Raw genomic sequence first — 57,049 nt, forward strand, 5'->3', positions numbered from 1 at the left:
TCCCAATTGGCTTCAGCCAAAATGGTGACAAAAGAAGAAATTTGCCGACAACAGGTACAGCCTTGTCTTTTTTGGTACAAATTAGTAAAGTTTTACAATTAAAATTCACAAAGTTATTAAAGTCAGACCAATTTGTATTTTACCTCAAAACTCAGGTGGGGTTCAGGCGTCAATCACTGATTCAGTTCAGAATTTGGATTTGGAATCAACTTATATCCAATATACTTTGTATTTGTTATTAAGTTATATACACATTACTATACATATATGCCTTTGGAGGCATTAATGGACTATTGTCACACTAGCGGTCAAACAGTTGAATGATGAAACACAAGAAAAGAAAATGAATCGGTCCAACCCATTAGTAATATTGTCTGCTTTGGTCTTAGGTTTGATTTTAAAATACATTACTATTAGGTAAGACATATTTGCTTATATACTCAACATCTTTTATATATTTTATTGATATGAGATTTCTTATCTTAAGTTAGAGTGTCACACTATTATTATGCGGCAATAAAGGATGATAAGCAAAGGACAATTCCGATGCCTGAGGATCTGCTTCCTCACAGAGGCAAACAGCTGATAGTACCTGAATCAGGGAATTGACACATTTGCTCAATGGAGAAAAGTTTTTGGCACATGGTATACTTGAATACAACAACACGTATGTCAAAAACTTACTCCACAAATTTATAGATACATGCAAAAAAAAAAAAAAACTGTTTCATAACTTGTATTGACATGATTTTTAAGAAGGTTCCTTTAGATAGATCTCTTAATGCCATTAGTACTTCCTAATTTGTTTTACTTGTTCATATGATCAAAGGCCTGATAAGTTTATCTTATCAACCTATTATTCAGCTGAAGGGGAAATCATGGGTTCAAGTCTTGGAATCAGCCCTGAGACAAATAGGCTACCTTACATTACACCGTACCTCCTTGAGGTGCGGCCCTATGTGTGAATTTGGGATGCTTCGTTCACGTGCCGCTCCTTTTACCCTTTTATCTTGCTTCTAAAGAGCAAAAACCATGTTATTCTTGAATAGATGAACAGTTTACCCTTTTATCTTGCTTCTAAAGAGCAAAAACCATGTTATTCTTGAATAGATGAACAGACAGACGGACATATTTGTCTTACTCAAACTCAAACTTAACATTTGAATTTAAAGAAGACTAAAATTATGTTATAGAAGAATAAAAATGAAACAATTATTTTTTATTTGCATTTATTGCAAGTTTGTAACTAACCAGACTTCAAGGACTCACGCTTGTAAAGACCATATGTAATAGGGTAATTTTCTTTCCCCACTGTATATACTACACACAAACTAACTTCAACACAAAATATGATAAGCTGAAAACTACTATAATGTAAAAAAAAAATTCTCTCAAAACAATTATGAGTCAATCGAGCATTTGCTTTGAGTACAAAATGTAATATTTTCATTCAGTCATCCCTTTAATCTCATGGACCCAGCAAGTGTGAAGTGTCATTCTTAAACTATAGTTTAACCATTTACCAATGTTAATATGTAGAATAAAATCATGGTCATTCGGCAAAAGTAATTATCAAAAAAATGGTCATTCGCTGTATAAGCATGTATAGTCAGTGTATATTTTATGTATAGTCAAGTTATATTCAGTTTTTGAGTGTATCATAATGTATATTCAATGTATAGCTCATGTATAAGTCATGTAAATAAAACATGACTATATTTGTTATAAACTAATTAGTCTATTGTATATATTTGAAATTATCCTATACTTAATCCGTGCGATTTATCGTTGGTCAAAGTAAAAGGTCACTTGTACATCACTTGCCTTTTTTAATTCATTTGTTATATCAAGAGATAACAGAAAAATTATCACAAGGAGCAAGTATGATTCTTGCTTTCTTTCTTTATTTTCTTTTTCTTTTTCTTTTTCCTTTTAAGTGACAATATCAAGGGTACTCACCAAAAGCATCCCACCTACACTACACAATTGTGCTAGAATTCCAGTAGGATTGACAATTTGATAAATTGTAATGCCAGCCAACAAGAACCAATATTTAATAAACTGCTAGTGTTATATATATATAAAAGAGAATCTTCAGCGAATGATGTGGCGTGGCGCCACCACTTTTTGAATCATTCCTCTTACGCTTATTACTGCTCTTTGGAAACATTGTGACTGTTTACAACAGATGCAGTCTTCTTTCTCTTCCTATTTCTACTTGCTTCAATTCTAGCCACACTAGAAATTGATTAAATCAATCTATAAGCAAGTTCAGTTTCAATCTTTTAGGAATGGGTGGGTTTGTTAATTAATTTAGATTATTTAAAACGAGACCAATAGATAGTCGCCACGTATTTAAAGATTTAATTAACTTTATTTAAATGAGTGACTGTTAAAGGTGGATGGACCCAAAGATGGATGTTAAGGATATTTTAGAGCTAATAGGTGGATGGAAATCAGTTTTGTATCATTTTCAATAGTTCGAGGGTATTTAAGACCCTTTTCCGTTCAATATATATCAGTTCTCGAAACGGTTAAATCGAAGACACTAAGAATGTGGCACAGTTTGGTTATGACTCGAAATGGTTTAATCAAAGACACTCGGAATGGAGACAAAGTGTGACAAACTTTTGTAAATTAAAGAAGTTTTAACCAATGCAGAATGAAAGCCTTAATGGTAATATTCTCTTTGGTGTATATCCTAAGACATCAATTATTCACAATAATAATACATTGAGTTTATAAATTTTCAGTATCTTTAACAACTACACTACAAATTCAATAAGAGAAGCGGACGATTTACCTAGTATACAAGAAATCCAAATGAATAGACTATATGTTGTAATTGAGAGTGACCCCCAAACTATAATTATGAAGCAGCCTCACTACCAATATGTGGGCTCATCCATTATTCTTCCCCTATCACAAAATTCAACCTATGAATTAAAAAAAGGAAACTCAACAATATGTTCAGTTCAGTCAAAACTTATTACTAATACTGCCAAAATATACAAAACCTATATCTGATTATATGTATATTATACTTAAATAGACAAAATTTATATATTTGTTGGCTATTTATAAACTATATCACCCAAAGAAATTGGACCGTGATTATTCCTTAAAATAATTATGTACTCAGATGATTTATGGAGAAACTTTCCCACAGAAAAAAAAACATAAACAAATAAAGAGCTACTAGTGGTCCTATAGGTGCTTTATACTTAAAAAACTATTTTACTTCTAAGCCAAAAGAACTGTTTTATGTTTTGGCTTCCAAAAAAAAAAAAAAGAGAGCCAGAGGACTGCCCCCTTTTTTTTTCTACAAATAAAGACGGCATTCTTTTATTGCTTTAATCATTCTTTTATTTTTCTTGATCTATATTTTTCAAATATTTGTTCGTTTTATAGCAAATAAAGATGTTTAATTGATTTTGATCTACTAAACTTTACAATTATTCAACTATTTTTCAAAACTAAATCCATATACACATTGTCTTCCAGAGCCCAAACTGAGCACAAATCAAGATTTCCACTTCTTCTCCAGCTTAAAACTTTGGGATTATAAGGAGACAGAGCTTCCAAGAATCTCATTAGATACAACTTTTTTACAAAAAAGGTCCATTAAAGAATCTCTTACATGTGATCCTCCCAAAAAAATATTCATCCATAGATAAGCACTCCTCTGCAAAACATCAATGCCCTCTCCACAATGAAATAGTACTAACTTTTTTATTAAACAAATAAAAAGATTTCTGCTAAACAACTAATAACTTAATTGTACCTGAATCAATGAATAATATAACAAACACAAGGCAACACCAAATAAAACATCCACATTCTTGTCAAATTTACTTGTCTGTGCTCCAACAAACCTTATTGTGTTTGCTCCACTTGCTTGTGTCGCGTTCGCTACCTCGCTTGTTTTATTGCTAACTTTCTTACTGCATTTTTAGTAGTTTATCGATTGTAAGTACATGTTCTAACCGAAAGATAATCATCAAAGAAATAGGAAAACTACTTAGATTTTACAGCTAATAGGGAAATGAGAAAGACAAGGACAAATGGAATGGGGAAAAAAAGGACAAAAATTTATGCTCACCTTCCTGGAAATATACAACTCCCGTGACCTGCATATATTCCCCACAAAAGGAAAGACACAAGGTCAGAGCTTCAGCTAAATAATTTAAAATAGACTTCACTAAAAAAAGGAAACAAGTGGAGCCCTACACTTGCTAGCTAAACATAAATATGAACAACATGATGTAAGTACTCTATTCTGGTTAAGTCAAACTCTACAAAACAACATATGCATTCTTGTGGTTCCATTCTATTGATAATATGTCTTTATTTTTCTAATAAGTAATAACGGTGTTGTCCGGTCCAACTTATGTGCACACGACTATTCTATCCGACATTCTTGCCAACTTATGTACCAAGGGCTTAAGCAAATTAAAAGAAATCACATAAAGTTGTTTGTCTTTGTGGAGATTTGAACTCTGATCTCTTATGGTTTTCAGTATTCACCGATGGATGCAAGTATGTTATGTCATATAATTGAATATCAAGTACATCTCTATTTGTGTGGCCCCTAAAATGGAACATAAACTATATAAAAACTTAAATCTTCCATATCCAAGTGGGCACTAAAGTTCCATTGTGGGTCTGGAAACCACTAGCTCATGAATTATTTTGCAGAATGCGACATTTGTGATTACAGTTGTCAGTGTATCATTGAATCAACTTAAGAAGGCCATCAAACAGTCTTTATGGTTCATAAATTATTTTTGAATTGGATTGTTTTTTATTTCAAATGGGATGGTTCAAAGATATTTTACTAAAAATGTTGAACATGACATAGTTTGGGACAAAATGCTTAAATCACCTAAGAAAGAATTCCATTTCAGCTCTCTCATTGTTACAAACTAAGTGTAGCTCATAAAACCACAAGTAGAACTTCAAGACTTCATTGTAATGCATTGAACTAATCTTTCCTTGAAATAAAAAGAAAAAAAATATATAGAGAGAAACTAAGATTATGATAGACTTACTTGGATCAGTTGTGGTGATCATGGCCACTCCCTTGAAGTCACAAGAACTAGGAGATGCCCCTTCCTTCTGATAATAGCTATCAAATGCATATGAAGCATGGTTCTTCACATCATTAGGCTGATAACAACTCTCCCCTGGCTGAATTTCGGAGCAATTTGCCCTCCCCGGTCCACAAGCCCAATCTAAAGCAGCCTGCATTGTTTTCTTATCAATCCCGTCCATTGCTATGCAATACGTCTGGTTAGTGGTGTCATTAGCTAAGAATGTACCACTTCCAGACACATGAAGCAAGTAAACGGGCGTTGAATTCCCATGGAATAGCCCCCAATTCGCCTCGGACAATGGGGGTGACCTCAAATCCTCATTGAATAACTCATATATGTACACACTAGAAGTAATTTCCGGATGCAATGGTGTACCACTACGATCAATTATATGCTTAATTAAATTCGAGTTATAAGTATCAGCATTGTCAATTGTAGCATAAGGCTCTTTAGAACCCCCCTTTGAAGGCCATCCTGACTCAGTAACAAGAACTACCACATCTGTAGAATTGAGATTTTTCATGGAAAAATAGACAGAATCAATCATTGCATCAAGCACATTGGTGTAATGAAGCAAAGTATTAGGATCCACCATCTCTTTAGAAGGTGTCAAGGGCTTGAAAAGAGAGTTGTCTATTGGAACAACTCCTTTATTCTGCATAAACACATAGTAAGGGTACAAATTCATCATCAGAGGTGACTGTGTCCTTGACAAAAACTGCAATAATTGAGAAAGGACAGAGCTCATGGACTGATTGAAAAAGGCTTGGGAAGGTGGAAAAGGGTCAAGAATAATGGAAGCAGCATTTGGGGTTGAAATCTTGATTTGGTTATGCAAATTTGCAGCCACTAAAGCACTATAAAGTGACTCAATTGCTGGCATAAGCAAAGGAGCTGAACTTGGCACAGTAGTCAAGATTTCATCCCCAACTGCTATTGCTGTGATAAGAGTTCCAGGGTAATAAGCTGCCACATTACGCCCAATCCAGGCAGCTGCAGTAGTATTAGAGGACCCAATTGCAAGAATTTGATTGTTAGGCACACTAATAATCACTCTGATTTTGGTCTTAGCTAGTGCTTTGAGTATATCAGGGTCAGCATCATAAAGCCTTATGTGTGTTATCTTCTGTAATTGCAGAAAAGCAACCAAGTCTGCAGGTGAAAGCAAATTGGAAACATCTGTACCTATGTTCACTCCCACATATGGTTCATCTTTGTCTTGCTGAACTTTTATCTCTGCAACACATTCAAGAAACATATTCATAAGAAAGAAAACACAAAACCAAGAAACCCCACAAAAAATACATGGTTTTTTTTCAAGATTGGTTCAAATAAGTTACCTGGTACAAAATTTGAATTTGATGTGGAGAAGCAGCAGCAACAGAAGAGAACAAAGAAGAAGAAAGGAGGGAACTTTTTAGTATTTGCCATTAAAGAGAAGCTTGAGGTTTTCTTGTATCATCTTCTGTTTCAGGTTCAGGTAGGGATTGCATTATCTTGGGAAATTTTTTGCTGTTTGTAATAAAAGGGGCAATTGACAAAAGGGATTTTTGACTTGCAAGATCTAAATTTGGAGTAAGGCATAAGAAAAGAAAAAAAGCATATTAATAAGTCTTGAAATTAAAATGGACTTTAAGGTACCTTTTGGTGCATTATTTTTACTGCAATGCTAATACCAGTGTTGGATTTGATGTTCCTGTGGGGGTAAGAATGACAATAATGACCTTGTGAACCGACAAGTCCCTGCAATTTTTAAGCACTTTCTTTGTTACTTTCTCCGTTCCAAAATAATTGAATTGTTCGAATATGACATATATTTTAAGAGAAAACAATAAAAACATAAATTAGTCATGCTTTTTCATTTTTGCCTTTTTCAAATTTTATGTCAACCTCTCAATACTCATTTAATTCATTTTTGAATCTCAATCTTGAAGTTTAATTCATGAAGGATAAAATTAAAAAAAAAAAACTCAACATCTATCTTGAATTGTGAACCATTCAACATCTAAAGCTGCGTTTAGTAGGTTGTATAAATGAATTCTCGCTCATTTTTATTAAAAATGTCAATTGTGTTTGATTATTCACCGCATAATAATTTGTATATCACTATTCCTGACATAATAATTACTTCATTATTGCTTTATCGTATGATCATATTTTGATTAAATCCCCACATAATTAATAAATCAAACAATCCTTAGGGCCGTTTTATTGTTGGTTAGAGTTATGCAAGTATTAATAATACATGTATTAATTATACAGATATTAATTATGCAGGATTTAATTATACAGAATTCAGTTACGCAGCTTAATAATTTTTTGGGTGTTGGTTGTTATATTAAAAATTAATAAACATTATGTACTTCTTAAAAACAACAATTTAAACGATTCTGCCAAGTGCCAACAACGTCAAAGTTGTCCAAAACCCTGAAACTCTGTATATCAATTCAACACCAGAAGGCCACTGCATAAAATCCATTAATGGTTTTTGCAGAGTATAGAGTAGATATATTTCTAAAATTTATGCATTCCAATAAGGTAGCAAACAGACAATGAAGGATTTGGGTTTTTTCCCAATGTCTCATTCAATTAAATCATATAGGTAATCTGTAAATCACAACATTTTAGCTCACCAAACTTTTTTCTCAAATTTCCTAGTCATTTGTTTATACAGTCCAACCCAAAGATTTGAAACCCACAATATGCTAATAGAAATAATAGTGACAACAACAAATACCCAAGAAACCCAAATCCATCTCGGTATTACGTTATCAGCAGCCCCACTAAGATACGAAAGCATCTTGTAAACAAAATACGGCCAAGCAATACCTCTCACCAATGAATACACAACATAAAACGGAGGCGAAAGTAACGAATACATCTTCGTATTTTTATTCACATATTAATTATTCATATATAACTCATTCCATCTTTTACCCGCATAAAATAATACATAAATTGACTCATAACTTATACATTATATTGGTTATGCGATTTTCTAACCAAACATAGTATTATATGTTGAATTTTATACCTTACACAAAAATTCTACCAACATGTGATAAAATTTGTGCAATATTTTAAACCTTAATATCTCATCTCTTATCCAGTAACCAAACAGCCCCTTATTTAATGAGTAAAATAATTGGGAGTTTTGTGAAGATAAAATGTTTGTAAATAAAGACAAGATTTTTACTGAGCTCTAGGCTACTTAATTGGAATTGTTTGGGATGCTTCTCCAATTCCAGGCTGGGTATCAGAGACCTGACTTTGCACTTGTAATGACTGAAGTGACCCCATCAAAGTTCCTTCAGGGAAAGGTGAAAAAAGTAAAAAAGGTTGAAAATAAAAACATGTGGAGGGAAACGCATTGGCTGGCTGACACAAGAAAGAACCCTAAAACAAGTACTCAACAGCTTTTCTATTAAAGCTATTTCAGAAATAAAATACAGTGACCTTTATTTACAGCACTTAAGTTTTCAATTTTTCAAACGGAAGAAATTATATGTTATTGTTGTTGTAATGTACTCTGTGCCTCCACGACTTCAACACTATCTTCATTCCTTGGTATCAAATCCACCAGCTCTATTGTTTGTAATGTACTCTGCGAACAAAATTAAGGTAATTAGTTAATGGTTAACACAATCTATCAAATCATAAAAAATGAAGTTTAATAGGACTGGGTTAATCTTTATGCATACTTGTTTCAAAGAGTAAGAGCACCTATATGCATGACCATCACTAGCTCCCACTGATTATCCACAAAGAGATATGAAATCCCCTTTGACAGACAAAAACAAAGGAAATAGAGCAACGCAAAATAAGAAAAGAAAAATACATGCTTCCAGAAACATAGACAATTAGTAAAATCACAAGAGTCTCGTGCCTACTAGTTATCAAAAAGAATGTAAAGATCAACAAAAGAGAGATTCCCACAGCATAGGTAATGTTAAGTCTAGTGATAATAAGATATTTAAGTTTTCCCACAAGCCTCTAATGCCTGCATTCATCCAAGGGTTCTTTTCTCTTTTTCTTCAAGCTTATGATTTTCTTCTATTGGGTTAATTGAGGCCTTGCAACCTAACATCCATGTTTTCTTCAGATCAAGGACATAATTTGAAGAGATGGCTCTACTTCTTATAGATCTCGAAATACAGGCAGGAAAAAGTTCCAAGTATATGGCCTCTTAAGTTGCATGATCTTATCACAACCAGATTACAAGGGGAGATTTCCTGTTCTTTCAGAACTATGTGTTTTTCTAAGTACATAGCTGAGAATCAAGCTCAAGCTTTCCTCAAGTGAATTTCATGAGTTAAACCTAGAGTCAAGTTCATAACGAATTGACCATAGCAACCTGAAAGTTCACAGTAATTGACCAAAGCAGGACAAAAGAATGCTAGGATGCTCTAAAGACATTCAAGGTCACTTGGATAAAAAGTCTTTAGAATCCTAATGTACAAGTAAAAATTAACTAAAACAGACCTTCTATTAGAATTTTTAGCAACCCATGATATCTTTCATCAAATCCAACTCTTTCTACCACTAAAACTCTACACCAATCATGAAATCTCAACTAGGTTCACTTTTGAGCCCATTGTAATGGAAATTCCAGAAAATTAGTTACTAATACTCAATGGCATATTGGTAGATTTATACATATGGAATTCGAAACAGTACAAGTCTAACAATATTAAGTTTTTCCACTAATTATACAAACTGAAACCTGTCAACCTAGGAGGTAAAATACAAGTTATTACGAAAATTGTAGTAAGATGAAGTCGTGTGTTACCTCTTATGAACATCCCTGAACATGTCCTTCAATCTTAAGCAAACCAAGAAACAAGTCTCCTGAACAATCAGTTTGTCAACTCCAGAAGTGGCAACTTTTACTTTCATCTCTTGACATATCATGGGGCATTCACAAGCTTTGTACGTCGAGTTACGGGATCAACTTCGACTCGAAGCCCAAGTCTAACAAGTTCTGGAACATCTACAGTTCCTTGAAGCTCCAAATCAGCAATAGCCCCTTGGTTTTCTGCATTCCCTTCCAATAGGTTTCGCACACACCAGATTCCCCACTCCCTTAAGAAAGGATTATCTTCATCTATAACACACTGTTGTAGCAGTAAAAGGATCCCATTTTTATCCCTAATCTCATCTTGGACGTGCCTTCTCCTGTAAGCACAATTTCCAAAGATGGCAACGATATCTCTCCGGAAACCTTGGTATGGACAACACCCAAATGAAGAAGATACTGTCCCCTCCTTGATCTTATCCTGCTTCATTGCTTTCCTAATTGTCATTGGAGGTTCAAGATCCCGAAGCAAGTCCAAAAGAAATCCAGTAAGCCCAGAGGAAACAAGTGCGTCCACGACATCCTTTGAATTTTCTTCCTTAGATTTTGTCAAGTGATCACAAGCGCAAATATCTCTCAAGATGGTGAGGGAGTATCCTAGAACATCAATAGGAGCAGATCCCACCGGAAGACCACTTTTCCCTCTTATTGAAAAGTCAACGACCACAGCAGCACTCTTCGTTATCCCAAAGATACTTAGAGCAAAATCATGAGAAACAACAATATGCTCTACTCGCTCATTCAAGATTTCTGAAAGTATACTCAATAGATAAGGCTGCTCAATAACAAATTGATCAGCTACATGTGTAACAACACTATTGTTCTCAATGGAAGGATATGAATGTAATTTGAAGAAAATTGATGAAATGTAGGAACCCTCAATGCAAAGTTTTGAGAGTAACAACTTTAACCAATCTTCTTTAAGACCAACTGCAAAAGAGTATGAAAGCATAAGCTTACCATAATAATCAAATAAAAGCTTTGAATATATCAGAGTTACAAAATTCAAGGGTCTTTACCAGCTGATGCAGTACGCAAGATTTCTATCGGAATGGGCAACCCTTGCTCCGTACATAAATCTGTTAGCAGTCCATCAGTACCATCACAGCAAGTGTATATGAGCATACATAAAGGATCACATATTTCCCGGCTTCTAACTCTAGCAATCTTCAAGAACTTATGAGGAAACAATTGGTACCACACATCACATTGACGCTCTCCCCCACCCACTGAGTAGTTTCCTAGAAGTTGCAGCCCAACTCGAATAATCTCACAATCAGGATCAGGAGTAAGTCTTACAGACGTAATAACATCCACGACAATTCCAACTCCTCTTTGTTGAAGAAACTCATTCTGATTTCTTATCTCACCAGCACACAGATTTCTAAGAACCTTAAGAGACAATAAAAGGAGGTGACGGTCAGAGATAGATGACAGAGACAGGCAGAGATGGAGGACAGTGGTGACAACATTTTTGGACGACAGATCTAACCGTCCACCCTCCTCTTTGGCAAGTTGTATCAGCTTCTCCAGTGCATTTTCTAAAGAAGATGAGTTTGACACAAGTAATAATGCTTTGGCAACATTTTCTGGGATAGTAATCTCTGCTAAAATTTTATCATCCACAGTAACAACTTTATCATCCATCATCTAACAAGAAATGCAGAAAAATGATCAAATGAATGAGAAGGGTCAATTCGCTAAAAAGAGGACTGAGTATAAACACTTGAAGAAGTGATGGAGGAGTGCATATTGTATTGAACATCAAAACGAGTTTAATACTAACAAAGCGTATCTAACTGAAAGAATAACACTTAAAGCCTATCTAGATGATAATCTATTCTAAAGGATAAATATAACAGATGAACATAAATGTAACTAAATCTAAAGGAAAGCTTAAAAAAAAGAGAGGAAATTAAATTTGAAGGGAAGTATTAAGTCTCACCTGAGGAGGAAGAAAATTGAAGCACCAAGCTGAAGCAGACGTAAAGACAAAATCGAACAGAGACCCAAAAACAAAGTGAGAAAGGAGAAGGAGTTGGCAAACGCTACTCTGCGTTGCCTAGGGTTCTTTTGTTTCTCTTAGATTTAGGGGTATTAATTTCAAGTACTTCTCAATTCGCAGGTCTTTTGTAGTCTCTATTTTTGTTAAAACTAAATTGGGGATCGGGTTGGGTAAGTGGAGGAGAATCAACTTTCAAGATAGATGAAAAAAAAAGGGCAATTAATTAAATTACTAAGATTTATCAGTGTATTTGTCGTCTTTTTTAGGTTTATAAGGTTTTTTTGTTTTTCTAAAACAAATTTTATATATCTGTGTGAATATAAATTATTTTAGTAAGAATAAAAAATTTAAAATATTAAACTATTTTTTATTATAGAAAGATGCCACAATTTTATCCAACATAAATTGTTTCAGCATTTCAGTTATTTTTTGTCATCAAAACTTTGGCTGGTTTTCTGTTTGAAGTGTTGAAGTTTATCAGTAGCTCCAACTAATTCAGGAAGTACCACAAGAGAAGGTATATTGCTTCATATTCATACCAGAGGCTCAATTCCTAAATTTATGATTGATTAAGGATAAAGAAATATGTATCACATCACCACATCGTTATTGGTGTAGTTGAATTTTGCATACATGTACGTCTTCAATTTAGTGTCCTTGATTGTCAACCTTTGCCAGTCGCCATATTGCATTAGACATTGTGCTTCAACCTTTTGTCAAGCTATTTCTTCTAGTATAATTTTCCGTCATATAATGGTTCTAATAGGTATTAATGACAATTCAGGACAAAGGAATTAAACCCTCATCAAGGAGAATAGTAAATAATACTATGAATAGAGCACAAATAATATATCAACATAATCAAATATCTTCACCAATTGTCTAAGGTTGGTTGCAGCTACTACATTTGTGTTGGTCAAATTTTTACGCCTTCTTATGATGCAATTACTGATAATACTAAACACACAGATTAACAAGAGAATATGATGGGCCAAAATTTGAAGAGAATAAGAAGAATGAGAGAAGATGGAGAAAATCTATATTATGGAGAAAGTAAACATGAGAAAACTTTATAGCTTAAACCAACAAAATTGAGCCCTCAGACATATATACTTCTCTACTTGAGAAGGATGGAAAAGTATGAACTTTTTTGTCTTAAAAAAGGAATTAAGGAAAATAAAATGCAGAGGAGAAAGGAGAACCCATCCATATACCAACACTATACTAGAAGAAAAAAAGGACAAAGTGCACTATATTCTAAAAAGACCCTCTCTCCCTCTTGTATTACTTCTTTGTAAAAACAATAGTGATTGATCAAACCCCATTTGCTTTTCATCTGAGAGCATTCACAAAAGCCAGCAAGGAGTCTACATCCCTCTTCTCTGAAGGGTACTTAATGGCCTTTGAAGAGTGCTTTGGGAAAAAGAGTATGGTAGGGAAGCTGCCAAGTTGCATTTCTTGTTGTGCAAATGCCTTCTGCTCACCATCTGCCCTGAATTTCCCCACCTTCACGCCAGAATCAGACAACTTTTCAGCCAATTCAACATAGGATCCTTCCATTGCCTGGCAAAATTGGCACCAAGGTGCATAAAGAACGACGAGCCAAGGCTCTCTACGGTCTTCCAATTTTAGTAGGTTCTCAACTCCAGGCTTACTCAAGGTAACAATGTCCTTTGTATCAAAAATATCAGCAACAGTAGCAGCACTATTTGTTTGGGCAGCGCCATTTACACTTTCATCCTTGATGTTGCCCTTGTGCAAGCCACACTCTTTGGCCTTGGCATCTTCCCACCACCATCTTCCCTCTCTCTCGTGTTGCCCTGGTAGGACTGGCCTTGTGCAAGGTTCGCATCCAATGGATACATATCCTTGTGAATGCAATGAGTTCACAGGAACATTCATGGCACGCAGGAAGTTCCAAATATCTTTTCCATCCACGTTAGCCACGGGGTTCCACTTCACCAGGCTACCAGCACCCCCATCCAACCCCTCAAAAGAAGGGTCGACCTGAACAATGGGGATTTCTGATCGAGTTCCAGGGGACTGATCTTTACGCTGCCCTGTGATCCAGGCGCGTAAGCCCTTTAGGGCTCTCCTCAAGGGCCTAACCTTCCTTACACGGCAACACTCTTGGTGACCATCCTCATAGAAAGAGAAAAGTCCTTTGCTCCTAACCAAGGCCTGAACTTCAACTGAATCAGGGAACATGTATTCAATGCGAATGCCATAGTGCTTCTCCACTGTGTCAAATAATTGGTAGGTCTCCGGGTTCAACCTACCAGTATCAAGGCTGAATACTCTGAAAGGGCGACCAGTTAAATGTGCATACTCTATCAAAGCAACATCTTCAGCACCACTGCAAATAAGGAAATCAATCATCAATGAGCTGCATTAGAGACAGAATCACTTTGAAAAACCATCATTCTGCTACGAAATAAAATAGAAGCTCTCAAATGAATCCGACTTTTTGATGGACAGGTAAAATAGCTCACATATCAGGATGGTGGAATTAAACCAGTAATGGACAACAAATGATATTTCATAAAGGAGCCTTTTCACCGCAGCACCCGTAGCAAAGTTTCAACAAAACATAGACTATCAAATAAAAAAAGATAAAATCAGCAAATGCCGCAAAATGAAACAATTTCCCCTTGACAATTTATGCAAAATACCATAACAAGATCAGCAAGGTCCAGAACAATCAAACTTTGCGATGCAACATGATTTTCTTTATCGTGTAGTTCACATGTAACATAAAATAAATACTTCTCCACTGCTTCAAATACTAAAATTCATTAGTATTCTAGCTTATAAGCATCCAAACACTCTATGTGATGTCAATATGGAAATGCTCAATAAAACATATAAAAAACATGAAATTTAAGAAATAGAAATAAATATCACAAGTATAGCTTTAATGGTTTAAATGACTAAACATTTTTTTGTCCCCAAATCATGAAACTTCTCATTTTGTTATTCTCCATTCCAGTCCTAAACACTTACACTTCCCCATTAGAAGAAGCATCTAGCTGTTTTTCAAAATTTAGTGTGCACATCATAGAAAACATCATCCACATTATACAACCAAAATCATTATGAATAGAAACTAGGCTCATACTGAAGCAAGATTAAGAAAAAACTGCACCTGAAAGCAATAGCAATGTCATCCCCAAATTTCTCAAGCGCTTTGTCCATAATCTCAAGAGGGGAAGCATTTTGAAGCTCCTTAGCCAATTTCTCAAAGTCCTCTGCCTCAACTTTCTCTCTTACCTCTGCAAATTCACCAAAAAGAAAACACACAGCCCAAAAGTCATTTTCCATCCTTCAACATCATCAAAACAAAAACATGCAAACACAAATATTGAAAACTTCATGTACCAAGAGCCACGATGGTAGCTGCTGATGGAACTATTGAATCATTCCTCTTAGGTTCAGCATTCAATGGCTTCACTGCCGAACGCCTCCGAGAATTCAAAGCAGTCGACGACAAGAGTTGAGGCCTATCCAATGGCTGAAAGGTACCCAATTGGGATACTGCAAACACCAAAAAGAATAAATAAATAACTGAAGGTCCATATCTGAAATAGAACGCAAGAATATTTGAACAAGATGCAAAATTTTGAAGGGAAAAACAACTTTAAAATCTGAAAAAAAGAGCAAAAGATTAATTTTTCAACCCAAAATTATCAGACGTAAGGAAAGAAATTCGAATTTAGTGAAATACGGCACAAATCTGAAACAAGAACGGATGAAAATTCCAACCCAGATGCTAAATTGATCAAAAAATAACCCAAAATTCCGAAAAATGTAAAGAAAATTCGAACCCAGATGGTAAAATGCTTCAAATTATCACATTCTGGGATAAAGATCAAAACTTTGAAGGGACCAAGTAAAAGGGTACCTTTGGGTTGTTCATAAGAAGAAGATGAAGAAGACAAAGAGCCATGAATTGCAGATGAAGAAGTGAAAGCCAAAGCCATTTCTACAACACAGAGAGATTTCACACACACAAAGAAACCGCTAAATTTCTATGTGAAAAAATAGGCGAAGATGGTGATGGGAAGAAGTCCGTGAGTGTGTGTTGAACAGAGAGGAAAATATGGTGACAAGTATTAAAAGGAACCTAAAGACAGGGCGTTCTTCTAGGTTCATTGAACCTAGACGTGATTCGGGATTTGAATGGTAGTCTGATGTGGCATGATTTCATTGGATGATCGTCAAATTGTACCTCAGCCCTTCGGTCATATGGCGGGCCGGCGAATGAAAGAGAGAGGAAGATTCGTGGTAGAGAGAGAGTAGTCATTTCTCACCAGTCAAAAGTTTCTTTAGATTCTGGTTTAGATTTCTTTTTTATATAATATAAATAAAATATAATAATAGAAATATATTTTGACAAATTAAGATTTGTGGCTCCAGTTATATATTTTGGGGATGTTTATATCAACACAATCACTTGGTTTCAATTTCAAATATTAAACTTGGCATAACTTAGTTTTTCTATTTATATGGTACACCCTAGTCAAATGTGACATCATTTAATTTAACATAGTATTTAAAAAAAAATATTTTTGAAACACGTAATTTAAAACAATCTTTATATACTTGTTTGGTTGTAAATCATGTAATTAAGAGTAAAAGAAAAAATTTTAAGTTATATTTTTGGGAACGGATTAAGAAAAAAGTGTCACATAAAATAGGATGGAGGAAATATGAAATAAGAATATATGCATTACAATATCGATCTTGATAACTAATCCTAAATTAAAAAAAATTATTTACGATTAGCACGTGTACCAAATAGATGGAAAAAGGTGAAATTTACATACATATTATGAGTGTGAACACACAATTGCGGGTGTATTGAGCATCATATATAATTATCATGAATAAACATATGAAAACTAAATGTTCAACCTCAATTGCAATATTTACTTTATTAAACTAACTTCTAAAATAAACAAATCAACTTAGATACAACTATTTAGAATTTATAGCATCAAATTCTATACGTACAGTTACATATGTGGACTATTTTTAGTACTTACACATTATTCTTTGATTCATTTAGAATATTTGGTTCTTTGCCTAAATTTTGAATGTTGATGAAAAGTGAGTTTTGGACATAAAAAATGTGTTCGAAAAAAAATAGTATTTAAATAAAAAAAAAGGAAAAAAGGTATTTGAAATTATTGAAGTTATGTATGAATGTACATTTAATTTTTTAAAAATAGAAATCTTATAAGTAAAAAAAAAATACAACAACAACAATACCTCGTCGAAACAATTTTTTCAAACTTAAAATTCATCTTCAAAAATGAAAAATAAAAAAGAATGATCAATTTAGATGCCCTCCCAAAATGCTCAATGTCTAACAAAGATTCTAATCCTCAAAGAATTAGAACCAAAAAAAAAAAAAGGTCTAGTCACTTCTGGAGCTCATGGATCACACGTAAAGTGATTTTGGTCGCAAAAAATATTTAATTGGCATTTGAAATATTGTGTTTACTGATTATCAGCAGTCAGTATTGTGCACTCCATCTCTCCAATTTATATGCTATAGTTTAAATTTTCAAAATCAATCTTTTAAATATTTGTGAATTTGCGCATATATTTTTTAAGTTTATAAAAAAATATTTTAAATTATATTAATTAATTATTTAAAATATTTAAAATATATATTTTGAACCCTCAATATTATAATATGTCCATCAAGAGCAGTCAAATTGCTATATCATCGGAGTCCTTAGTGGGTTTTCTATTATTTTTTTGTTTTTAATAAGAAAAGAGAGAACATCTAAGATGGTAAACGACAATAGTATTATATTCTTAGCCGTCATTAATATCAACGACAGGTATCAGAATAAAAATAAGAGAAATAATAATAATGGGAGATACGTCCCACTAATAAAAGTTACCCCATAATAATTCATAGAATATATATGTAAGTTTTGCCCCTTGGAATTTGAGAAGGGCTATTGACAAGCACTTTTAATTTAGCCTCCACCATAAATAAAAATCATGGAAATCAATGATAAGGGGGGACCTTAATTAAGAATAAGATTGTTTAACTTGATGCTAACCTTTACATTATAATATACCTTTTTTTATTTCAATTTATTGTGACATTAATTTGAATGCGCACAATATTTTTATTTTTTTAAAAAAATAAATTTTAACATGTTATAATATTTATAGGATTATAAAACTTTTAAGACATATTTAGAATAAATTTAAAAAGAAAATGTATTATATAAACTGAACCGGAGAAATTGACTTTAAAATCAAAAATCGGAACAAGACATGTCAACGCTTTTTTTTTTCATTTAAGTGAACGATATTGGTTACAAAAGGATAAAATTATTGGGATTAAAGATTACATAGTGATGATCGAGTTTGGGGTGTTTCATTATTTCATAGGCCGACTTTGATCTAGCTTTTTCAATGAGTTAATAAATCTGAAAATAACTGACAAAAATCAAATTGTTCTATTTAAATTTATAAAGGAAAAATTTCCATATGTATAAAATTAAATCCATAATTACAAAATATTGCAGGAAATGAGACCCTTCCTATGATTTTTTTCCAAGTATTTCCCCCCCCCCCCATGATTTAGTGGTTCAAACGTATCAGGCTCATCTGGCACAAAACATATTAGAATTCTGGCCCAATCCCTCCTCCTTAATTTCCGCGAGTTCCTTAATTAATACATCATTTGAATTCAAAAATATTTATACAATCATATCATTTAATAAAGTAATTATATGTAAGATTCTATGATAAATATTTAATTGATAATCTGATAGAAACGGATACTTTTATGTTATAATATGCTAAATTATACTAATGAAGTAATTATATAATCTTTTTTATAAAAAAGTCCAAGTGTGTAGTGTGTAGGTGTACATCTAATTGATCATACTAAAATATGTGATGTTCTTTTAAAATATGAGAATTTTCATACATAGCTATAGCTTGGATCATAATTATGTATAATTTTCCTAATTAGATTCATAACAATGATTTGGAGACGAGAGAGATTGAGAGAGAGGAGAAAGGCGAGTGAGAGTACTATTATTTGACTAAGCCTTGTTAATAAGGAAATACTTATCAAAAGAAAGGTAGTATGACGAGAAAAATAAATAGAAATTTGTATGCTTTCTTATTTGGCTAATGCCTTGTTGTAAGCTACATAGAAACCAGAAATGAATACTACTTATATATTTTGAAGGGAACAATTAAAGTAAACTTTTTTTGTTCCATTCTATTTTCGTCAACATTTTAATTCTTCAATTTGTAATTTTAAAAACTTCAGCAATTGGATCTTGAGAAGTTGCCAATTTCCCACAAATGCATACACCTAATGATGAGCAATGGAATAGAGGGACACCACAAATATGTGTACAATCTCCATCTGAGTTGCAACAACAAATAGCGATGTCCCTTGCTTTTACCTTTGGTAAAACACCTATCATATTAAACACCATAATTTAGTGTGTATATATAAATAGATAAAATAAATATCATATCCAAGTACAAGAAACTCTACAAATTGACTTAGAAAAAAATATACAAAAGTACGTGATATTTATATACTGAAAATCAAAGCTAAGTAAAAGACTTACAAATTCCTATCACCATGAAGATAAGAAGAAAAGCCATTAATTTGAAAGTCATATCTTAGTGTTTGGTGCAATGCTTAATAAGCTACTTTGATTAATTTGTGCAAGTATCTGATGATGATGTTTTAATTTTTCTCCTTTATGTTCTATTTATAGCATGTTTAACCAACAATCATAACACAAATAAATTTTGTAGTAAATTAAAGTAACGTAACATATATAAAATATTGATCTTCAAAATCAACATATTCCGTAGCGAATTAAATTAAACTTGCTCTTTTCACAAAGACATAATTAACAAATAAATTAGTGAATTATAATAGCATATTACAATAAATGAAAAACACAGATTAAATTATGGTCATCAAAATGAATTTTTAATAGCAAATTAAAGTAATAATCATTTAATAAGAATAGGCAATGAAATTTTTTATGGTCTTTTAGAAAATTTGCATCATGATCTGTACAAAGTCTGACTCGAAGTTTGGTTAAGATGTTGAATGTCATTCTATATCTGAACAATAAATATTCTTTTCCATTTAACAATTTTTGTCAACCATTAACTAAAAGTTGAGAAAATGGTAACGTATAAGGTTTGAAATATTTTAGTTCTTCATATACATGTTAATTAACTAAAATAATTACTATATAAATAAAGTGATCATTTCAATTTTTCATGTATGCCACATAATTAAAACAGTTCTTAATGTGTAAAAGAAATAATTATATTAATAGTAAACCTTAAAAATAACCTTCAAGAGATTGATCATATTTTATTCAGTTGATCAATCTTTAAAAGGAACACCACTACGTGCGTGTGTGTGGCTCTTTAGATTTTATTTGATATCTGGTCATATGTATTTTAGTTCAAAGGTTTAAGAATTTTTATCTGTCCATCAAAATAATAGTAGGAAAATATAATATATATATATATATATATATATATATATAAAAGGTTGTAATTATTTTTGTCTAGAGATCTAAATATGTTTTTTTGAACCCTAGGGATTACCCGCACTAGGCATTAGGCAAGCCCTATACGACATGCTCGACTTAGAAGTCATTGAGGGAGGATCAATTCCGAATTATCTGTGTGGATAACCACCCTCCAAACCAACTGAGCCATCCCGAAGGACGATCCAAAAATGTTAAAAGTTGTTAAATTAATAATTTGCACACCTCACTTTGAAGTTTGAAGTAATGCGAAAAAACATATATAAATTTGGGTTGTAAATAATTTTTGAAATTCTTATCCATAAAATCCACTCGTAAATACAAAGTTTATAGTACAATTTTAATAGGAAAAACTAATTAATTACACAAACATTCCTATCATATTTACTAATTCTCCGTATAGTTTGAAATAATAAATGTTGTTTCACTAATTAATAATTTCATACTATATTTCAAGTCAGATACACCTCAATACACTATACATAGAAAATCAAATACATTTTGAAATACAAATATATAAAGAGAGGCGAGAGGGAGAGTCACTGTATCCCTAGCTACATGCGAATCCACTTAAATTCAATAGATCTGGAATAAATTACACCTAATTTTGACTTTGTGTATTTAAAATACATGTATACGAGGATCAAAATATGACACAAATAATAATTTTGAAAACTCAAAGAAAAGGTGTGTAATTAGACGCTATACTAGTAGAATTTATGTTGTTTGTCCATTTGAATATACTCTACAAAGGAATCAAAGCTATGCATAATAAGTCCAGACACAATGTGGTGTTAAAGGTGATAGTTAATTATGTAATGACAGCTTTTCTTGTTCAGACATGAACTTGATGCCAATTATTTGCACGTCTGGTTTTCTGTTTTGTGATTAATGTAACGTCTGTAATTTTCATAAACTTACTGTTTAAGCTACAATGTGGTAAGATTTATTGTCTAGAGTTAAGAATTAACTCTTTTTTTATGCATAGTTATATTCTCTTAATATGGTAAAGATAAAATATTTGTCTTCATTTTCTAAAGTAACAATCAATAATTTTGAATTATTTAATTTTACTAAGAGTGACAATGAAAGTAATCCGAATGGAGTAACTATGTATGTGAAAAAAAGAAAAGAGTTTTGCATCATATTACTGTTGTTTGAATATCCAGTTTCAAAAATAAAATCAAAATTCAACAAAAATATAAGTCGCAACAATTTTGCTGCCACGTTAGAAGCAGTAGGTGTTAAAATACAATGTACCTTAGTTTGTTCTATCCAATAGCGTATTGACATCTCAATCTCTCATGGGGTTTTCCGTCTTTTTAATTCCCTTCCTCTTACAACACTCTCTAGTATTCGACCGCGTGGACATCGCACCGTAGTATCGACCGCATACGATAACAGCAGCATCTTCTTGTTTCTAGGTTGTTCAATTGGATTCTTCACTTTACACGTAGCGATAACTCTGTCTCAATCTGGTAACACTTTTTCCTCTCTCTCTGTATTTTTTTTTCTTCAATTTAGGGTTTTACTATATTTCTCAATTCTTCATCGCAAGGTGAATCTGTAGTGAAAACTACTTTAAAGGGTAAAATAATTGTATTTCTAGTAAATATTTTGAGAAATTGTTGATTCCTTGAAGAATTTTTTAGGACGAATGTACATGTAACATAGTTGTAGCATTTGATATCGTAAATGAAGCTTAAAAATGTTAGTTTTGTTTAGCAGCGTCAGCTGGCATTGTTCAGATGAGGAAAGAAAGAGATCAAAGGAGTTTCTTTGTTGTTTTTGTTTTTTTGGGGGGTGAAAATGGGTAAGGAGAGATAATAGTAGTTTGTCGTTTTTTGTTTGTGATATTATCAATTTGTTGATCACAAATATCGAGTTTAACTTGAAAAATATAACTTTATTGACTACAATGTATTCAAAGGGGAGGGGATAGGATGCGAGGGAAGGGGATCTCCTACTTTCATATCAAGGGTTTTGTGTAATGTTTGGATCGTGTGATTGGTACTTTCAAATCATGATTTATATCCTGTAGGGGTTTTGTGATAGAGGTTAATGAATACTTTTGTATGATTTGTGTTTTTGTTGTTTGTTTTGAGCTTCATTTCTTTCATAGCATCTACAATTTTTAATTGAAGTAGAACATGGCGGAAGCTACTGCACCAGCTGTCCCAAGTACTGAGTTATTGGAGTGGCCAAAGAAAGATAAGCGCAGGATCTTGCATGCTGTATATCGTGTCGGTGATCTTGACCGTACCATCAAGTAGGTGGTCTGACATGATGAGATTCTTTACGAAAGTGTTGATCTTGTTTTCTTGATCAGATAATAGTAGTATCTTCTTGTCGTTGCTAGGTTTTACACAGAATGTTTTGGGATGAAAGTGTTGAGGAAGAGAGATATTCCAGAGGAGAAGTACTCGAATGCTTTTCTTGGTTTTGGCCCTGAAGAGTCTCACTTTGTGGTGGAGTTGACATATAGTACGTTTAAGCTTTTATCTGTCTGTTAGAACTTACATTTGGATTCTTAATTCAAGATAGCCCCCTTATCCATTTCATAAAAGAAAAAGATTGTGGTCATCTCTCTATGGGCTTCATATCATGTGATAAGCCTCTAAAGAAGTGTGAGCTTTGAGATTTAGCCACTCATTTTAAAAATCCTTCCCTGAAAATTACAGAGATTTGTTGTTTTTGGGTTGTTATCTGGGTTTTCTTAGGGGGATGGGGAGACAGTTGGAGAATAAAGCATGAATAACATTGTTAGGATACTCAGTATATGGTCCTGTAGAGAGCCGCTTGGAGAAGGGGATGCCAGGAAGTGACTTGATTTTACTGAACCAAAGGCACATTATTTGGTTAAGGAGCATAGATTTTAATAATAGTTTACCTATTATCCAACACCAATAATTGAATTATATTCTGTACCTTGAAGCGCAATTTTCAAATCTTACATAGATACCATTGTACAGATTACGGAGTTGATAAGTATGACATTGGAACCGGCTTTGGGCATTTTGCTATTGCCACACCAGATGTAAGTAATTTTCAGTAAGCAAAATTATGTGCTTCTTTGATTTCTTCTAAATGTGTCTTGTTCCCCCTTTCCTCAAGGTTTACAAACTGGTTGAGGAGATAAAAGCAAAGGGTGGAACTGTCACAAGGGAGCCTGGTCCTGTCAAGGGTGGATCTACTGTTATTGCTTTTGTCAAAGATCCTGATGGCTACCTATTTGAAATCCTCCAGAGAGAGTCTACTCCTGAACCACTTTGCCAAGTGATGCTTCGTGTAGGTGATCTTGAACGCTCAATCAAATTCTATGAAAAGGTGACTTTCTTGTAATTATATTTGCTCTTTTTAGATATCCTTGTGTGTTATATCCTTGATCTGCCAAATGCAAACTTGACACAGAAATTTCCAGCATGATTTGAAAACAAGACGCTTGTTATTTTTATGGACATGTGCATTAGTCTCAAGTCTAGTTTATACAATACACCTAAAGCAATGCAACAATAACAACAACAACTAAGTTCAGTCCCAAACAAGTTGGGGTCTGCTATATGAATCCCCATTTCTTTATTTAAGCTCATATTATATCATTATCATAACTCTTATAAAATAATCATAACATCATCAGATTAATTAAAATAAAAGTGAAAAATACATTAATAATATATAAATACTACTACTACTACTAATAATAATAAAAGTTTCATATATGAGTCTAAACTCTATCCTCAATGAGTAGTTATCACCTATATGAATTTTTTTCTTCCATTGTGCCCTATTTTAGCTAAGTAAGCATTTGCAGGTATTTTGATACAACTTTCTTCCATGTAACTTTAGATCTGCCCCGTTCCCTTTTAAACACTTAATTTACCACAGTTTCACACGTACCTACTGATGCATCTATAGGTCGACTCAGAAAATGTCCAAACTATCTCAAGCGACTTTCTGGCATTTTATCCTCAATGTGCACTGCTTGCACCTTCTGGTGAATGCGGTCATTTCTAATCTTATCTAATATGGTATGACCGACATCCATCTTAGTATCCGCAACACTCATCTTGTGGATATATTGGACTTTAACAACCCACATTCTCTACCATATAACATAGCCGGCCTTATAACTATTCTATAGAACTAACCTTTCACTTTGGTAGGTATCCTTCTGTCACATAACACCTCAGTAACACTTTTCCATTTGAATCATCCAGTTTTAATCTTATGAGTAACATCTTCATCTATCACTGTATTCTCTTGAAACAAGCAGCAATAATTTCTTTTATTTCAAACCAAAATATGGATAGCATTGGGTTAAACATGTTCTGGGGATGAACCTTTACTTTTCTTTAGCCTTAAACAATGTGGCCCTTCAAATTTGTCCAAGCTATACCACTGTGACAGGAATTCAGAAAGAAGATATTTGCTATGCATTCCTAGTTGTTGCTCTTTTTAATGGTGTTGTACCCATATGATGGCTTTAGACATGAATACAGGTCAGCTTGGGCTACATTGTAATCATCTATGTTGTACTTTTTTTAATCTACAGCACAGTGTGCAATTTGTGGTTTGACAGAATTTGTCTTTGAATGCAGGCACTTGGGATGCAAGTGGTGAAGAAAGTTGATAGACCAGAGCATAAGGTATGTTTGATTTTTGGTCTTGCTAGCCTTTGGATCCCAGATTACGTATACAATATAATCGATGCTTATCTTTTATGCTTGTGCAGTATTCTATTGCTATGATGGGATATGCTCCAGAGCACGAGACTATTGTTCTTGAGTTGACATACAACTATGGTGTGACCGAATACACAAAAGGAAATGCTTATGCACAGGTTGGTTTACTAGCATGCATGTTTGCTCCTCATTTCAACTATTTTATCCCCTTTTTTATTAGTGTTAAGAGTGGGCATACTTGTTCAGGGAATTCCTTTGAAAGTCTTATCCGTTTCCTTCTTCTCACTCTAAGGAATGATCATTCAAATTCTTTTGGCTCTTCTTTCCCTCTTTCTTTTTTTTGTGTTTGTGCGTGATAATCCATGTTTTCTGGCCGAGTATAAGAATATACAAGCATTTTATTCTCTTTCTTGATTGAAATTCACTTGGAACTGTCGTTGGTATCACCATGATCAATGTTTAACCATGTACTTCATTTCAAACATCTTATAGGCTGAGTGTTCATGTGATTTTGTTCCAGGTCGCAATAAGCACTGATGATGTCTACAAAAGCGCTGAGGTTGTCAATCTTGTTACCCAAGAGCTCGGAGGAAAGATAACTAGACAGCCAGGACCAATTCCTGGACTCAACACCAAGATAACTTCTTTTCTGGATCCAGATGGCTGGAAAACAGTAAGTGTCTGGGTATCACATCCTGTATGATTATTTTCTGCCCTTTTGCAAGGCATGTTAATGGGATATGAGCTCACTTTCTGTGTCCTTACCTTTGTTGTGTTTATGCGTAGGTGCTGGTTGACAATAAGGATTTTCTGAAGGAGCTAGAATCGTCGAAGTAACTGGTCAAGAGTTGTCGTATTTTACTAGATATAAATAAGTAGTCCGCTGTGGTGTTTATCTTCGCATGCAGACTTATGCATATGTCTAGCAGCATATTCAACTACTCCTTTAAGCACTTGTCCAGACATTTTCGTTTGTTTTACAATACGAATATGACATCTCTGACTTGTTGCGTATGTCTTGCTGGTTCCTATTCACCTCGAGTTTCTATGTATGTATGAAATTATCCCATCAGCAAGTGCGGACATGAAATTTTACAATCACTCTTGCTCAGAGGAAGCGGCTATGACAAATTATAAATGTTAATGGTTTTTCCTTCTGATGACAAAACTGCTTATCGATAACATTTGGTATCTTTTATTCATCATGCCTATATTTTATCTTTGCGTTAGCAATTAAGATAGGTAAAACAATAGTTTCAGACAGAAACAAAGGTAAAGACCTTATTTGAATATTAAGATGTGCATTAAAATTTAGATGTTTGAATCTGAATGTATGTTTGAATACAAAATAATCAAGATTATTTGTTCTTTCAATATTTGGATCTATTAAGATTAGTAATAAGTTCAATTAATTTAATACTATATGAATAAAATATTACAAGAAAAAAGTATATACAACAGTAGTGATGGTAACCGTGTGTGTCGATTTGGGACGATGTCAACCGACGATGGTGATTGTGGGTAGTATCTTGGGGCACAGTAATCTGTGATTATGGTGGATGACAGTGATAGATAAAAATGATTCAAATGATGATGGTGATTAGCGATATGTAGTGGTGATAAATGATTGTGACTGTCAATAGTGATTAATGGATACAATAGTGATTGATGGTGATGGTTGTAAATAATAATTAATGATATTGATGGCTGGCTGTAACGGTGGTTGTAGTTGAGACTACATGATTGTGGGTAATAGATAGTAGGTAGTGGTGATTGACGAAAGTGGTAGTTTTGACTGAAAATAATGGTTTGTGAATTGTCATCTCTGTAAAAGTTGTTAATATAGTCATCTTCACAACATTGAAACTTTGTTATAGACCTTTATAATTCAAATCTATTTAGACAGAAAAACGAACACACTTGTTAATACCTTTAATAAATGAGGCCTAATAAGTACTATCGACGGAAAACTTTGAATCCTATTAGAACATAATAGGGGTATTTTGAATACAAGTACTGAAGTTAAAAGATGTATAACATAAGGGCAGTGGATACACTAGCAAATGCATCCTTTTCGTCGGCAAAGGGGGGAAGTTCTAAATGAGGTGGATAAACAATTTGCCCATTGGACAAAAGCTACAGGTGAAGCAATAGTTAATTGCTATCCTGAGATTTGCTAACAGCTAGCCTAGAAAAATAAGGGGTGGGTGTGAACTGAACCAACAAATCTTCTAAAATGCTGATGGAAAGAATATGAGAGCACAGGGCAGGCACAACTATGGCCTATGGGACTGGAAGTTTCCAGCAGATAAACATACAACAATTTGAAGTTGAGCAACTCCTCTACAAGTTAAATCTCCCAACATAACATACTTATGGAAGGTAACCAATCATAGATTTGTGTCCATGGGATAGCAGCCAAGAACTCGAATGAATCTTGCAAATTCCTGTATAGAAGAAACATTAAGAGATTTAGAAATGTGGTGTTCAAATTGCCAGAGCATAACATACAAGCTGCAAATAGAGTATATAAAATAGGAGGAGAGACGACAACATTATGCCTCAATCCAAAGCAAGTTGGGGTCGGCTGTAGAAACCTGCACTGTCCACGTTTGGAAAATATGTGTGTGTGTGTGTGTCTATGTATACATATACCAACAAGTTTCTATAACACAAAAAGGAATAGAAGGAAAGAACCAAAAAAATAGCACATGATGTTAAGTTCAATCCTGTTGCCCCAAACTCTAAACATAAGCAAGGCAAGAAGGCAACATCTCTCTTGGATTTTTAGACATTAACATACTGATGTTGATATTAACAAATAGTAAATGCAGTTGGAAGATCAAGTGACAAACAGGTGGCACAAGATAGCAATTTCAACAGCAACAAGACAACACATATAGATGGTAATAGAGAAACCTTAGCAACTTGTTTTCTCGCTGAGGGGTCATATAAGAGATAGTTGTACTAACCTGAAGATGCTCAAGAGCATATTGAGCACGGGGGTCTGCCATAGATGTTTCAAAGTCAATGTAAAAGAGATAGTCAAAGTACCTGCCATCAGAATCAAGTCACTTTCTTAGATTCCACAGCAACACAAGTAGGCCTAGTTCAAATGTACCCTAGGCATGAAAAGAACATGAAGTGCAACATGTGCCTGTGTGTAAACGTAAAGGATCATCCTGCACTTGTTCCTTCAGCCAGAAAAGTTAAGGGACTGGAGCTGCTGGATGTTGTTCAATCTTGCTATGACTAAATAACATTTATCATTTGGAAATGTGGGAGAGAAAAAGATGATAATAAAGAGAAGGGAGTATTGTGAAATAAATATATGGTTTGAAAAGGAAGTGAGGAACTAAAGATGGTCACATTAATGGGTACAGTTATCCTCCTAAATCTTTTGCTTCTTACATTTAAATTAAACAAGGATGAACACTAATTCAAAACTTCCAATTCCACCCTTTTCTTCCCCAGCAAAGTGAAAAGGATAAACAAAGACAGCCATCTCAATGACTTGTCCGATACCCTTTGTTTTCAAAGCACTTGAACTATTTTATTTTTCTTTTTTGGATAGGCTTTAGGCACTTGGAACATTTTATAAAGCCATATATGTACCTTTAACATATTTGACAAACAGAAAATTAGAAGTACACTGTGCTATCAAGGAGCCTCTATAGTGGCATATCAAACCTATACCAGACGAAAGGACTAAAATCACTAGCTTGTAGATCCTCCATCTTTCCTCCAAATTATGTTTCTTTATCAACATGCTTCAGTAATCACGACCTCGAAGAAGGGTTGCGGGGCATGGAGTGGGACAAGGCCATAATAAGGAATATATAGTAGGAGGGAGAGAACCGGTTAAATGCACCTTACAACAAGCCTTTTTTTTTTTCAGAACTGCAAATGAAACCAAGGAAAATGTTTGACGGAAAGTGTTTTCCTAGAAAAAGTTTTCTTAAAAAATAAGTAATTTTCTCACTTTTTTGTTGTTTGGTAAGTAAGCAGATCTATACATAGAGCCCGTTTGAATGGGCTTAAAAAAGTAACTTTTATGTATGAAGTGCTTTTAGAACTTTGAAGTGTTGAAAGTTATTTTTATAAATAAGCAGTTGGGTGTTTGGATAAAAGTGCTTATGATGTGAATTTTAGGGTTAAAAGAATAAAAAAGGTAGTTTGAGAATTTAGTTAAAATATAAGGGATATAAAAGTAATTTCCATGGTCAAAGAAAATGACTTTAAGCACTTTGGAAAAAAAAGTTAGGAATCCTAACTTTTCATTTTTGACTGACTTTAAGAACTTTATGGCTTAAAGTCAGCATTAGGCAAACACGTCCAAAAGCTAAAAAGGGGCTTTAAGTTGGTTTTGACCAACTTAAAGCCAATCCAAACGGGCTCATAATCTAGGAAAGTACTATGGCATGGAGGTGGGGTGGAGGATGAGAGTGGTTGGGGTGTTAGGAGTGTGGAGGAGATAATGAGTATGCATTGATGCTTATGAAACTTATTTTCTCTACTCCACTAAGAAAGTCATTTTCATATATTTAAGGAACTTGTTTTCCTAAAAAAATATTTTTCAAAACATTTTGACCAACCAAACACGAGAAAATTGGAAAACATTTTCTGTAAAATGCTTTCCTTCCTACCAAACACACCCAAAAAGATAATTTTTGCAGAATCACTTTTTTCTTTAAGAAGAAAGCGAAGTTGTGGGGTGTAAAACCAACTTTGAATGTTAAGAAAACTATTATATCAATCAATCAACTATGGTCAATTCCAAACTAGTAAGAGTCGGCTATATGAACCCTTTGTATCCATTCCACTCTATTCACGAATTCATTTAAAAGATTCATCATCTATTTTTACATTTGATTTTAACCCACTGCAACCCTCCTCTATTTAGATGTGGGATCAGCTGTACTTGGCGAAACTCATACATGGGGAGTTCAAGCTTATATTTCTCAAAATTCCTAACTGAATAGCGATAACAAATAATGTTAATGGAAACCAAGGATTATAAATCAAAGATATCTGGAGGAGAAAAGATAAATTAAACAATGGTTTCAGTCGGTTACTATTCCATAGTGCTTAGTGCAATAAACAGATTTAAGACTCACTTGGCACTTCCTTTGTTGGAGTCATCTACTACCCTTAAAGGGCGCTTCTTTTGTGGTCGACTCTCGATCTGTATGAATGCAATAGAACATGTCTCAGAGCCTTTTAACTAGAGAAGGGAACTACAAGCATTTCCAACAGAAATACCTTTGTTAAATTGATCTCTCTCAGAGCAAAAACTGCTAACGCCTTGAATAGAACTCCAGGTCCTTCTTCCAGAGTGAAGACAATGCTAGTCTAGAAAGTGTTGGGGAAAAGAAAAGGGAACATCAGTTCTTTGAATGAACAAAATAAGTAGGATAAAGAAGAAATATGATATTACTTTATATGGCCTATCAGTTCCCGGAATTATGGGCTCCCTTGCTAGAATCAGAAATCTCGTTATATTATCTGGATCATCCTGGTTAGAGGGTCATTCAATTAAAATCACATTACTGAAGTTTCACAGCAGATTATAGCAAATAGAATTGGCTAACTGGTTTGCAGTTTTTAGCTGCACCTGCTCGGTCAAGAGTAGAACCAAGTTAATAAAGATGCTAAAGCAGAGAAAAGATCTAAAAATTAAATATCTTCTATGGTTGAGAACAAGTCTGTCTCAGAAATGCGTTAATAACTATGTTGTTCGGATAAGGATGCAGGTGTACGATACAGGTGTGGATCTAGAGACCAGATTCGTCATCACATAAATTTTAGGATTTGAAGGCGTACGTTGGCACATCTTTATTGTTGACGAAATTACTGTAATATTTTTAGTCAACAATACAATTTGACTCGATTTCTATTTAATTAAGTTAAATGGCTATTGATTATTGTGTAATTATGAATATTTTTTACGTTTAATTAGTTAAATCTTCAAAGTTTACTTGTTACTATTCAACTTCATTGATGGGGATAAGGTTTAGAATTCGACACGTATGCAGTGGCATTTTTGAAGGATCCGACTTTGCTTAATAAGGCAGTTGTAGTAATAAACACAAAGACGCATCATGCTAAAACTTCTACTAGCCCATCCCAGTGTTGTCAAAGACGTGCTTAAGCCCTAAAGCGAGGCTCAAAACGTATTGAGCACTTCGTCTTGCTTAATGTGTGCTTCACTGTCGTCTCATCAACGTTCTAAGGTATATTTTCCCTTGCCAAAGAGCCTCTTCTGAAGACGCAACACTAAACAACTGATATTTCACTCAGTCATAATTTTTTTCTTCAAACTCTTTGTTCATATATCTTTCATTCATGCTTATAATTATTAGCCTTGAACTAAACCCATATATATTTGTATTTTTTCGCCCTTTGCGGTTTTTTCAATAAAGCTCACGCTTTATTTGCGCTTAAATCCCCAACGGACCTTAGAGCTTTTTATGCACTTTTTGCTTTTTACAACACTGGCCCATCTAGACAAGTTTTAATTTGTTTATCTTGTCAGTTAAGACTTCTCACATTCAAAAGATGAAAGTTGCTGAGATGAGAATGCTGAGATGGATGTGTGGGCACACCAGGAGCGACAGGATTAGAAATGAGGCTATTCGGGACAAGGTAGGAGTGGCCTCGGTGGAAGACAAGATGCGGGAAATGCGACTGAGATGGTATGGACATGTGAAGAGGAGAGACACAGATGCCCCAGTGCGGAGGTGTGAGAGGCTGGCCATGGATGGTTACAGAAGAGGTAGGGGTAGGCCGAAGAAGTATTGGGGAGAGGTGATTAGACAGGACATGGCGCAGTTACAGCTTACGGAGGACATGACCTTAGATAGGAGGGTGTGGAGGACCCACATTAGGGTAGAAGGCTAGTTCATAGTCTCGTTATTCTTCTCTATTCATAGGTGTAGTAGTGCATTACGATCTCTTGCGCTTTGACTTCTGATTTCTGTTATTTCTGTTATTATTTATTACTTTCTATGCTTTGATTACTCAATTTTACCTGTGACGCTTTCATTATTTATTTAATCGTTATTTGTTATTAGTATTTAGTTATTTGTATTTATTTGTTACCTATTCGTTATTTGTTTGTTGTTTTTCTCATAAAGCTTTTAATTTTCTATTCTTATCTAACATTTTTTTTATGCATTTATGCTTTCACTGAGCCGAGGGTCTCCAGGAAACAGCCGTCCTACCTTGGTAGGAGTAAGGTCTGCGTACATTCTACCCTCCCCAGACCCCATGTTGTGGGATTTCACTGGGTTGTTGTTGTTGTATCTTGCTACTGCACAAACCAAAGACGACTTCTACACATTTTGAAATCCACATGATTCCACTCAAAGTATCCAAAGCTGATTAGAGGAAGAGAAAAAGGGCGGGAAAGGAGAAAAGCATGTAGACATGAGAGTACCAATATTCCCCTAATCTCCTGCAGCAGAACACAGAGCAAGAAATGAAGCTCAAAAGTGTCAAATACAGCTATAAATTTGAACTCAAACTTAGAAGTTAGGACCATTACTATCTGCAACCAAAATGCCTATATTGGTGCTGAGTTTATGACAAGGAAGATATTAGTGATCATGGAATAACCTCGCCATACCCCAAACACCATCTTCGTTGTTTAACTATCTTTACACTGGCCATTGACCTACCATACTCCTAATTTATCTGGGTTCACAACCAGCTAGGCGAAGCATACATGGGTGGAGTTGTGCCCAAACACATACAGATATGATATATTTTAGCAGACTGGTTCACAGTTGGAATTGCCTCTGAAACATTCTTTATTTTCCCAGATTTACCAAAATGAAACATCCTAATTTTGACACCATGCAAGTTCCTTAAAGGAAATGTATTTATTGCTCATTACAGGCTGGATGAGCAGTAAAATGGAAAATGTGTATTTATAAGCCAAGACCAAATCAATAAATATCCGTGATCTGTTTCTTCATCATCCAAATCCGACCATTAAAAAAACATAATAATCATTCAATCAATATTGCTAGCTCTTACTCTTAAATTGCTTATGATTCCATCTGAAGATAGAGACAAAGAGTGAGCAAACTATATCTTCTGTAAACCACATTTATATCAGTTCTTAGATAGGGATAACTACAGTGAAGGAAAAAGAAAAGACCAGAAGGTATGGTAGGTTGACCTATCAAAAGTCAGCCAAAAAGACCAGAAGGTAGTAGGTTGCCCTACCAAAAGTCAGCCAAGATATTCAAGATCCGGGCTTAAATTCCTAGCTTGAAAGCATTCTTTGAAGCAAAAATTCCGGTAAATCAACATTATTGGTCGATACGCGAACTATGCAAATGCTATTATTTTATGAACGTGTAAGTACACTGGATATTCATACACTCATATCATGGGTGCCCACAACGTCGGTGATGTGAGCTCAAGAACTAAATCATTAAAAAGACAACAACAACAACAAACCCAGTATAATCCCAAAATGTGGGGTCTGGGGAGGGTAGAGTGTACGCAGACCTAACCCCCACCTTGAAAGGTAGGGCGGCTATTTCCGAAAGACCCTCGGCTTTAAATCATTAAAAAGACAATCAAGTGCAATTTCCAAAAGATACAATATAGCATAGAGTAAATACAAAAGGGAAAACCTCAAGAAATGCAAAATCCTAACCTGAATTCTTTCCGCAAGAATGCTCAGCCCGTAAATTTCTGCAGCTCGAGCACTTGCAACAGCTCCAGTATCTCTCGCCCCTTCAGATGCGATAATCTGTTGAGGTGTCAGATAATGTGGAAATAAAACCCGCAGAGATGAGAGAATTTAATGGAATACCTGTGCAGCACTGGAAGTATCATCACTACTGAGCCTTGCAACGCCTAACTTATTTAACATAATGTTGCATTGTTCAAGTGCCTAAAAGAAAGTACTGGTTGTATTAGCATTTACCAAGTAGAGATGGAAGCAAGAAATATTCGATGTACAAAACTAAAGGAAGTAACTGTTTTATTTTAATTTATCAAAAAGGAGCTTGTGTCTAATTCAACCCTAAACACTAATCCAATTATTCTACATCTTTTTAAATTCACGAGGAGAAACATCAGATTCTTCTGAATAATGAAATGAAATGATAACCTGAGGGTGGCTAACGACGCGCTTTAATTCCTCTTTCCTGATTCCTGGCAAGCCCAAAAGGCAGTGGTTAACAAGCAACTGAACTTCTCCCACAATATGCAGCCTGTGCCGAAGGAGTAGATCGTAGTTACGGTGGATGCTCCCAGCAACTGAGTTTTCGATTGGGAGTACAGCTTTGTCTACTAACCATAATTCAACTGCCTGAGAAATGAGAACTAATACTATTAAGGTGTGAAGAACTGCAAAGTGTCTTCAGGAACAAAGTCACTTTGATCGAAAAACACAAATACCTTAAATGCAGCCTCGAACTGATCACATGGGACAGGTTCACATTTCGGGTATGCTTTAAGTGCAGCCGCCTCACTATATGCACCTGGACTTCCCTATGTGAGATAAAGAAGATTAGTTTATGAGGAATCTCACTTAAGAACGGAGTTAAAATGTTAAGAGCATGGAGGTCCTTGCTGCCTACCTGATACGCAACTCGCACCTTTGAACCATCACGGTGACCACAAGAAAGATCTGTCGCAGATAAGGGTTCTGCAATGAGAAAAAAAAGTATGCATCTTGATGTAGACAAAATAGAGCACAAGAACTGAGTTTGACAAATATTAATCTTGTTGGAATATTTATCCAAATGTTTCCGACGTTTTCAACCATGACAAAATGTACATTACATTAACTTATTGTTGAAAGTGGTTGTTGCCTACATTCTATCTTCCATGATAGTTGTGGAGTAAATGAAATCTAAAAAAATCCATTTACAGAAAATGCACGATGTTTTCTACCAAATATTTCTTTTCTTGTACACTGTCAACAGAGGCAACAATTTGAAATTACATTTCCTTCAAACTTAAGTAGCTTTGTGGATGCTGAAAACACAAAGTAATCAATTTGGAGAAAAATGCCAAATGCATTTCACAGGAAGAAACACAATAACACCAAAATGGCACTCAGCAGGGGTGGAACTACAGTTCTTATTATGTGTTCGGCAGAACCCATAGCTTTGGCGCAGACTATGTATTTATGTTTAAAAAATACAATTAATTCATATAAATAATTTATTCAGAACCCCAAAAGCTGCTTTTTCTAGAATCTAGAACTCATAAACTCAAAATTCTAGCTCCCGCCTTTTGCAATCAGGCAACACTCTCTTAGCAGATTCTTGCAAAGATTGTCACATGTTATGTACAGAAATATAAGAGAGCCCATATAAAGAAAGCTAATTATCACAGACCTAGTTGGATCTTTAGGACAATGACATACACTAAAAAAGGTTACAACTTTACCCAAAGATCAATCTTTTCATCCAATTCTCACAAAAGACCTCCCTTTTCAGCATTCTATAAGAAGAAAAAAACAATTCTATTCTGATTCTGTGAGAATCCCACCAAAAGGACTTCCTTCTTATTCTGAATTTGTCTCAAAACCCTATTAGGCATTAAAAGAATTTCTGAATCACACAAACTAAATTAGCAAAACATTGAATGAAAAGAATCCAAAAATAAAAATAAAAACTAACTTGGTAAAGATTGTAAATCCCTATGAAATCCTTTGGATTGGATGATGTGGGTTTCTTGAACAGAAGCATCCCCAGGTTGTGCCAATGGCTCCTCATCTTCCACAGGAGTGATAGCTTTTTCAGTCTCGGATAACAAAACCAAACATTCCCATTTCTTATGGGCCCTGAGATTCAAGAAAGTTGATCCAGAAAGGCTAGACCCATAACCCAATTTCAAAGATTGAGGGTAAGTACAACAATGCTGCTGATTGGTACAACATGCCCAAATTGGCACAAGTTTCAAAGCCATGGGTAAGAGTACCAGTAGTTCCAATGAGTATTCAGACACATCAGACTTTTAAACAAACAATGATAAGACAGTGTCCTATGTTGTTTTCTAATGAAAATTTGAGTCCTAAGAGGAAGGTGGATTCTTGGAAAAACTCAAAAGAAAATGTAGAAATGATGGAGAGGTAGGTAAGCAGAATGTTGGCAACACGTTTTCAATTGTGTTGAACAAAAAAGGAGAAGAGGTAAAGCGTTTTAAATAACTATCAGATTTCATAAATTAAAAAAAAATCTACTTAAGCATATTCTTTATAGTGAGTTGATTATTAGAGTAGACCAGATATTGGAGTTTTAATTCAATTTTCAAAATTTAAATTACATTTGTATTATAATCACTAGTTCCCACTTTTATTTTCATAGTTGTCAAATATCAAACATTTAGTCATGGTTTCTCTCTTTAAAATAAAATAAAATAAAAGAGAGAGCACATTTCCAACAATTTCTTTTTTGGTAGATAAGTCAGTTGTTCGATGCTTTTTTTTAGGTCAAAAATAATTAAAAAAACAAGCGACACTTGATTCGCCATAAGTTAAGGTCATTTTAATAAGGCTATCAGATAGAATATGATAGAGGTTCAATTATTGTTGTTTTGCACAAGACTATGTCCTTAACTTTCACGTTGAGTTCCTTCTTCATAGTTAAATTTGATGATACATTTTGACAATGTTACCTATAATAAAAGGCTTGTTAGGTAATCGAAATTGCTTAGGTCATTTTACACCATAATCACTGCATTTTTTTAAAAATGAAATACTTAAGTTATTATCAATACTCTAAATTATGTATTGGATATTATACTAGATACTCTATATGTTAATTGAATGTTGTACATTGAATACTATATTCATTGTAGTTTCGAATTGAATATTTGTGTTTTGTATGAATTGAATACTGAACTTTCGATGCTACTAATCATCCCATGCTAATAATCATAAATGATGTAATGAAGCGATTATATTCATGTACTGTCTAATCGCTTCTGTACAATACTTTTTCAGTCTATCTTTTTCTCATAAAATCATCCATAATCAATTTTTTAATCCCCCACATTAAAGCATTCGTGCATCTCGTCTTCACATGTCCGTTTCATCTCATGTTATTTCCCACATTTTATCCTCCTCCTAGGTCACACCCACCTTATCTGTGATATCTTCCTTTTCATACTAATCTATAATTATATTGATTAAAATTTCAGCAATTATTTTTATTTTTACTTTATATTTTAAATAGATAAAAATAAAGAGTTGAATTATGTTTTCATAACATATATTCAAAATTGTTCTTTGCTTTAGTAATACTAAATGTAAAATAAACTTTTGATATATCATACCTATCTTTTTTTGTAATTTGAAATTCAAAAGCCCTTTTGAATAAACTAGTCAAACATAATCTCAGCATCAACTAATAAAAAAAAATTTAAAAAAATACTTCATTTATATAAAAACTTATCCGCACTCAGTATTTACATCAAATCAATAGATTTACCACTTGACCATTTTTAAATTAATATACATTCTTACTTCATTAAATCAATTACCTATAATAAATTTGTAACATGATTTAGTATAAACACTAATGCGAACAAGTATTATTATATGAATTGGAAAGTTACAAATTAATACTGTTTCTCTCCAAGAACTTAATTAAAGCTATTCCGTTTGTTGTTTACAGTGAATTGAACCATTAATTATTTGGTACTAATATGTTAGACATTGTATGGTTTAAAAGAGATAATTCTACCATCATATTGTTATCAAGGCTAAAGAATAAAATTTGAATGCTACTCCTCAAATGGAATGCAATCAATCAATCCATTATTTTTCTCATTCCAAAATGTAGTGCTATTGTTGGGTTAAAAAAAGTATGGTTTGGTTAGTGTTTTTTATTTTGAATTTGGCGGAGGTTGGAAGATTCTTAGCCAAAAATTCACCCTGTGACTTGTGACATATCAACCAACTTCTCATACTATTAGATTGAGGGAGTCTGCGTCGGTACGGATTCAATATATATTATTTTATTTATTTAATTTATATAACATAAATAAAATTTGGAGAGTAAAATTATTTTTTTAAAATGTATTTTAAAAAATAGATATTTTAAATTATTAATTTTTATGATTTTAAATGTATTTTATATTATTTTCAACTAATATATGTTACTCCATTTGTGTTCGGATGTTTTCGATTATTTTTTTGTTTTGTGTTAAGGGCTTATAAACACAAATTTGAAAAATTTTATTGTAATTTCGCTCGTGTTTGGAAACATCAATTTTTTTTAAAAAAAATAAATGTGATAAATATATAATTTTAGTTTCTTTTTTTAAAAAAATGCCTCAAAAATTATTTAGTTACGATATATTTGTGCATGAATTATTTAAAAAATATTTAAAATTTATTGATATTTTAACGAAAATAATAAGTATAGTTATGTCGCAAAATTAATATTGCATACGGTAAAATTTATTCAAAATATTTCTTTTATTAATTATGATATATTCAAAGAGTTATATTTATTTTATCACGAATCTACACCATATCCAAATGCATACAAACTAGGATAAGGAAAATAAATTGTTGACATCTCCAGTTCCACACGTGGAAGTGGATAAATTGCACACCATGTTAGTAATATATAGGTGGCAGCAAATGAGAGTAATAAGTCATAATTTTTTTTGTATTTATTAATTATCAAAATAGGTAAAACATATATGTTTATTCATGTCTCTGTCCAACGTTTTGCTCAAAAGAAAAATTAAAATTCTTCTTCTTTCAAGAACAAGTAAGTTACCCATCATATGGGCATGAACAACACAATTCAAGAATCGTTTCATTGTCTTTTTAACAAAAGGTAAAGCATATACCCTTTTATAAATTTATGCACGATGGAAAGAATTGTTGCGGGAGAAATATATTCATGCTATACTGGAGTGTCGAATAGAAACCAATTATCCATCTTATGTTATTCGAGCCCTCATTTAAGGTATGTTAAGGCGAAATTCTTTTTTTCATATCACATGAATTCTAAAAATTTATAAATTATCGAATGAGTTATTTTTACTATTCTATTACTAAAAAGACCCTCTGCGAAGGACATTGAGATGTCATCTGATATTATTTCTTGATTATATTGTATCGTTATCACACTTGTATTAATGTGAAATATGTTTGATTTATGTTTGTTGGTTAAAGTTATTTTGCGTTGAATTATTATTTCTTGTGTCTATTGGAGAACTCTTGTCTTAATAATGAGGCTAAAATATTGGAGAATGATTATCTTCTGGCGAAGAAGGTAGTTGTTAATCCACTCTTTCTCATCAAAAGCTTTTACAAAAATGTTATTCGAAAACGACATTTATACTAAATCTTGTACTTTATCCCTTTGGTTATATAATTGTCAAGTAATATGTTTCAAAAAAGGATCATACTATTAATAACTTGAAGTTGTTTATAATAAATTAAGTTAGGCATGTCAGTCTCCTTTTGAATTCCTAAATGATTAATCTTCTAAGTTGAAGTCGGGGTTTTGCCTCACAGAAAGAGTGGGAAATTCATCCCTTCGAGCCTCTTGCAGTGACAGAGGCAGGCGATGCCAGTGTACTCGCCCACATGCAGGACATGAGACTCAAAAGCTTCGAGTCTATCATGAATTTTATAGGCCAAAATGGTTGTATCGTGTGAGTATCCTAAATTTTAAGTTATCTTTCTATAATCGAGTTAAATATTCAGCTCTATTATAAGAGTATATGAGGTTCTACAAGACATTTGCATGCTATACAGAAGTGGTCATGAGATTAGGAGAATAAGAGTACTAATGAGTCAAGATTGGCTAAGTTCTTATTATGGCCTAATATGTGCATTCAAAATTCATATCATATATGGCATATTATGCATTGACTTCGAGCTATAATGGGAGGTAAGGGGCCTATTTACCCAGCATACTATATATATTGTACAGATGGCCACAGGTTGGCAATATGATGCTAGTTAGCTATCGAAAAAATCGCCATTGCTAGCATTTGGTTGGATATGCTATGCACTTGCATTTATATATATGTATTCAAGACATACGACTACACGAGCATTTCATGCATATTTGATTATTACGAGGTCAGATGTCGACCATGAAGGCTATCAGAGTTTCTGTTTCAGGTGGTATTCCTATTACCTTTTTTTATGCAGCTGTTTATGATTCTATTTTTCGCCTTTCATACCAGTACATTTTCATTCGTACTGATGTCCCATTGCCTGGGGACGCTGCATTCATGCTGCAGGTTCAGATAGAGGTCCTGATCGGCTTTTGCAATAGGGGTGTTGTCACAACTGAGAGTTGGTATGCTCCATTCTTCCTGGAGCAATTGGTTGTCTGTAGGTTTGTCATACTTGAGTTTTTATATAATTGTTGGTATTGTTGGAGACTTTTCCCAACCAGTTGAGTTGTAATATTCGTAGAGGCTTATGGACATACTTGAGTGGGTTTTTTCAGTTTCTATTTATAGCCTTGTCGGTTTATTGTATATATGATTTCAGTTAAAGCCTTGTCGGCATGCTATTTCTTTATCAGTTAAGTTGGCTTTATCGGTCCTTTCATTATGTCATTGATATTGTTGTGACCTCGCCGGTCTAGTTATTTTCTTTCAGCGGGTTATTGTATTGTGATGGCCTTGTCGGCCCTCATAGTATCATTCTTTTTATGTAACTATTGGTTCACTCGATTAAGTGAGGCATCAGATGCCTTTTGCGCCTCCCCTAAATTGGGGACGTGACAATTTGTTACTGTTTATGTAACACGGATGGAATTATAATATTTTAAATATTATTATTTTTTTGAAAAATCAAGTTCATTGGGTGTTCCCATGACTATTTTGTTCATTAACTAAAAGAGTTTTCATCAAAAGGCATGTTTAAATATTTTCATTTGTTAGTTATTATGATTAATAGTATATTTTATGTAATTTTTAAATGATATATGTCATTTTATTTGTTTCAATTTATGTTACATCGATAACATTTTGAGAATTAATCAATTTTTTAATGTTTTATTTTTTTTAATTTGTTAATTATTATTATTATTTATAACACTTTTATGTAATTTTAAATATATAGTAAAATATTTTAAGTTGTTAATTTTTGCGATTTATTATAATTTTTACGTAATTTTTAAATATATAATATATTGTTAAGAATTGTGTGCTTGTAGCCTTTTATTAGATATTAAAATATTTTAAATTAGTTATTGTGATTTATAGAACTTTAACGTAATTTTTAAATATATAATAAATTAAAAAATAAATTAATTAAAATAAAGAGAATACTCCAATTTGTCGGAACACACAACTGAAACAGACATATCGTCTAAGAGCTTGGCACTTCCTAACCGCTTATATATATATATATATATATATATATATATTAGAATGCCAATCTTCATTTACTTTTATTTTTTCTTTTTTTAAGGATTAATACATCACTAGCCTCTTAAAATTTGTCAGTAAATTACATTCAAATACTTAAATTATGATATGTATCAATTGAGCAATTGAACATATAATATAATATTTATATTAAGTATTTTTGATTCAAATTTAATTTTTTTTGTGTATGTTCTCAAATATTCATAACATAAATATTATGAGAGGATATTATGAGAGGTGGAGTATCAGGTTGGGTTATGAGGGCAATAAGGGTGAAGGTGAAGAGAGATGAGTTGGAGAACGGAGAGGACACAATTAATGTGAAATAATCACTTGTGGAGCTTATTTTTCTCCTACTTTTTTTTTAAAAAAAAAAATTAATTTCTTCATTGAAAAAAAAAACCTATTTTCCTAAAAAAAAAAAATTATTTCCCACCCATTATTCAGTATTCACATTGGAGTCCAACTATATCCGAATTCGCGTTGTGTAGGGCCTCATTCGGGGGAAGGTCTCCCTACCAAGGATTTTTTCATATTCATGGCTCGAACCTGAACATCTAATTAAGGAGGAATAACCCCATCCACTGCTCTACATCCTTTGGTGGTTAAAATAAAAATTTTGATCAGCCTAACATGAGAAATTAGAAAACAATTTCTATTTCCACCGTACCGAACACACCCTTAATTTTTTTTTCTCTCTTCTCATCAATTCGGGCAATTTGGCATAAACAAACCAAAGTTGTTTCATGACTTCAATTCTGCATTGCTCTTATCATTAATTCTCAACACAAAGATAGTGGCTAACTTTCTAATAAAGTTGAATTGACAAATAGAAATAAATTATTTACTGCATGTAATCTTCAAAGTGATATTATCATGGGTATTGAAAAGGTTTTGGAGGCCCTCTGTGTTCAAGTCTCTTTCAAAATTTTGAAAAGGACATTATTATAATGACATTTATTAGTAGTTGTAATTATTTGTTATGGCTTGTACCACAAGACATGGACTTTTAGCTATATGGTACAAAAATCTTTTTCAAGTCTTAATCCTCACATTGCATCACGTTTTCGAGACTATGGCATTTGAAATTCATTTTCCATTGTTAGGTCGTTTGATATGCAAAATCGGATAAATAAAGATATTTTATAAGTTAAAAATATTTTATGAGATTATTTTATCTTATATTGTATGTGGATAGTAATTTCATCATTTTGATAAAAATGATGAAATAAAATAATCTCAAGATATCAAACATGAGACAAAGTTAATTTCAAATTTTATTCTGAAATTATCATCCTTATACCACATATAAAATGACCTTGTACATGTAGAATGGAATTAGCAAGGGCGTTCCACCTTCTATATGAGATAGTAATGTGATAAAATAATCTCAAGATTAGTTGATACTTTAAACCAAATATGGCATAAAATTAATTTCAAATTTTGTCTCGAAATTATTGTTTTTATCCCACTTACCTAGGGCTTTTCAAAATCGAACCAAAATCGATAAATCGAACAAAAAAAAGTTATTGGTTTATTGGTAATGGGTTATTCGTTTAGTAGTTTCGGTGATGATTTTAATTTTTTTTATTATCTGGTTATTGATTCTTAAAGGTTTAAGATTTTTTTTTAATGGGTTAACCGATAAACCGATAGTAACTTAATAATTTATATATATTACGATTCAGTATACAAAGTCCTTCATTTAGGGCTTAGTTTTCATAGGTTTATTTCTTACTGTCTCAAACTCTTGGTTATTATACAATGTTTTACATTTGCTTTTGAGCAAGATGTAATTCATCAACTCATGTGCATGGTTCATTTGGTTTGTCACCTTGTTTCTAAGTGCTTTTCAATGGTTTTTTTGGTATCAAATCTTAATGGTTAAATCGATAACCAAACTGATAATGATCAATAATCGATAAATCGATAACCGATCGCTAAGCCAATATCTTAATGGTTCTATAACGGTTTGACATGTGTATAAACCGATAACCAATAAGTCAAATCGATAAACTTCGAACCGATCGATACGCAATCCTACACTTACCAAACGACCATCAACGTTTGATATGCCAGAAAAATATTTAAAATTAAGTTTGAGACTAAGAGCCCGTTTGGATTGGCTTAAAAAAGTAACTTTTATGTATGAAGTGCTTTTAGAACTTTGAAGTGCTGAAAGTTATTTTTATAAATAAGCAGTTGAGTGTTTGGATAAAAGTGCTTATGATGTGAATTTTAGGGTTAAAAGAATAAAAAAGGTAGTTTAGGAATTTAGTTAAAATATAAGAGATATAAAAGTAATTTCCATGGTCAAAGAAAATGACTTTAAGCACTTTGGAAAAAAAAAGTTAGGAATCCTAACTTTTCATTTTTGACTGACCTTAAGAACTTTATGGCTTAAAGTCAGCATTAGGCAAACACATCCAAAAGCTAAAAAGGGGCTTTAAGTTGATTTTGACCAACTTAAAACCAATCCAAACGGGCTCTAAATTTATATCGTCAGCCATAATATAAATTTAATTTTGTAATATCCATTTTTTCCATCAAACTAGAGATTACTTTATCCTATCTTCCATGTAGGATAAATTAGTCTCATTATTATAATCCTAAAATTGTAAATTCCAGATAAGTTAGTCCACCTATCAAATAACTCCTAAGAGTCTTTTATAGAAAATGAAGACTTTTGGATTATAATAAAATAAAAGCACTTTTAGTAAGCATTTGATCCTGCAATTTGGAACTCAAGTTTAAAGTTTTGATTTGAAATCAACTTTTATTTATGACACTAAATTAAATGTTCAATTTTAATTTCAAATTTCAAATCCTACTAAAAGGTAAAATTTCAATTCTCTAATTGTGATTAAAAAAATTTTAAAAAAATATAAAACTTAATCAATAAGTTTACATCTTACAAAATAAAAATCAATATTTATTGCAAGAGTAATTAATCAACTTATTTTACCTCCTACTTTAGCAATCATGTTTTTTTTTAAATCTGCGTCTTTGGTAGAACCATCATTACCTCTTTAAATCCAGAAAACAAGGCCTTCCACGTTATTGTGATTTAGATATGTAACGTATCATTCTGCATTTACTTGTTTCCTAATTTGATGCCATTTGGCATATGAAAGATTACTGACAATTTAGCTATTGGGAATTAAGCTTTGATTTTCTTTTGGTTATATGATATAATAGTACGAGACACTATGTGTAGCTAGCTGTTTTAACATAAAACTTATTCATTGATTTGTATTCTTTATTTTTTGGTTAATGTGAGGTGTCTTATGATATTTTAATATTTTATTTGTGAATTATGATTTGCTTATTTGATAAATTTATAAAAAAATGCTTTGAAAGCTTTCACAAATTATAAAAAAAAATTGATTATAAAAAAATTACAATTTAATTTGAGATTCAAATACATGTCTAAATAAAATTTTAACTTCAAATCATGATTTAAAACTATGATCAAAAGGACCCTTAAACTTAATAATTTGTCTGATCTTATTAAAGTATAGAAACATAGAACTCTCTTTTAAACAAATTAACCGAAAAAAGTATCATATATAACAGAATAAATGGAGTATTAGTTAGCATATAATTAATTACTCCCCTAGTTAACATGCACATGAGACATGACGAGAAATGAGAAAACAGAAAAAGTATCCAATTAATGTTTGGTTATACTAATGAGTGTAGTAGCAGTTACATTTCCATTAAGAATTGTGTTTAGTTGTTCTATTACACAGTACATGATAAAAGAATTGGGGTAGGATGAATATGATTTCTTCATTTTTAATAAGAGATTCTGAATTCGAATTCTGATATGAAAAGAATTATGATAAAAAAATGCTTCCTTCTAAAATGGATTTTATGCAATGCAAATCGTAATTAATTGAGACTTCAACCGAACGGCGGATGGAAAATTAAAAAAGGAAAAAATACGTAGGTGATTAGGATATTAATAATCATGAATTAGTGATTTAATTTAGCGTCAACATGCGTAAAACTTGAAATTTTTTCATAAATTAATTAAAAAGGAGAAAAGGCTCAAATATGTCATCGAACTTTGAGAAAATGCTCATTTATGTCATCCGTTAAAAGTTTGGCTCATCTATACCATTGTCATTTGAGAAAAAGCTCATCTATGCCATTATTTTTTAACTTTGATTTTGCAAAACCATCTAAACAACTTTTTGTTGGGATATATACTATTAACCATGGAATATATATTATTAACCATGAGTTTGGATATAGTATTTATTATAGAACAATTGTTTATTCAATTTTAATAACAGTCTTAATAGATCATATATTTGTTTATGTGTCCATTTACTTATATAGTAGATGATTTAGTGTATAGAGTTTTAGTTTATACACAGAGGATTAAATCATCGGTTCTTATAAGTATAAAGTATTTTTGTTCACAATCTAAGATGAAAATTGAATAAGTCATCGGTATAATTGTAGCACAAGATTATATATAATTTATCTTGATTATGGGAGCGGTGCAGTTTCAACTTCTTGTGCTATTCATTTTGTATGTATTGAACGGGACCGAATAGAGATAGTTGTTTTAGACTAACTGACAAAAACATATTCTCTAAACTGTTAAATGTACTTATATTCTCAATCTTGATATAACTATTATGATCTGTATATATCAATTATCATTTTGATTTATTAAAAGGTGAGATTCTGAGATGGGTCAATATGCCTGGTAGATTGGATGATAATAATATATATTGGTGAAATAATAAGTTAGTTGATGAAATCTATGTATCGATATATAGATTGATGATATGTCTTTTTGTGAAGCTTATAAGTTTTCATCGTGTCAAACCTTGCAAGTGGATTTATGAATCCGACACATGAAATAAGTTAAGCAGTGCTCTAAAAAAAATTAATCTTTAAATTAAATTCGTCAGTAATTTAATTTATTGATTAGTATCTGTAATCTTAACATGGGGAATTACATATGTGTTTAATGGGAAATTTCAAAATATAAATAGAAGGGTGCAATTACGAATTTCTAGTGGAATGATTTGCAATTTATTATGGTAAGAATAATATCAAATTAATTATTTGAATTATTTCTATAATTGGGAGCCTCAGTTAATTTCGTGTTTCCTATAGTGCTCATATTTAACTAGAACTCGGAATTTTATTTTCTTCTCCTTTTTGAACTGGGAAAAGGTCCCTATAAATATGGGTTCTCCTAACCTAGGAGAGAGGCAAGGGTTTTCTATACAATACTTGTCCATCCAAGTATTGAGAGAGTACAGTTGTGAACTTGGAATCACTGCTTGAAGATATCTGCTCACGCTTCAAGGGGTATTTATCGAATTAAATTTCAGCAAGTTTATGTGTTCTAGCATGATCGTGTGTGTTCTAGCATAAACGTATATGTTGTCTATTATTCATGTAAGCAGTATGATTCTGGTATGCTTCCGCTGTGAATATAGTTTTTCAACACTTTTAACACTTTTCTATTGGAGTTTTGAATCAAATGTACTTTTTTTTTTTGCTTTTTCTTCTTCAAGAACACCAATAACACATGAAGAACACCAAAAATTCAAATTTTCAATTTCTTCAATTTTTCACGAAATCACCTCAAATTTCAATATTAACATCCCTCCAAGCTAGATATCAAAACTCAATATTTTTTAACCTCGAATTCAACCCAATCCAACAAGACACACTTAAAATTTCTTCAAAGTTTTAAAACTTTAACTTTTTTTAAAGGTAGAATTTTCTCCACAACTTTAAATCACTTCAAATGTTGAACATAGACATAGTGAACTTTAAAGTATTTTTTGGGTCTACGTTCAAAATTTCAAGTAATTTGAAATTGTGGCAAAAATTACACCATTAAAGGATGTTAAAGTTTTAAAACTTTGAAGAAATTTTAAGTGTGTCTTTTGGATTAGGTTGAATTCAAGCTTAAAAGATATTGAGTTTTGATATCTAGTTCAAAGACATGCTACTATTGAAATTTGAGGTGATTTCTTGAAAAATTGAAGAAGTTAGAAATTTGGATTTTTGGTGTTCGTCATGTGTTCTTAGTGTTCTTGGTGAAGAAGAAGCAAAAAAAAATATTTGATTCAAAACTCCATTAGAAAAGTGTTAAAAGTTATTTAGGTGGTTTTGCAAAATTAGAGTTAAAAAATAATGGCATAAATGAGCCTTTTTCTCAAATAGCAATGGCATAGATGAGCCAAACTTTCAACAAATGACATAAATGAGCTTTTTTTCAAAGTTCGATGAGATATTTGGACCTTTTTCAATTTAAAAAAAAAAAGAAAGAGCGAGAAAGAATAAGGGACCTTAGTGACTAATTCTTTTATGAAAAGTGATTTATCTATACATGTAATTATCCATCATCAAATAAACAAAGCCCAAAGACAACTAGTACTTGTTATGGAATGCAAGAAGAGAATAATCTAGATAAAGCCCAAGAAAAGGTCATACCAAGTGATTTAGGAGGAAAATATTTTATTCATAAACTCAATAAATTGATAATATACCAAGAATATCTACAATTAATTTAAGTCAATGAATCATGATAGCAACCATTATCAAGTGTAAGTTAACATAGGTATTTGATATGAAAATAACATATTGTTAAGAATACTTTAAGTCAATATTTTATCTCCTTTGTTACTTTGCATACAACATTACAACAATAATACTAATATGCCAATTATTGTACTATCACATATATAATACCATGCATTGTGGATTAACTCATGCTTATAGGAAACTGAAACTAAAGATGTTTGTAACAACAAAACGGCCACCTAACACCTTCAATTGAAAACGGTAATTCCTCCTCTGTGTTTAGGGCTCTGCTTGAGCATAGTTAGCCAACTTTGTGACTTTATTTAGCTTCCAGTATTGCAAAGGTAACCTTTCACTAACTAGGCACCCTCAAAGGAGGGGTCCCACAGACATTTTTTTCCGAAGGTCAAGCCGCAGTTCCTATCCTCTGGAGAAGTGGAAGGAGTTAGAAGGATGGAACCCCATTGCCCTAAAAAATAGGTTGCTTTGTCTTCAAATCGTCAATAAAATCGAGCTTATAATATGTGATCATGATAATACACTAATGCAAAGGTCTTCCTTACTTTACGGTCTTTTGATAATGATGCATCATGAACGTGTCAATATGTGATGGGGATAAGCAATAGTTAGATACAGGCGGCTTGGATTGGAAAGAAGAGCTGCTGAGCTTTCCGATCTCTTTGCGGTCAAGTCCTAAAAGTCATCAGAAAAACGGCATTTTTCTCCATTTTGGAGTGGGAAAACTACAACGGGAAAGTTAACTGCTAATGCAGCATCAAAAAGTAAAAACCAAAAAAGAAGAAAGTGCGTCTTCCGGGAGTCGAACCTGAATCAATTGCTTGGAAGGCAATTATCTTAACCGTTCAACTACAAACGCCTGTATGACAGTTTTATTGAAATATTTTAAGCATTTCTGCTTCAATTTGTTTCTCTGGTTTTGACTTGACACAGAGTTGAATAAAGTAAAAAAAAAGCTTTTGAATCTTATAATTTTAAACTAAAGATATGTATAATGTATTAAAATGTCATTTAATATCATGCTCTTAAACATGCCATGTAGAAAATTGAAATTAAAGAATTGTCAAAATATATATAAAAAAAGAAACATTCTTTTTGAAATAAATTAACCAGAACAATAAGACAAATAAATTGAAACGATGGGTTCAATTTATTAGCATTGGAGGAGCAACATTTTATCACATCAACTTATTAAGAAAAATAAAATGTAGCACTAATTCCACTTGCACGACTAAGCACTAAATCTACAATCTTAAAATTTGAGGTGTAGAGTGATTAGGAGGGTGTTTAACTAAACTTAAATCAATTGGTCAAATCAATTTTTAAATAGTTTTCAATCCTTAAGAGTGTTTGAATACTTTAAAAACTACTTATAAAAAGTTAAAAGTAGGTATTCTCTACTTTTCATTTTTAACTTACAAGTTATTTAAATTTGACTTTTAAAAAACTATATTTTTTAAGCTAAGCCAAACATGCCCTATTAGTTGAGCAACCCCCCCCCCCCCCCTTGTAAAAAAAAAGGAAAAAAAGGGGGAAAAAACTTGTAAAATGAGATGCCTAGTAAAGTTGGTTCAACATTTCGAAGTTGATAATATACCTTAGTAGATTGAAATAACAAACTCGACCTCTATTATTATTTCACAACAATTCTAACAATAATTTGATATTTCACTTCTATAAAGAAATAGCAAATAAAATTACCTAAAGCTTTGTATACATTATTATTATTTTTTAATGATTTTTGGGGAATACTATGAAAGGGATGCTTACTCCTTACCCCACTCCGTACATAAGACTACTTTTAATATGAGTCAAAAGGTGATAGATCAAAGGTATATCCATAAAAGAGTATCCTTATATTAATTAATTAATTACTACACAAAGAAATTTTTAACTTCTCCAAAATTGAAAGGAATGGACGAAATCAGATTTTTTTCAACTTTTGTCTCACTTTTGCCAAACAATTTAAAGAGAAGGACAAAGAATGCTTTTCCTAAATACCAGCATTTAGATGCTAATAAATGTGAAAGATGATAGAGAGCAGTAGCACATCATTACTTGTTAGTTGTTAGAGAAATTAAAATGCATTCTTGCTCCCAAATATGGTGGCTCAACTGCTCCATTCCTTTCATATTACTTGTCACATGTTGATTTAACACACATTTCAAAAAAATAAATTAGAAATATATTTTATTAAACTAATAATCTTATTAATTATGTTCTTAAACTTTAAATTTGACTAATACCACTTTATGTAGTTATTTAGCTAGTATTTGGTCACAAATTTTAAAGTAATCTTGGCAAGTCATTTTTGGTGAAATTTTACCATGCGTTTGGTCATAGATTTTGAAAGAAGTATTTGGCTTTTAAAAAAATATGATTTATACCTATAAGTTATAAAAATTATTAAAATTACCAATAAGTTTGTATTATTATTTTATAATGAACATGTTCCGTAATTTTGGAAGAAGTATTTGCCTTTTAAAAAAACATGATTTATACCCATAAGTTATAAAAATTATTAAAATTACCCATAAGTTTGTATTATCATTTTATAATGAACATGTTCCATAAAAACATAATCTTATGACATAATTGATGACAATCAACAACAACAAAAACAAAATATGGGCAAGAGTAGGACAATAATCACTAGCTCAAACTGAGTTGTCATTGATTCAGGATAAATTATAATTTATTAAAAACAAGTTGTTCTTTTTAATGGAGTTGGTTGTAGATAGATATTAATTGAGATTAATAGATGATGAGTATTTTTATAAAATATAAAGTTTTTGGTAATTTTTAAAATTTTAAAATTCTCAAATACTAGAATTTGGCCCGAATTCTAATTTATTCTAGAACTTGAGAACTTGGATTTTTGCCAAATATTTGCTAATAGTAAGTTATATGGCCAAACACTAGTTCCTAATTATTTTTTAAAAAGTTTTTCACAAATATATTTGTGGCCAAACAACACCTTAATACTAAGAATAGTATGAAAAAAGTAATAAAACTCTCTTAATTTTCTAAAATAAACAAATAAAATAAAATATTTATTTTTGATATAGGAGTCAAATAAAATGAAACTAAAGAAAACTTATACTTTATACAAACACAATTGTTCTTTCTTCATAATTGTTGCCTAACTAGTACGTGTAGGTATCTTTCGTAATCAATACAAGAGTATTCTACTTAAATCTCATAGTGATTCTTCTCGATTGCATTATATTCCTATTTTTTTTTTAAAATTATTCGAAATCCCTTTTTTTTGGTCACTTCTGAATACATTACATATGTCCTGATACATCACGTAAAGTGATGTATTCGATCAATACATTGTGTAAAGTGATGTATCCGACATCCTGATACATCACGTAAATAATGTATCCGACTAATACATCGCATAAAGTGATGTATCTGACGTCTTGATACATCACATAAAATGATGTATCCAACCGATACATCTCGTACAATAATGTATCAGGGAGTAGGAGAGAGTAAGAATTTTTATAATTTTTTCAAATGATAATTTTTTTTAGATAATATAATTAAATAAATTGTGTATTTAGATAATTTTTCCTAGTAATAACAAACCGATCAAACCTTGGAGGAGGCTGGGCCGAACAAGGTACAAGGCTTGGCAAATCCGCCCAGGTACTAGTCTGGGTGTCTACCCATTGGGGAACGGGGCGGATCCCGGCCCGGTTAGTTACCTTTTTTTTAAAACACTATTAATAGCCTAATCTAATCTAAAATTTTAAATTATAAGACAAAAAGGTAAACTAGCTGTAGAGAAAAAGCTAGCTGTAAATGGAGTTTTTTTATACAACCATAATTTTGGGCTCGTTTATCCAATATATATGAGTTTTTTTATTTTATGAATCTTTTTGAGATTTTGATAGATGGATGACTTTTAATTTTGCGAAAAACACTAAAAAAAAAAAAAAAAAAAAATTGGTACAACATTTTCATCTTTTGATATATAAATTTTTATGCCAATAAATAAATAAATGCAGTCTAATATCAAAATAGGCTGCTCATATTCCATGTGAATGTCATACCCACTAAAATTCCTTAATTAGCCAATAGGGGCTGGGTCGAACACCCTTTTCTCTCCCGACCCTAACTTGAACCATTAATGAAATCGGAATAGGAAGGGATAACCTTTGATGGACTAGATTAGACCGACTCTGTAGACATGTTTAAATAGAGGTGCATTCAAGATTTTAAAAAACATCAACTCTAATTCATTTATATATTGTTGTTATAATTGATATCTATTTAGTCTAACTTTTTAAGATATGTACGTTAACAATGTATAGATAGTACTTTACACCATCATGTTATGTTACATGTCTAACTTTTTAAGATACATATATTAACAATGCATAGTACTTTTCACTATCATTTTATGTTTCATGTCTTTAACTTTTTAAGATATGTATATTAACAATGTATAGTAATCTACACCATCATTGTTATGTTTCATGCAATATGGCTAAATATGACGAACATTGTGCGATAACTGTGTAAATAGCATGCTATAATTTGTAAAATTATATATGGTCATGTATATTATATATATTCATATTGTTTATTTTTTCTTTTGTGAACTTCACTTCTTTCTATTCCATATTAACGGTAAAATTAAAGTAACACGGACACCATGGTCGAATTCTTTCTTTTAAAAAGGAAGAAAATATAATGTAGTCAAAAAAGAATTCTTAGTTGTAAAAATGGAAATGCACACAAATCCATGGGATTTGCACAGAAATCAAAGTTAACTGCTTTATGCGTTCAATCAAAGGAAATTTGGTAAAGTATTAATATAACTGTCTTGTGATTTGGAAATCCAGTTTAGATTTTGTCCTGCCTGACCCAGACACCACCCTTTGTCTTTGAAATTTTCCCTCCGACTTATAATTGTCTGATATTTGATATTTATTTTTCTGATTAATTTAAATTTATATCACGTATGACTTATTAAATTAAAGAAGAAATTATTTTTTATCATGAATTTATTTATAATTAAAATTTAAATTCAAGATATGTAATTAAGAGCGGAGAAATCATATTCATACCGGACGTTCTTTATAATCCCTTGACTGGTCTGCTTCTTTCTGTTATAGACACAATAAACCCCACTATGCCCTACACCGACCATCCATCTCTTTCCTCCCTTTTCAACCTTCTTTATTAAGTTCAACTGTGCACCATCCTTTTGATTTATTTTCTTCCTCATAATTCATAAAGATCGAAGATATTTGGTGCATACCAAAGAAAACAAACTTAACCAATTTGAGCAAATCTCAATGTGTCAAGTTGTTGGTTTTGAAATATAAACTTATACTTGTATGTTGCGCCTATGAATGTAGTTCAACTTCAAAACACTATATTCTACTGAACTCGCAAATTTACTGATTGAAGTGTGAGAAGCCGTATGATACTACATACCTTAAATTAACCTCGTTGTGCTCTTTTATACTTCCATTTAGAGGGGAAATTGTGAGTTGTTGAAAATGAAAAATATATGTTCAAAATAATTATTTTAAATGAAAAATCAAGTTTGGGATAACAAAACAATAATTAGCTTACGTTACGTTAAACAGTTGGACGAAAACATTTTCAGTTTGTGGAAATAGGTCAAGTATTTTTACATGAAAATAATAAATAGAAAAGGAGACTAGCTTGAAATTGCACCTAGCCAAACAAAAAAGTACCCCCTCTATTTTAATTTATATAACTCAATTCTCTTTTAGTCATTTCCAAAAAGAATAACACATTACTATATTTAATAATAATTTAACTTTAAAATATTATAAAATGATTAATAATAACACAAATATCTATTATTTATTTTAATCACAAGTTTAAAATCATTTTAAAATTTTGTATTAAATCAAACTATATCACATAAATTAGGACAAAAAAATAATCAAAAGAGTTGATCGCTTAAAAGCGCATCTAAATTCCCTTCATAGTAAATTTTTGAGTTAATTTTTAATAGAGGAAATGATCTTTTATGCTCACCCACTTGCAAAATCAAATCTCTCCTTTTAGACCTCCTTGGAATTTGTACAATTTTTCAATTATGTGATACTATTTAAATTACCAAAATAAGGAGAAAGTGGAGTGAAGGACAAAAGAGAACCCGTAGAGAAACTGTAAAAGCTTCACAAAAACTAGAATAAAATATTCGGATCCATCTCCTCCCATTTCCTTTTCTTTCCATTTAAATGAGAGTCATGTGTTTTATTTAATTTTTAAATATTAAGATTATATTACATAAACTACAGTTAAGTGAATAAGTTAATATCTGAATATAAAATATAAGATGATATTAATATGTATCAAAATTTGTGGAGAATATCTTTTTCTTATCTTAATTGTAGAGTATTTTTCAAAACTTATATATAATATAATTTTAACCTTTAAAAATTCAATAGGACATGGCTCTCATCTAATAGATGTGTACTTAGAATCCAAAATATTCATATCCCCGTAATTCAGATTAAAGTTTCCATAAAAGTCGCGTCTATTGGCCTAACAGTGCTTGGCGTACTTCACTTTTGTGGAAAGACTAAATTGCCCTACCATATAGTACTAGAATATTATCTTCCTTTTTAATTTAAGAAAATTACTCTACTTACTAATACGAGTGATCCCAAGTCCATTTGGATTGATTATTGATCAAAATTAAAATTAAATTAATTTAATTAATTTTAAAATTATTAAAACCAAATCAAATCAAATATACATTCATCGGTTTAATTGTTATCGGTTTCAGATTGATTTGATTTTATTCGATTATTAACCAGACACAAAACTATAAAAAATATTGGTTCATTCAAAAGCGAAAAAAAGACAATAATTCATTTAAATTGTTTTGTTTTTGTGCTATCTTTAGTCTTATAATTCTTATATCAGAACTTTAATTATATTTAGCTTTATATTGTTAGTTAATCAAATATACTAAACAACATTAACTAACTAAATAATGCACAAGTTAATAATATGATTGTACAAATAAAAGACACATCATACCTTGCTATTTTAAATTAGTGTGCTGCACGTTTTACATAAATAAATATTCATAAAAAATAATATATTATATATATAATTATAAAAAATATGTATATAATTTGTCGGTTCGATTTAGTTATTTATTCAATTTTTTAAAAATAAAATTAAAACCAAACTAATTATTATCGATTTTTTAAAATATAAAGCCAAATCAAACTAAATTAAATAAAAAATATTTTTTTTAATTTAGATTGATTTTAATCCAAACCGTGACAACAAGTGCATATTTATAAAAAAAATGTTAAAAAAACGTTTCTTTCTTTGAAAATTTTATGGATCACACTATTTGAGTCGTCCTATTTACTCCCCCTCCCTTTCTCTAAAGAAATGTACTTATGAAGCCCATTCAGAAAATTAAAGGACCACTTTGCCCTTACCTTTTCTCGTTCTTCAATAACATTCCATTCCAGAATCATACTCCATTCTTTCCTTTACTTAGTTACCCCTAACAAAATCTGCTTTCCCAATTCTCAATTTCATGTAAAATGTCGAGACCGGCGGCAACATCACCGACGACGACGACGATAAAACCAGAAGATTACACACATAGCCCTGTACATTACGCCGTCGTTTTAGGAGATCACTCTACTCTAAACAGACTCGTCGCTTCTCTTCCTCGAATCGCCGATCCAACTCAGATACAAACCGAGGCCGACTCGATTGCTCAGGAACGAATCGCTGAAAAAATTACCGCCGTACTTGACCGCCGTGACAACCCTAAACGTGAAACTCCACTACACCTCGCCGTCCGTTTGAATGACGTGTACGCTGCTCGGACACTTGCCGTTGCCGGTGCAGACATTTCGCTACAGAATGCTGCTGGTTGGAATGCTCTACAGGAAGCTATTCTTCGGAGATGCTCCGACGTCGTTTCGATTCTAGTACAGCATCATCATTTAGGTGCTTGGTACAAGTGGCGCCGCCGTCTACCTCGCCTTGTTGCTGTTCTCCGCAGAATGCGTGACTTCTACATGGAAATTTCTTTCCATTTCGAGAGTTCTATTGTTCCCTTCGTTGGAAAAATCGCGCCTTCTGATACGTATAAGATCTGGAAATGCGATGGTAATCTTCGAGCAGATACATCTTTAGCCGGTTATGACGGCTTGAAAGTTCAGCGAGCTAATCAGAGTTTTCTCTTTCTCGGTGACGGGGGCCGGAATTCTGATATTCCGGCTGGTTCATTGCTAGTTTTGAACCACGATGACCGTAAAATGTATGATGCTTTTGAGAACGCTGGTTCTCCTTTGAGCGAGTCCGACGTTGCGAGTTTTTGTAATCAAACAAGTGTCTATCGTCCTGGAATGGACGTGACGAAATCTACACTAGTTGGTCGTACAAATTGGAGAGGGCAAGATAAAACGGAGAACGTCGGTGAATGGAAAGCCAGGGTTTATGATGTGAATAATGTTGTTTTCAGCTTCCGATCGCGGAAAATTTCCGCAGCTGAAAGCGAACAAATTCTACCATTAGACTTAGAACTAGAAGAGGACTCCGAAGACGGTTTCCTTGTCGCAGAGAATCCACGGTTTAGCGTCTCAACCGCCGCTGCCTCTGTCGGAGAAAGTAACAAACAAAGACGCCACAGCAGTTTCACTCGAGAGGAAAGGGATTTCGTTACCGTTTCTCGAAAAAGTGTCGATATTATACCGGAGCCACGGCGGAGAGCGGCGGCGATACCGGTTGCACCGCCGCCAAATACGAAGGAGAAGGAGTATGTGAAGAGCCTGAAGCCGTCAGTTTGGTTAACGGAGCAGTTTCCGTTGAAGACGGAGGAGTTGCTGCCG

General features: G+C 32.5%; 6 protein-coding genes across 12 annotated transcripts in view; 2 read left to right on the plus strand and 4 right to left on the minus strand.

Annotated features, from left to right (window-relative positions):
• Window positions 1-3,579: 3,579 nt before the first annotated feature.
• On the minus strand, window positions 3,580-6,738 carry LOC129874663 (glucan endo-1,3-beta-glucosidase 1). Its single transcript, XM_055949984.1, has 4 exons — window positions 6,437-6,738; window positions 5,052-6,332; window positions 4,103-4,130; window positions 3,580-3,944 (listed from the first exon to the last, which is right to left on the minus strand). The coding sequence occupies exons 1-4, from the start codon at window positions 6,525-6,527 to the stop codon at window positions 3,767-3,769; spliced, it is 1,578 nt and encodes a 525-aa protein (XP_055805959.1). The 5' UTR covers window positions 6,528-6,738; the 3' UTR covers window positions 3,580-3,766.
• Window positions 6,739-8,502: 1,764 nt separating this feature from the next.
• Window positions 8,503-12,231, minus strand: LOC129874664 (uncharacterized). Of its 2 annotated transcripts, XM_055949986.1 has the most exons (5): window positions 11,897-12,231; window positions 10,971-11,601; window positions 9,886-10,881; window positions 8,798-8,877; window positions 8,503-8,700 (listed from the first exon to the last, which is right to left on the minus strand). In XM_055949986.1, exons 2-3 carry the CDS (start codon window positions 11,599-11,601, stop codon window positions 10,004-10,006), a joined length of 1,509 nt encoding a protein of 502 aa, XP_055805961.1. In that variant the 5' UTR covers window positions 11,897-12,231; the 3' UTR covers window positions 8,503-8,700; window positions 8,798-8,877; window positions 9,886-10,003. The 2 variants fall into 2 exon arrangements, with proteins under 2 accessions (XP_055805961.1, XP_055805960.1); XM_055949985.1 differs by lacking the exon at window positions 8,798-8,877.
• A 742-nt stretch (window positions 12,232-12,973) lies between these two features.
• Window positions 12,974-16,057, minus strand: LOC129872912 (5'-adenylylsulfate reductase 1, chloroplastic-like). 2 transcript variants are annotated; one of them, XM_055947866.1, is made up of 4 exons: window positions 15,858-16,057; window positions 15,335-15,490; window positions 15,075-15,228; window positions 12,974-14,312 (listed from the first exon to the last, which is right to left on the minus strand). In XM_055947866.1, the coding sequence occupies exons 1-4, from the start codon at window positions 15,934-15,936 to the stop codon at window positions 13,289-13,291; spliced, it is 1,413 nt and encodes a 470-aa protein (XP_055803841.1). In that variant the 5' UTR covers window positions 15,937-16,057; the 3' UTR covers window positions 12,974-13,288. The 2 variants fall into 2 exon arrangements, with proteins under 2 accessions (XP_055803841.1, XP_055803842.1); XM_055947867.1 differs by having other exon boundaries at window positions 15,102-15,228; window positions 15,858-16,056.
• Window positions 16,058-21,881: 5,824 nt separating this feature from the next.
• On the plus strand, window positions 21,882-26,225 carry LOC129873023 (lactoylglutathione lyase GLX1). Of its 4 annotated transcripts, none has more exons than XM_055948009.1 (9): window positions 21,882-22,007; window positions 22,677-22,798; window positions 22,889-23,013; window positions 23,502-23,566; window positions 23,644-23,856; window positions 25,128-25,175; window positions 25,262-25,369; window positions 25,732-25,884; window positions 25,998-26,225. In XM_055948009.1, the coding sequence occupies exons 2-9, from the start codon at window positions 22,680-22,682 to the stop codon at window positions 26,046-26,048; spliced, it is 882 nt and encodes a 293-aa protein (XP_055803984.1). In that variant the 5' UTR covers window positions 21,882-22,007; window positions 22,677-22,679; the 3' UTR covers window positions 26,049-26,225. The 4 variants fall into 4 exon arrangements, with proteins under 4 accessions (XP_055803984.1, XP_055803983.1, XP_055803985.1 ...); XM_055948008.1 differs by having other exon boundaries at window positions 21,885-22,007; window positions 22,674-22,798; XM_055948010.1 differs by lacking the exon at window positions 21,882-22,007 and adding an exon at window positions 22,014-22,117.
• A 936-nt stretch (window positions 26,226-27,161) lies between these two features.
• LOC129873836 (arogenate dehydratase/prephenate dehydratase 1, chloroplastic) lies at window positions 27,162-36,360 on the minus strand. 2 transcript variants are annotated; one of them, XM_055949027.1, is made up of 11 exons: window positions 35,864-36,360; window positions 34,814-34,863; window positions 34,632-34,724; window positions 34,342-34,542; window positions 34,042-34,122; window positions 33,883-33,978; window positions 30,649-30,726; window positions 30,474-30,563; window positions 30,329-30,396; window positions 28,184-28,265; window positions 27,162-27,658 (listed from the first exon to the last, which is right to left on the minus strand). In XM_055949027.1, exons 1-11 carry the CDS (start codon window positions 36,150-36,152, stop codon window positions 27,602-27,604), a joined length of 1,185 nt encoding a protein of 394 aa, XP_055805002.1. In that variant the 5' UTR covers window positions 36,153-36,360; the 3' UTR covers window positions 27,162-27,601. The 2 variants fall into 2 exon arrangements, with proteins under 2 accessions (XP_055805002.1, XP_055805001.1); XM_055949026.1 differs by having other exon boundaries at window positions 34,814-34,881; window positions 35,864-36,359.
• A 19,195-nt stretch (window positions 36,361-55,555) lies between these two features.
• LOC129873076 (uncharacterized) overlaps window positions 55,556-57,049 on the plus strand; it is a 2,536-nt gene continuing 1,042 nt past the window's right edge. Inside the window, exon 1 of the mRNA XM_055948078.1 lies at window positions 55,556-57,049. This exon is cut by the window's right edge and continues 93 nt beyond it. Coding sequence (XP_055804053.1) covers window positions 55,751-57,049 — 1,299 coding nt within the window. The 5' untranslated portion in view covers window positions 55,556-55,750.

Source organism: Solanum dulcamara, chromosome 11 (assembly GCF_947179165.1).
Source record: "Solanum dulcamara chromosome 11, daSolDulc1.2, whole genome shotgun sequence".
Taxonomy (NCBI): Eukaryota; Viridiplantae; Streptophyta; class Magnoliopsida; order Solanales; family Solanaceae; genus Solanum; species Solanum dulcamara.

Coding starts and splice junctions, on each gene's coding strand:
- LOC129874663 (XM_055949984.1), bottom strand. CDS start 6,527: ATGGCAAATACTAAAAAGTTCCCTCCTTTCTTCTTCTTTGTTCTCTTC. Junction 6,333..6,436: donor AAATTCAAATTTTGTACCAG/GTAACTTATTTG, acceptor AATGTGTTGCAG/AGATAAAAGTTCAGCAAGAC. Junction 3,945..4,102: donor AGTTGTATATTTCCAGGAAG/GTGAGCATAAAT, acceptor CTAAAAATGCAG/TAAGAAAGTTAGCAATAAAA.
- LOC129874664 (XM_055949985.1), bottom strand. CDS start 11,601: ATGATGGATGATAAAGTTGTTACTGTGGATGATAAAATTTTAGCAGAG. Junction 10,882..10,970: donor CTTGCGTACTGCATCAGCTG/GTAAAGACCCTT, acceptor ACTCTTTTGCAG/TTGGTCTTAAAGAAGATTGG.
- LOC129872912 (XM_055947866.1), bottom strand. CDS start 15,936: ATGGCTTTGGCTTTCACTTCTTCATCTGCAATTCATGGCTCTTTGTCT. Junction 15,229..15,334: donor AGCTACCATCGTGGCTCTTG/GTACATGAAGTT, acceptor GTGAATTTGCAG/AGGTAAGAGAGAAAGTTGAG. Junction 14,313..15,074: donor TTTTTCTTAATCTTGCTTCA/GTATGAGCCTAG, acceptor CCTTATTTGCAG/TGGTGCTGAAGATGTTGCTT.
- LOC129873023 (XM_055948009.1), top strand. CDS start 22,680: ATGGCGGAAGCTACTGCACCAGCTGTCCCAAGTACTGAGTTATTGGAG. Junction 23,857..25,127: donor CAATCAAATTCTATGAAAAG/GTGACTTTCTTG, acceptor CTTTGAATGCAG/GCACTTGGGATGCAAGTGGT. Junction 25,176..25,261: donor TTGATAGACCAGAGCATAAG/GTATGTTTGATT, acceptor ATGCTTGTGCAG/TATTCTATTGCTATGATGGG.
- LOC129873836 (XM_055949026.1), bottom strand. CDS start 36,152: ATGGCTTTGAAACTTGTGCCAATTTGGGCATGTTGTACCAATCAGCAG. Junction 34,882..35,863: donor GGATTTACAATCTTTACCAA/GTTAGTTTTTAT, acceptor TTCTCATTGCAG/AACCCTTATCTGCGACAGAT. Junction 30,727..33,882: donor TTCTTGCGGAAAGAATTCAG/GTTAGGATTTTG, acceptor CCCTCTAACCAG/GATGATCCAGATAATATAAC.